At 42.2% G+C, this 72089-nt stretch overlaps 1 protein-coding gene and 1 pseudogene across 1 annotated transcript in view; one reads left to right on the forward strand and one right to left on the reverse strand.

Moving 5' to 3' along the window:
• Nucleotides 1-31693: 31693 nt before the first annotated feature.
• On the reverse strand, nt 31694-39156 carry LOC121949055 (annotated as a pseudogene).
• A 14768-nt stretch (nt 39157-53924) lies between these two features.
• LOC121949058 (contactin-associated protein-like 5) overlaps nt 53925-72089 on the forward strand; it is a 193431-nt gene continuing 175266 nt past the window's right edge. The window contains exons 1-4 of the mRNA XM_042494651.1: nt 53925-54010; nt 55292-55344; nt 55672-55782; nt 61243-61436. Coding sequence (XP_042350585.1) covers nt 53925-54010; nt 55292-55344; nt 55672-55782; nt 61243-61436 — 444 coding nt within the window. The remainder of the gene's footprint in view (nt 54011-55291; nt 55345-55671; nt 55783-61242; nt 61437-72089) is intronic.

The following is a 72089-nucleotide window of genomic DNA, read 5'->3' on the forward strand; positions in this document are numbered from 1 at the left end:
GGCAGTGTATGTATAAATGGACTGAGCTAGCTTTTCAAGTATGTCTGACTTGATGTTTGGATAAGTCAGCAGTGTGCCATCTTTTTTGTAAAGTTATTGGCTCTTTCAAGAACAACTTCAGTTTCAACAGAGAACTGTCGAATGATGAATTCAGCTGGCCATGGCTTCCTTTGTGGGCTTCTGTTTGGTGACAGAATGATTGTGCTTGCACAAAAATCACATGAGTCACGGGAGTCCTGTGCAGTGGAACTTGTGGAGGCTGGAGTAAAGGATTGCTCTGAGGTCACACTTTCGCTGCAGCTTTCATTGTGTGGTACTGGATATAAATTAAAACTATTGGTTCGATTGTCACAACCTTAATTGTGGCTTTGTGTTAAATTTGAGCAGTGGAGTGGAGAATAAAAAAGTCATCAAAATCTGGATCTAAATACTGCAGGCTGAAGTCATTGTTGATGTCTAATGTCTGTTTGACGACCAAATTCAGCTCCTCAACAGTATCCGGTATTCCAGACAGAAGAGTCAGTTTCTCAATTCTGTGTCCAAAGATCACCCGGAGCATTGCTGAATCCATGTCACGTGGTCTAGTGACAAAAAAAGGAAAAGAAAAAAGAAAATTAAAAAATCCTGACACAAAAAACTTAAACCTCCATTATACACTAAAGTTAGTTTAACCCTCTGAGAACGAGTGATTGGTGGACAGCCGACACTGCAGTTTGTGATGGAAATGTAATTTAAAATGTGCAACAGATGTAGCGTTTCAATGTAACCATGCGCTTTCCTGCAAGACTGTAAGCTGTAAGTGGACAGACATCTGGAAGGCTGTGCTGATGAACAAGAATCACATCCCCACAGCTTTCCAACAGAAAAGATCAGAGATGCTCCTGGTACCAAGCATTCAGTTTCTTCGCAATGAAATAAAGACTGTTTTCCAAGGTCAACATCTGTACAATCTCGACAAAATCTGGGAGCCCCCCTGTAGAATCATATGGCAAGACCATCCCAGCTGAGTACCTAGTTCCATGGTATGTCACAGTGATAACTGTACACTTAACAGCTGAGGAAACACTTTCTTAATGGTCTCCTGGATTTCAACATGCAGTACTTCCAAAGGCAAAGATGACACTTTACTGATTATCAGGGAAGGCTTAGCCATATTTCTTTGCCAGTTGTAAGCCATTGACAGCTGATGTTTCGTTGAAAGAGACAGCAAGACATTCTTGAAATTGCTTGAGAACCTCACAACACATTAAAAGAATCTATGTTTGGCCTCAAAGCGCATAGTACACAATCCAACTAGAGGACCAAAAGCTTTCATGAGAGCTGGATAGTGCTCCAAAAAAATGGTGTTTGGGTGTCAAGCTCAGCTGAGGGAAAAGTTCTTGCAATCTGTGACGATGCTCAGATATTTTCTGGTCAAGATAAGCAACACTTTCAGGGGAGTGTAGAGGGGCCACTGAGAGTTCTACAATGTCCTTAAAGGTCATAAGAATTTGCCATGCTGGATCATCAATGGGTATCCTTGAGCCAATGATTAGTGGCAGTGACCTTATCAGTGCCCAGTTTTCGTGAGCATTTCCTCCTACAGTACAACGACTTGCAAAATTAATTGGGATGGCCTGAGGACGGTCAAGATCATCCGTAAACTTAAAAGGAAACTGCTTGATTAAGTTATTAAGTTCAGACAATGTAAAGTATTTGTTCTTAATGAAAGTATTAAGACAGTGTGCTAATTCTGAAGGCACAATGCCTTCAAAAAGGTCGTGGAGTATGTCAGGAGGGTAACCTCGAACAAAACTGAAGTACCTCAGCTTCTTTTACTTTCTACTTCTTTTTTTTTCTTTTGAGATGCAAAATATGGGCTTCCTCTGTTCGAGGTGGAATTTCTCCACAGCGTACCTCCTTTCAAGAGTATTCAGAACGATGTCCTAAGCAGAACCTGCAAACGTAAGGACCTGTAAAGCTTTCAACAAGTCCACCAAGAGAGTGCGCACCAAGATTGTCTGCTGCCACACAATATACAGTCCCTTTAATATTCTCTCCAGCACTGGCAACAAAAACTCCTTCTTGTTCCAAGACAGACAAATCTTTCAAAAGAGGCTCTAACACAATATCATAGCCAAATCTTTTAGCATCAACAGCCTTGCAGAGAATGGCCAAGTTTATTGCACAAAGTGTAGAGCGCAGTCCAGGTGGTATATTTGCTAAGACCCAATAAACAGCTGTGATCTTGTGTTTTTTACGCGACGTTCCTAATGGGTTGCAAACCTCAAAATCGTCAATGTAGAGAATTAATGCTAATTTTGGTTCCTCTACAGCAAAAAAATGGGTTTTGTTTGAAATATTCCCCATCTTGAAATGATTCATAGTGAGTGGATGAGCTTAGTCTTTTTTTTAAAACCTCGTGAAATGTCACCTCTCTGGTGGGGAAGGAGCCTGAGCTGGTGCGCGAGGTTGAGAAGTTCTGACTAGATATAGTCGGCCTCACCTCGACGCATGGCTTGGGCTCCGGAACCAGTCTTCTCGAGAGGGGATGGACTCTCTTCCACTCTAGAGTTGCCACTGATGAGAGGCGCCGGGCAGGGGTGGCAATACTTATTACCCCCCGGCTCGGTGCCTGTACGTTGGAGTTTACCCCGGTGAATGAGAGGGTAGCCTCCCTCCGCCTTCGGGTTGGGGGACGGATCCTGACTGTTGTTTGTGCCTATGGTCCAAACAGCAGTTCAGAGTATCCACCCTTTTTGGAGTCCTTAGAGGGGGTGCTGGAGAGTGCTCCTTCTGGGGACTCCCTTGTTCTGCTGGGGGACTTCAATGCTCACGTTGGCAACGACAGTGAGACCTGGAGGGGCGTGATCGGAAGGAATGGCCCCCCCGATCTGAACCCGAGTGGTGTTTTGTTATTGGACTTCTGTGCTCGCCACAGATTGTCCATAACGAACACCATGTTCAAGCATAAGGGTGTCCATATGCGCACTTGGCATCAGGACACCCTAGGCCGCAGTTCAATGATCGACTTTGTAGTCGTATCGTTGGACTTGCGGCCGTATGTCTTGGACACTCAGGTGAAGAGAGGGGCGGAGCTGTCAACCGATCACCACCTGGTGGTGAGTTGGCTCTGATGGTGGGGGAGGACGCCGGTCAGACCTGGCAGACCCAAACGCATTGTGAGGGTCTGCTGGGAACGTCTGGCAGAGTCTCCCATCAAAAGGAGCTTCAACTCCCACCTCCGGGAGAGCTTCGACCATGTCCCGGGGGAGGCCGCGTACATCGAGTCCGAGTGGGCCGTGTTCCGTGCCTCCATTGCTGAGGCGGCCGACCGGTGCTGTGGCCGTAAGGTGGTCGGTGCCTGTCGGGGCGGCAACACCCGAACCTGCTGGTGGACACCGGCGGTAAGGGGTGCCATCAAGCTGAAGAAGGAGTCCTATCGGGCGTGGGAGGAGTTCGGCGAGGCCATGGAAAACGACTTCCGGACGGCTTCGAAGAGGTTCTGGACCACCATCCGGCGTCTCAGGAGGGGGAAGCGGTGCTCCGTCAACACTGTGTCGCTGCTGACCTCGACTCGGGACGTTGTGGATCGGTGGAAGGAATACTTCGAAGACCTCCTCAATCCCACCAACACGCCTTCCGTTGGGGAAGCAGGGCCTGGAGACTCGGGGGTGGGCTCCTCTATCTCTGGGGCTGAGGTTACCGAGGTGGTCAAAAAGCTCCTCGGTGGCAGGGCGGGTGGACGAGGTCCGCCCGGAGTTCCTCAAGGCCCTGGATGTTGTGGGGCTGTCGTGGCTGACGTGACTCTGCAACATTGCGTGGACATCGGGGGCAGTGCCCTTGGACTGGCAGACTGGGGTGGTGGTCCCTCTTTTTAAGAAGGGGGACCGGAGGGTGTGTTCCAACTACAGGGGGATCACACTCCTCAACCTCCCTGGTAAGGTCTATTCGGGGGTACTAGAGAGGAGGGTCCGCCGGATAGTCGAACCCCGGATTCAGGAGGAGCAATGCGGTTTTCACCCCGGTCGTGGAACTGTGGACCAGCTCTGGACCCTTGGCAGGATCCTTGAGGGTGCGTGGGAGTTTGCCCAACCAGTCCACATGTGCTTTGTGGACTTGGAGAAGGCATTCGACCGTGTCCCTCGGGGAGTCCTGTGGGGGGTTCTCCGGGAATATGGGGTTTCGGACTCCCTGATACGGGCTGTCCGTTCCCTGTATGACCGGTGCCAGAGCTTGGTCCGCATTGCCGGCAGTAAGTCGAACTCGTTTCCGGTGAGGGTTGGACTCTGCCAGGGCTGCCCTTTGTCGCCGATTCTGTTCATAACTTTTATGGACAGAATTTCTAGGCGCAGTCAGGGTGTTGAGGGGGTCCGGTTTGGTGACCTCAGGATTGGGTCCCTGCTCTTTGCAGATGATGTGGTCCTGTTGGCTTCATCGGGCCGTGACCTTCAGCTCTCACTGGATCGGTTCGCAACCGAGTGTGAAGCGGCTGGGATGAGAATCAGCACCTCCAAATCCGAGACCATGGTTCTCAGCCGGAAAAGGGTGGCGTGCCACCGCTGGATCGGCGACGAAGTCCTGCCCCAAGTGGAGGAGTTTAAGTACCTCGGAGTCTTTTTCACGAGTGAGGGAAGGATGGAATGGGAGATCGACAGGCGGATCGGTGCAGCGTCTGCAGTAATGCAGACTCTGCACCGGTCTGTCGTGGTGAAGAGGGAGCTGAGCTGAAAGGCAAAGCTCTCGATTTACCGGTCGATCTTCATTCCTACCCTCACCTATGGTCACGAGCTTTGGGTAGTGACCGAAAGAACAAGATCGCGGGTACAAGCGGCCGAAATGAGTTTCCTCCGTAGGGTGGCTGGGCTCTCCCTTAGAGATAGGGTGAGAAGCTCAGTCATCCGGGAGGAGCTCGGAGTAGAGCCGCTGCTCCTCCGCGTTGAGAAGAGCCAGATGAGGTGGCTCGGGCATCTAATTAGGATGCCTCCAGGACGCCTCCCTGGTGAGGTGTTCAGGGCACGTCCCACCAGTAGGAGGCCCCGGGGAAGACCCAGGACACGCTGGAGAGACTACGTCTCACAGCTGGCCTCGGAACGCCTCGGGGTCCCCCGGGAAGAGCTGGACGAAGTGGCCGGGGAGAGGGAAGTCTGGGTTTCCCTGCTTAGGCTGCTGCCCCCGCGACCCGACCCCGGATAAGCGGAAGAAAATGGATGGATGGATGGATGGATGTCCTCTTCCACGGCACAATTGTTCTTTTTCAAACTTGTTTCAACTAGCTGATAAATTACTGGGGCAGATAAAATGAAGCTCCTCCACCAAATCATCGATACATTTACCAGAGAGGTTGTGCACACTTTCCAACTTCAAGAGAAGTAAACCAATTCTTTGTTGAATTTCATTCGATATATCCACTGGAGTATTTATACAGGTATCCTCGTAATCACTGTCACCTACATGATCAGCTTCATGTGGTAAAGTTTGGTGTTCACCAATGACATCTGGCTTTAAGTCTTCAAGTGAATGAGACCTGTGCTTTCTGCTTTTGTGTGAAAGAAATGTGACATATATATTTGTCTTAAATGTGCATCCAGCAAAAACACACTCTATGGTTTCATGACGCCTCAGATGATTGCCAAGGTGTAGGAAATATTCTTTTTTAGTGGAATGTTTAGATGAGCAAATTGAGAAACAGAGGAATACTTCTGGCTTTCTATCTTCATCTTCTGGATGGTATCTTGAAAGATGCGTGCGTAGGGCACTCAAAGTTTTAAAGGAGCATGGACAATCATGAACAAGACAAGGTACCGAATTTCCAGTTTCAAATGTCCTGTGCTGTAGCCTGTAATGGGTCAGGAGATCACCCCTTGTCGTTGCTCTGTATCCACAGGTTTTGCACTGACATCTCATCTGGGGGCACATAAGAGAAACACAGTAATGTTAATTACAAAATGTGCCTTTCTGCTTAGTTGCAGATAAAAACCATCCCTGTATCTATCACATGCATATGCTGTATTGTAGGGCTGGTTGGTATATCAGTATTTGCATCCCTTTATTGTTATATGTACACTGATGACATCCAGCCTAGCAAGAAATTATTTTTTTTTACACAATTATAGCCTACATTCTAGATTTGAGAGTTTCTCCAAAAACAAACCTTGTTAATTTGACTTTATTATTTAAACCATTTTAAATATTTCAGATTTTTAATGAATTGTAAAGCCTAATTGAACATGTAATTACAATAATAAGTGACTGGCTAAATTTTTACTGAGTTTGATGTAAAGGTAGAACAAATCAATTTTAATGGGGAGGTTTTTATACCACGCATCACATCAGGCTTAATGCTTGCAGCATATATTGTCCTGACTTGCACAAAATAAGTTTCCTTACCGGAGTCAACCAGATAACATAGATGAGTAAAGTAGAAAAGGTTAACTCCCCCTCTGCATGTTTTGTGGCTATGTCTGCCAAATTCAAAAAGCGCAGTTAATAGGAAGTGCTTCTCAATTAAAAATTGACCGATTCCATTAAGTTGGATTTATTCAATTTTCTCTCTGTTTAGAATAACATAAACAGAAAGCTTATATTTGATTAGCCCAGAATACGTCGTTTTTATTCAAGACATTTTTATTTGAATTTTACTTAAATAATTACCACAAAATCAAGGACACATTAATATTGAATATATTTTACCAAATTCATCAATTAAAACCTACATGATCACAGAATCATTTATTACAGTGTATTGCTGTTAAAACATAAAAACATTCTCTTCAAACAGCTGTTTTTATTCAAGTTTCTCACCAAAAGCTACATTGTCTGAGATTATGTTGAATACATTATGAGATTGTCACAATTTACTTTTGCCCAATCATCATTTTTTATTGAATAGATATTGATCGCATCACAATGTAACTCACTGTGCTCACAAGGTGAGCTCTGTGAGCTGTGATCAGCAGCCACCGGCTGCTCAGAGCTGATGATAACTAGCTCTCCTCTTGCCGATTTCAACACAGATTTTTTTTTTTTTTTTTGTTTGTTTGTTTGTTTTTTTAATATCCTTTCACATACACTTCTCTCTATATATTTAGTGTGAGTTGATGAAGTGGCTATACTGCAAGGTGGACGGGTGGGTTACTGAGGAGCAAGTAGGTATACTCTTCTAGATATCTCAATGGCTTTTTAGCTGATAGGTGGGTAAAGTTAGAGCCAGCCAGAAAAAGGTCCTCTGACATCCACAATGCACATTATGTGTTGTTCAGACTGAGGAGACTCAGGAGGAGGAGGCCCACCACAAATAAATGAATGTGTGGAAAACCCTGGTTGATTGTTTAGCGCTTATAATTCAGCCCATTTTCACTTAAAATGTTTGTTTTGACAGCAACTGGCACTTTTAAAATATTATTGATTTCACAGTTCACAGTAACCATAGACTGTATGTAGGGATGGACAACATGAGAGCTCTCCATCGCGCCCTTGTGTCTGTCAGCAGTATAGGTCATAAGGCCCACCCCTCCATGTTAGTGAATGGGACACAGGCCAAACTAAAAACTCAGAGTACAAATACATTTTTCCAAAAGATGGTGTCTGTCAGTGAAGGTAGTTCTCATCACCCTGATGTTTGTTCAAGTGTTTGTTTTTATGATAAGTTTGGTGTTTATGAGTTATTCAGTTCACAACAAGGGGATTTTCCGCCATGATTGAAAGCTATGGCAGCCAATCCGTGCACTCACATTCACTGGGGATGATCGTGATTGATAGGACAGGTGTTTTGGTGGGAACTCCCGCACAGCGGATGTCGCCACAGTGCAGACTCCGGCTCTCAATGACATCACCAGTGCAAGATGGCAGCGGCTGTGTCACAGATATTTTAGCTTCACTTAGGCATAGCGGGGCTAAGTGGGGGCATGTCGTCCATCTTCATATGAAGTCTATGCTCTAGCCACTGTATTTTATCGGTTAGAAAGCTAATTAAAGGATCATTAGGTGCATCATGGGATGCATGATCATCTGTTTGGGTGATGCTGTTTCAGGCTGGAGTGTAACCGATGTTCCAAATGGTAGTGGGGGAGTGTCAGTTTCAGCGCTGGGCCAGGATGGAGGGGTGGGGGGCTGGGCTAGGAGTAGGAGTGGAGGGTGGTTCCGACGTGAGTTGAAAGGTGTAGGGTTGGGAGGCTGGCGAGAGGGCGCCTATGTGTCCAGTATGTAACCCAATCTCCAGAAAAATGCTTGGCGTCATACCTTGTTATGTTGTAGATATGTTGTAACTTCACATTTCTTTACATTTCAACAATGCTGTGGTTAATGTGTGGTTAGGTTTAGGCACAACAATCAGTTGCTAATGGAAAAGAGCACCTTTGAGCTTAAAATACCTTGTTCTAGTGGCATGATCCTTGCAGAGAACGCAGCCATGTCATGGTACCATCACCACTGGAAAAACTGCCATGGCCTGTGAAAAAGCACTGAAAAGTGAGGGCTAAAAATTTGTGTGAAACACTGCCATGACTCTCTATAAACCAACCAGTTTTGTTGTTTATTGCTTTAAACGGTGGTCTGCAGCTTGGAAGGCGTCTCCCGAAGGTAACACACCATCCACCATCCCCTTCGCCTCCTGATGACAAAGTCAGTTGATATACTATGTCACTTTGATTAGTGTGAGATGTACTTTTTAATACATATTTTTATTACATATTTGTAGTTTGCAGAAACATACAATGCCAACATTTCGGTGGTGTTCTGCCGCGGTCTAGCCTCCATCTTTCTCCCCATGTCCTTGCTCTCCTTGATCTCACTCTCTAAATAAATTTGAGCACCTCTCTGTTCCCTGTCCTGTGTGGTGATGTTCAGCAAATTTCAATATGCTCTTATGTTGAAAGGACTGCAACAGGAAGTAGTTCTGAGCGGAGGCTCTGTATTACCTATTGAGAGTTATGCAGACGCTTGACGGATTTAATGCGGTCAGACATTAAAGTGAGTTCCAGAAAAACCCGACAGTTGGGGCAGTGAATCATTAACGCATAACAGGACATGGTGTCAGAAGTGCTGTGACAGAGAAGGGTACGTGCAAGAAAGCTGTAAAAGGGAGAGTTTTGACATTCTCACGGCGAGTTGGACGAGGATGACGGCGCCAGCATGCCAGTCACGCAGCCTCCCCAGTTAGCAGCCAATGCGCCGCCAAGCGCTACATTCACTATTCAGCCTCCCGAAGCTTTCGACTTCACAAAACCACATTAATGGGAAAGATGGATACGGAGATTTGAACGGTTCCGACTGGCCAGCAATCTTCATTTGAGCTCAGAAGCTAATCAAGTCAACACGCTAATTCACTGCATGGGTGATGAAGCAGACGATATACTGCGAGGACAAGCTCTTTCCGAGGCGAAAAGACAACAATACAACACGGTAAAAGAGACATTTGAGTCACACTTCATGCCCAGGGAAAATGTGAATTATGAGAGAGCAAGATTCAACCAAAGAGTGCAGCAGGCTAATGAGACTGTAGACACCTTCATTACTGCTCTATATGCATTAGCTGAAAACTGCAGCTATGGCGCACTCCACGAGGAGTTGATCAGAGACCGTCTAGTTGTGGGACTGAGAGACATTAGCCTGTCCGAGCGAATGCAGCTGGATAAAGATTTGACCCTACAAAAGGCAGTCAACGTGGCAAGACAGTCGGAAGTGATAAAATGACAGCAAACAGATCTCAGAGGTGACAATAAACAAGACATTGATGCAGTAACAATGAAAAAAAAGTGCAAAAGCAAGCAACACACAAAGCCCCATATCAAAATAAAAGCACATCAGCCAAGACGAAAACACCTTCAGACCGCCAAGTAAGCTACATATGTGGAAAATCCCCCAGCCACGGGAAATAACAGTGCCCAGCCAAAGAGGTAACATGTCACACCTGTGGAAAAAAAGGACACTATAGCAAAGTGTGCAGATCAGCTAAGACAGTTCATGGAATAGAAACTGCCAGCACCTCTAATGCCGCACCACTATGTCTAGGCTCAATTAATGCAGGTTCAGACCCATGCTTTGCAGATTTGACTATAAGACAACACAAAGTCAGATTTAAGATAGACACAGGTGCTGATGCCACATTTATCTCAGCACAGACCTATCACACCATAGCTGAGCACACTCATCTAGCGCAACCTGACATACCACTGTTTGGCCCAGGTGGTAAGCCCCTGTCAGTCTTAGGAATGTACGTTGAGACGCTGATCAAAGGACAGCTTGCAATACAGGAAAAGGTGTATGTACTGGAGGATCTACACACAGCTTTACTAAGCAGACCAGCAAGTGTCAGGCTTAACCTGGTGTCCAGAGTAGATGGCATTGACAAAGCTAAGATGGACGAGTCATACCCAAAGCTGTGTCAGGGTTTAGGTATGTTGCAGCAGCCATACTCCATCAAGTTAAAGCCAGACGCCATCTCCTTCTCTCTTGCAACTCCAAGACGAGCCCCCATCCCCTTGCTAGGGAAAGTGAAAGCAGAGCTGGAACGTATGGAGAGACTTGGTGTAATCTCGAGGATCGAGGAGCCTACAGAGTGGTGCTCAGGCATGGTTCCAGTACCAACAAAAAATGGCACAGTGCGTATACGCGTAGACCTCACTCACCTCAACGAAGCAGTCTGCAAAGAGAAATACATCCTGCCTTCAGTCGAACAGACACTTGGTTCTCTCGCAGGTGCTAAGGTCTTCAGCAAGCTAGATGCTAACAGAGGCTTCTGGCAGATTCCTCTAAGCCCTGAGTCGGCAAAATACACCACCTTCATAACCCCCTTTGCGCGCTTCTACTTCCACAGACTGCCGTTTGGCATAGCATCAGCCCCAGAGCACTTTCAGCGGAGAATGTCCCTGATACTCGATGGACTATAGAGAGTTGTGTGTCATATGGACGACATTCTTGTTTGGGGAAAAGACCAACATGTGCACGACACCAGACTCCACACTGTCCTACAAAAGCTGCAGGAAGCAGGAGTCACACTGAACATGGAGAAGTGTGAGCTAAACAAACATGAGGTAAAGTTTCTGGGTCACATATTGTCTACAGAAGGGGTGAAACCAGACCCAGACAAAACTTGTGCTATTAGAGAAATGAAAGCACCTACAAGCACAGGAGAGATCCACAGCTTCCTTGGAGTGGTCAGTCAGCTGGGGAAATTCATCCCAGGTCTGGCAGAGAAAGATAAGCCACTGCACGACCTACTCTCAAAGAAAAACCAGTGGGTTTGGGGCACGGTACAACAAAAAGCCTTCGACCAACTAAAAACTGATCTAACATCAGCTCCAGTTTTGGCACTGTATGACCCCAACAGAGAGTTGAAAATGTCTGCAGATGCGTCATTGTATGGACTAGGCGCAGTTCTCCTACAGAGAGAGAGTGAGCAGTGGAGACCGGTGGCGTATGCATCACGCTCCATGACGGACACAGAGCAGAGGTACGCACAGGTGGAGAAGGAGGCGCTGGAATTAACATGGGGTTGTGAGCGGTTCAGAGACTTTCGGGAGACACTTTTCACTAGAGACTGATCACAAGCCACTCGTCAGTTTGGCCACCAAGCACTAACAGAACTACCCCCAAGAATCCAGCGGTTCCGACTCAGACTGATGAGGTACAGCTACTCTATCTTTCACACCCCAGGTAAAGCCCTGCTAACAGCAGATACCCTCTCACGGGCACCTGTCAGCCAAAACACAAGTTTAAAGGACAGTGACAAAAGTTGAATGGAAGACACTAACATCTATGTAGATGAGATAGTGAACAACCTGCCAGCCAGTTCAACCTACCTTTCACAGTTGAGAGAACAGCTAAAAGAGGATAGTGTTTGTGCAGAAGTCATGGCATTTTGCCAGAAAGGTTGGCCAGACTGTAGCCAACTCAGAGGCTCAGTGAAAGCCTACTGGCCAGACAGAGCTTTACTCACTGTTCATGATGGACTGTTACTCAAAGGTTCCAGACTGGTCATTCCCACAGCCATGCACAGTTTGGTCCTAGATTTGCTACATGAGGGACATCAGGGTATGACTAGGTGCAGAGAGCGAGCCAGAGAAGCAGTATGGTGGCTAGGAATAGGCAGCCAAACTGGTGAGAAACTGCAGGACATGCATCCAAGAACGTCCAAACCCGGTAGAGCCACCGATGTCAAGTGAGCTCCCAGACAGGCCGTGGCAGAAAGTAGCCACAGATTAAACATTACATAAAAGTGATCATGATCCTTTAATTAGCTGTCTAACTGCTAAAATATGTGAAGAGCAATATATTAGAGACCACTTTTATTTATCTCTGTCTGAAGTCATGGACCTGTTGTTTCAAAAATAACCAAATTACTATGGTGAATCTGCTGCTGTTGTCTTGATACTGCATGCAATGCATCATTTGAATTACAACAGTAAGTAAGCAGTCAGTTATCTCCACAGCCCACACAGCCATGGGTGGACTGTAGTTAATCATTAGTCCTGGCTTCAGCCCCAACTCCTCTTTATACATGATGTTGTTTCACTTTGCTGCTCTCATATTTGCTGCTTAAATCATTTCATTTATGACTGCACTTTAAGGAAGTGGCTGTGAATGAGAGGAGGCTAAAACGTCAGTCTGTATTTGTGTTTCTGCTGTTAGAGCTCCGTGTTGTGAGAATTAAGGTGACTCTGCAGGGTCAGTGCATACAGCAAAATGCTATTTGGTTGTAATGGTAATTTACAGAGAGAAAGCATAGTGTATACATGATATCGGCCTATTAAGAGCAGCAGTTTCTGCTGGGTCTCCTGAGAGTGGAGAAAATCTATTTTGATGAATGCGACGCCAGTGGAGGCCTTTTCCATTTCCAGCTGTATTTCTCACACAGATGCTACAACCATCTCCAATCTATAAAGTACAATGAATATGCTTGAAATAGCTGTGGAGTCCACAAGCTTCATCCTTCAGCACAGGATTGCTACAGCAATAAAATCTGGCACAATGCATTTTTTTCAACACTACATTTTCAACAATGACCAACTGGGCGGTTTAACTCAAAAATACAGCCTGGCCAGCAGTGCTGTGAGAAGGCTCCTGACTGTACTAATCACACCTGCATGACAAGATTTCACGCTTGAAACCGTATCAAGCAATTTCTTGATCAATTTCTTTGATCATTTTTATATTGTATTCATTTTGAGAACAGCTCTGTATCAAACACAGGTTTTGTATCACACTCAGGTACTCATTGTGATTATCTGTAAAGCACTAGGGGGGAAGCACAATGTGCAGCCTGTATACAGTGATTACACTGTCAACATGCAGGCTACTGAAGACGAGTGCAAACAGCACCACATGTTGGTGTTTGTCTGACCTTCAAATGCTTCTCTGTTGTCATAACTACACTTTGTTCAAAAGAGACCACAGATGTAAAACAGGTATTATACCTACTGCTGTGTATCACATCTGGTTCAGTGAGATGTGGATGTTGTTTTAAATTGCTTTGTGTTTACATTTGTTTGAATTTGTGGTTTGATCAGAAAAAAACAAACACAATCAGCATCTGATCAGCATTAATATAGCCTCGACTACAACTGTCTTCCACCACAGCACATGTGGCTTCATTGGGCCCAAAGAAAACTGATAAAGACTGCATTTGCTTAAGGACTGTACCCAGGGGTTAATTTGTGCCGGATCCTGCCGGAACAGGATCCGGCACCTCTTGATTTTGGCCTCCCTGTGTTCCGGGACTTATTTGGGCAGATCCGGCACCTCTCGTATATATATAAAATAATAATAATATAAAGACGTTTTTTTAAAATGTATAAAATAAAATAATAATATGCATAAATTCATTTACAGAACAAATCCCAAGAATTTCATGTTGTTTACAAAGATTTAACGTCATTTGAAAGAGTTGGAGATTTGTTGATGCACTGAAAAGCTGGGCCAACAAACCACGCCCCTGACATAGAAAAAAAAAAACTTTGGAAATTTGCTGCATCTGGGGAGCAAGCAGCGAGGAACAAACGGTATTTCAACGCAAACATGTCAAAAAGACAGTTGAATTTACTATCTTTTTTCAAAAAGAAGGAAGAGTTGCATGATGCTTCAAAACGAGTCAGAAAAGCAACAAGCGGCGATGAGGGCAGCTGCAGCGGTCATGCTCACGGGCAGGACCGGCTGCAGCAGGAGGCTAGCGCCGCAGCAGCTAGCCAGGTTCACGGACAGCTAGCCAAGCCGGGGCGGGAGGCTGGTACCATGGCAGCAGCTGGTCAGGTTCAGCGCCAGCCGGAGTGGGGGCCAGCTACAGCGCCAGCAGTCAGCCAGGTGGACCACCAACAGCCGGAGCAACAGGCCAGTACCCTGGCATCAGCTAGTCCGGTAGAGCAGCCGGAGCAAGAGGCGGGAACCGCGACATCAGCTCGCTTACAGGAAGATTCAGAAGGAGAGGAGAGCGCACTGAGTGGAGAAGAATGTGGGACGTCCAGCGACAGGTCAGGGATGGGATGCACAACTGTTTGGACAGCAGCTCAGTTCAAGGTGAAGCAGACTTACTACCCCTGGCTTCTTATGGGAAATTCGGGTTTGGGCTGCACAATTTGTAAGGCGGTGGGGACTTTGGGGCCAGAGAAGACGGGGGGGATGAAACTCGCAAAAGAATGGGTTTCAAGTACAGTGACCTCATCTGCTCCAGATATTAAAAAACAGCAATGCGCACTCAAAAAGTATTTGAACATGCCCGTACCAAAGCTCACCTAGCAGCAGCAAGCATTCTTGAGAAGGCTAAAGTAGACACTTTAGGACAGTCTATAATTAATAGTCTGTCTGAACAGATGACCACTACAGCTCGTATTTCGCACGGCGTACAAGGAGGCTAAACACCACCGTCCCGCACATGGCTTCGAACATGAGATTGATTGCCAAGAGTTAAATGGACTCGATATGGGGAGGATTTTACACTCCAATGTTGCGTGTGTAAACATACAGAAACATATTTCGGAAGAAATGAAAAGGAAACTGTTTGAAAAAATAGTACAGTGCGCACCCAAACTCAGTCTAATGCTGGATGAGTCAACCAGTTTAAGCAAAAAGAGCTGCTTGATAATATACCTTAGGGCTCAGTTGCCTGATATGGACAAGCCTGCAAACATTTTTACTGAACTCGTAGAGCTAGATGATCTAACTGCTCAAGGTATTGTTCACAAACTATTATCTGCTCTAGAGCGCCTGCATTTGACTCAGGATTTTCTCTCTAAAACCCTCATTGGAGTAACTTGTGATGGCGCTTCTGTTATGTTAGGGCGCAAAAGCGGAGTGGTGAGTCGGCTCCAGGCCATTTTCCCCAACATTACTCTGTGGCACTGCTCAGCCCACAGGCTTGTGCTCGCGGTCGCAGACGTAGTGAAAGAGATGGGCGCTATAAATCACTTTAAAATATTGATAGACAAGTTATATGCACTGTATAGCACATCTAACAAAAACCGAATGGAGCTGAGAGAGTCTGCTGAGAGCCTAGATGTCCAGCTATGCAAAATAGGTCGGATTTTAGACACTAGATGGGTGGCATCAAGTTTTAGAACCGTTGAAGCAGTGTGAAAGAACTACCCAGCACTTTACAAGCATTTCAAAACTGCATCAGAAGATCCCTCCCGTGATAGCATCACGAAGCAAACATACAGTGGGCTTGCTATGCGCATATCTTCACATGCGTTTGTGAACAACTTAGGCATAATGTGCGATGCATTGCAAGAATTGTCCGAGCTCTCAGTCGAGCTTCAAAAACGAGACATTACCATCATTTCAGCACACAAGACAATTTGTCGGGAAATCAGGGTACTTGAGGCAATGTCAGATCGGCCAGGGCGCTACACTGAACTGAGCCAGAGGGGAATTGAGGAAAACTCTTTCCATGGCGTCACACTGAATGGAGGAAAATCAAGCGACAAAACACTGGACCCCAAGCAGTTTTTCCTAACTGTGGCCAAGAACTTGGAGGGCCGTATGTTATCCCAAGGAGGCCGGTTGCCAGATAATTAGTTTATTGAGGAGTTGAAGGTGCTTTACGCACAGTATTGGCCCGAGGATGCAGGTGCGCTGTATGGAGAGACTGAGGTTGAGTCGCTGTGTCAGCGCTTTAACATTGCCAACCCACGCGCAGTCATACGGGCCTACAGAAAGTACAGAGACTCAGATGGAAATGACACACCTGATGAACTGATGGGGTTACATGTGGCTGTCAACAGCATTCCCATTGCAAGTGCTGAATGTGAGCGCGGATTTTCTCAAATGAACTCCCAACCGTGCATCTCTGCTCACATCCACCATATCATCTTTACTCTTCCTAAATCTTGTTGGACCCCCCCTGGCTAAATTCAATCCAGTCCCGTACATGAGGTCGTGGGTGGCCAAAGGACACAGAACTGCCACTGACACACGCAGTAAAACCCGAAACAGAGAGGGGGAGGAGAATCCAGACATGCTCGTGGTGTGGAGTGTTTTGGACAACTAAATATGGTAAGCATACTGTCTATTAATAGGCCGCCGTGCCAATCTTTAAATAATAATAATTAATAATATTAATAAAGATTTGTGTTATTTATTGTAATCTCTGATTTTTTTAATGTTTTACAAGTTAGACCTGTTGAGAAATTAATTGCTGACTGTGTACTGTAAGTCCCACCTGTGGTGATGTGGGCAATTGCCCGTGCTGTGCAGAGTATAGCCTAAATAATTGTAAATTATTGTCATAACACTTATACCATGGATATTATCTGAAATTGATGCTTGTAAGTCCCACAGCATGGCAAGTGGGCATTTGCGTGTTGTTTTCAGCACCATTTTCTGTATATGTTCCGGGACCTGTGCCCGTCTCGTCATCCCTGCGCTGTCATATGTACTTTGCGTTCCGGCACCTTATGATTTACAAATTAAGCACTGACTGTACCAGACTCAGAACTATGTCAGTTGAATGTGATTTGGCTCTTCAGTATGAATATTGCTCTTTCTTTTTTTTATTTTTATTTTTTCATAATGTGATCATGAAATTTACTAAACAAGCCAGGTTAGGAGTTAGGAGTAAGGTTACTTTTAAAAAGTTCTGGAAAACAGATTACTAGTACTCTGTTAAATATGTAATAAGTCACACAGTATTTTAATTAGTTCATTATACTAATACAACTTATTACATGTGATTAACAAAATCTGCCAAATCAAGGGATTCCTGCCCGACAACAAGATGGAAAGCAACAGAATGAATGTTTTCTTCAAAATATAAACTTTTTACTGAAAAGATTTTTTTTCATTTGTAACCTCTTTGTAATTACCATCATTTTGATTAGTAACTGTAATTTATTGCATATTTTTTCTCAGTAACTGTAACTGATTGCAATTACATTTTCTAATTTAATAACTGTAACTACTTACATGTGAATAGTTACTCCAGACACTGGTGCATACAGCAGTAACAACAGATCAGACACGTGCAACACTTTTTTCTGACAGTAGATATCAAACAAAAGCCAGAGCCTGTATCAAAAACCTGAGCTGTAAGCAGAAGCAGAAGATGACGTTATCTTGAAGCATTGTTGGGCAAAGACTCTTTTCCTCCAGGCAGCTGCCTCCATCTCATTCAGACTGACCCTGGATCTGAGTCTGCAGCTACCTGTACTGGAGAGTACTGTGAAGCCAAGGAGCACTCCTTCTGCAGCTAAATCTGGGGATTGAAACATCCAAAGAACACTGAAAAACAACCCCCTCTCCAACAAGTGCTTGACTTGAAGCAATCCCAGCTGGCAGGGAATGTTCCCACAACATTAGCTAACGTTACCGACAAGTTGCAATAATGTTTTAAAGAAAACATTTTGATCTCATGTTTAAAGAGTTTTAAGGATGTTTATCAATTAAATAATGTCCCTGTAAGGTTAAGTGCTGACTAAGACATAACGTTTGAACTGCAACATTCTAAAGATGTTTTGGTGATGTTGGCAGATGACAGATCAGAGAATGTTCTCTTATCAAACATCTTCACAGTGTTAATGAGAACAAAGAAGGAACATTTTCAAATCAACATTTAGGACGTTATTGAGGCCTGAGATTATCGAACATGTTTTAATGAAAATGTAATGTTATATGAAATGTTATGAAAAAAAAACAACAAAAACATTTTAAACATTTTAATGATGTTTTTGAGAATGGTACTCTAACTTTAAAAGGAAGATTCTGAGAACTAAAAAGAACTTACTACTGAAAGCATTAGTGAAACACTGCATTGGTTGTACATTCTAGAAAATATTTCAGAACCAAAGCTAGCTGGGATCTCAGTCAACTGAGGAGTCTTGGACCGATTAGTTGAATCTTGGACTTTCAGAGGGCAGCTTTTGCATCAGCAGAAAAGCAGTCAAATGTAGTTAGTGTGTTGGGCTAGCCTGTTGAGCGAAGTGTTATAAATGGATGAAATATAAACATAAATACAGATGAGGAAAGAGAGACCTTCACTGAATGCAGAGTGGTGGTTTCTACACTGTGCTGGTTTGACTGTGACTCGGTGTGACATTCTACGAGTGTTCACGGGGTCTGAAGTAGTATTTGCAGGGGACCTCTCTCTCTCTCTCTCTGTAGCACAGTTCTGTCTGCAGGCGTGACAGTAAGCACAAGCTAATCAGCTTCTACCCTATTTTTGGACAGAAATTCACACTGTCTAATGACAGTTTCACTCGAGTGCGAACTCACAAGCTTTTGGAACTCCCATAATCTAGCTGATAATGAACAAAAATCCTGTTTAGCAAAATATGTGAATGATGTTTGGATGATTAATGGTTGGCTGATGAGATGTGCAGTCACTAAAGTTGTTGGATGTTTGGACAAGGCAGTAGAGTTTAGAGGTTTGAGACTTCATTATGTTATCGTCACATGTCACTGCATATTACAAGAAAGAGTATTTTATTTTATATTTGAATACATACAGCTGGATATGTAGCACATACAAAAATTACTAATATCAACAAGCTTGTTCTACTCTCATTTTCGTACTTCATGTGTCCTTCCCTCTTTCCTCATTACCCTGCTCGTTTTTGCAATTGAAAACCCTGTTGGCCAGCCCAAAAACATGCAGTGCCTCATCACCTCAGCAACAGCAGTTCCTGATCAGGCTCAAACAGAACAGAAATGCAGAAAATGACTCTATGTAAATGCACGAATGAAAGCCAATTTATTCACTTCTCACTCACTTCTGCTTTTTCTGCAGCTCTGAAACTTTAAACTTGATGTAAACATTATAATCAAGAACTATATGTAGCTCTGACTATGTTGTGTAAAGAAGGAGAGGTATAAATCACTTTAGTTTTTGGACAAATCAAAGTGACATGAGTTTTATTGATTGAATATTATCTGTGATAAATACCAACAGACTAATACTAAGAACTCTTAACCATTCATCTTTCAGGTATATAGCTGTTGGGGACCAATCCCTTACAAAACCCCCAAGAGTACCTCTTAATACATGTGACAGTTTCTCCAGTGGCAATTGACATAAACTTTGTGTACCACATTGTGATATCAGCAGGCTCTTTATCTAACCATTTTTGTAAAATTGTGAGGCGCGCAACATATAATGCAATTCTAAGAAGGTACCTCGACCTGTGCTCGAAGTTGAAATCTGAACTCAGTACAAAATTATGTTGATTTAAAGGTATTTTAATCCCAAATGTTTCCTTAATTTCATTTTGGACTGACAGCCAGAAGTTTACAATCCTAGGGCACGACCACATAAGATGGCTATGATTACCACAGCTAGTTTTACAATTCCGACATAATGAGGAGCACATAGGAACACACTGAATAGCTGGAGTTACATGCAGTCTGTGAATGATCTTAAATTGTATCTCCTAGGATTTGTTAGAACATGTAATTTTCTTTGCATTCTGCAAAATGTTTCTCCACGTCTTATCATCCAGGTGGGACCCAAAATCTTCACTCCAGGCTGTTTTGCTGTTGATAGCAGGGATTTTCACAAACATTTGATCATACGTATAACTTAGAATTTTCTTCTTTGAAGAACAAGCTTTCAACAATATCTTTTCAGGTTGATTCATTTTCAGACCACTTTTTGCATATATTGGTAATGAATTGAAATAACTCCTATGCTGTTTACAGCATAGGAGTTATTTCAGCCCAGAGCTGAGAAAAAAGATTTAAGAGTCCCACCTGAAAGGAGATCTTGTAATTTAAAAATTCCAGCATCCTTCCATTCTTTAAAAGCCACATCTGAACGACTGTGCAAAATCAGTAAAATAGGTGCCAAAACTGGAGTACTGATTCGTAATTCCAAAATGTCTGCTTCCTTGATTCCATGTTTTCAGAGTATTTCCGACAATAAAATTATTGTTGTTATTATTAGTCAGTTTCAGTTTTATTTATAGAGCCCATTATCACAAAACATGGTTTGCCTCAGAGGGCTTTACAGTGTACGACATCCCTCTGCCCTTAGACCCTCACATCACCCAAGGAAAAACTCCCCAAAAAGAACCCCTGTAACTGGGAAAAAAAAAAAGGAAGAAACCTCAGGAAGAGCGGTAGAGGATGATGAGGGATCCCTCTTCCAGGACGGACAGACGAGCAATAGATGTTGTGATAGCAAATGAAATACAATCATGGCAAAAAGGAAAGAGAAAGAGAGAGGGAGAGAGAGAGGGGGGGCACAGCAATAATAGAAACAGATGCATGTCATATTACAATAAGGGTAGGTGTGAAATTAGTAATTGCACTCTATGATGATGTTGAGGGAGATGATAACAGTCTCATGCATATGTTGAAAGGGAGGTGTTCAAAGGCAAGATCACAGCATCGGCTCAACCAGGACCAGACCACAATCAGGGTGAGCGAGGGGCACAGTATCAGTACAGCCACAGCACGAGCACAACCAAAGGCAGGGTCGCAGCATCAGCACAGCTATCACCACGGTCAGGCACAGTCAAGGTTACGGCCAGGATCCAGGGAAACTAGGAAACAAGGGAGCAGGAACGCTCCCGAGAGGCAACAGGATTAGCGTAGTGCAATTCAACAGACCCAGGCTCTGTAATCGCGAGCCCCAGGTAGTGAGAGTACCACATGGCTATCACAGAGCTAAACTAAGCTTGCAAATGGCAATGCAGTTAACAGACATGCATGATTCCCGATGGCGGCATTGAGAGAAGGAAAGGAGCTCAGCGTATCAGGGGAAGTCCCCCGGCAGGTTAAACCTATGTCAGCCTAACTATGGGCTGGTCCAGGCAGCCTGAGCTAGCCCTAATTATAAGCTTTATCAAAGAGGAAAGTCTTAAGTCTACCCTTAAAAGTTGAAATGGTGTCTGCCTCCCTGACCGAAAATGGAAGATTGTTCCATAGGAGAGGAGCATGGTAGCTGAAGGCTCTGGTTCCTAACCTACTTTTGGAAATTTTGGGAACCCCAAGTAACCCTGCATTTTCAGAGCGCAGTGATCTTGAGGGTTGGTAAGGAACTATGAGCTGTGACAGATAGGACGTAGCCTGACCATTTAGAGCTTTGTAAGTAAGGAGGAGGATTTTGAATTCAATCCTGGATTTCACAGGGAGCCAGTGCAGAGAAGCTAAAACAGGAGAAATGTGATCCCTTTTCTTGCTTCCCGTTAAAACACGAGCAGCAGCGCTCTGCACCAGTTGGAGAGACCTAAGGGATTTATTGGGGCAACCAAATAACAGGGAATTACAGTAATCCAGCCTAGAAGTGACAAATGCATGTACTAATTTTTCAGCATCTGTTTGGGACAGGATATGTCTAATTTTTGCGATGTTATGCAAGTGAAAGAAAGCCGTCCTTGAAGTTTGTTTTATATGGGAGGCAAAGGATAAATCCTGGTCAAATAAAACTCAGAGGTTCCTTACAGTTGTGCTAGAGGCCAAGGTAGTGCCATCTAGAGAAATTACATTGTTGGAAAAGGAGCTTCTGAGGTGTTTTGGGCCAAGAACAATAACTTCAGTTTTGTCTGAATTCAACATCAGGAAATTACGGCTCATCCAGGCTTTTACATCCTTAAGACATGTTTGAAGTCTAGATAGTTGATCAGTTTCATCTGGTTTCATAGATAGATATAATTGCGTATCATCAGCGTAACAATGGAAATTTTCTAATTTCTAATTATGTTGCCTAGAGGACGCATATATAAAGTAAAAAGGATTGGTCCAAGCACCGCACCTTGTGGCACTCCAAAGCAGACCTTTGTATGTGCGGAGGGTTGATCATTGATGTGAACAAATTGGGAACGATCTGATAAGTATGACTTAAACCAAGCTAGTGACGTTCCTTTAAGGCCAATTGAGGTTTCAAGTCTGTGCAGTAAGATTTGATGGTCAATGGTGTCAAATGCAGCACTGAGATCTAATAGGATTAAAACAGAGACCAGACCCGTGTCAGAAGCGATAAATAAGTCGTTATTAATTTTTACTAGTGCCGTCTCTGTGCTATGATGAACTCTGAAGCCTGACTGAAAGTCCTCGAATAGACTGTTGTCTTGGAGAAAGTCACAGAGCTGATGAGCAACCACTCTCTCAAGGATTTTAGAAAAAAAGGGGAGATTAGATATCGGTCTATAGTTAGCTAAAATCTCAGGATCAAGAGTGGGCTTCTTTAGATGAGGTTGTGATTATAGGTGTTGATTATATCTAATAAAAAGTTGTCTAATAAAGGCAAAACTTCCTTAAGGAGCTTAGTTGGGATGGGGTCTAGCAGGCATGTTGATGGCTTAGATGCAGAAACCAAAGTATAGAGTTGATGAAGGTCAATGGGGGAGAAATGGTCCAGATAAATTTCAGGCCTTGCTGCCATATCCAGGCTATCTGAATTCGGGGTCAGGTCAGTTGAGGGCAAGAGGTGATGGATTTTATCTCGAATAGTTAAGATTTTATTATTAAAGAAATTCATAAAGTCGTCACTGCTTAGGGCCGAAGGAATACAAGGCTCTATGGAGCTGTGACTCTGAGTCAACCTGGCTACAGTGTTGAAAAGAAACCTGGGATTGTTTTTGTTTTCCTCAATTAATGATGAATAATAGTTTGCCCTGGCATGGCAGAGGGCCTTCTTATACACTTTAAGACTGTCCAGCCAGACTAAACGGGACTCTTCCAGTTTGGTCGAACGCCAATGTCTTTCAAAATTTTGCGATGTTTGTTTCAATTTGCGAATCTGGAGGTTAAACCATGGAGCTAATTTTCTTTGTTTCATTATTTTCTTCTTGAAGGGTGCAACAGTGTCGAGAGCTGATCGCAGTGAACCAGTAGCATTATCGATGAGAAAGTCAATTTGAGAATGACTTAAGTTAGTCGGAGTATTCTCAGTCGCTGTAAGACATGGTAATGATGTCAAAGCAGAAGGAATTAGTTTCTTAAATTTAGCCACTGCTGAATCAGATAGACCTCTAGAAGAGTAGCTCTTACTGAGAGGCTTGTAGTCAAGTAATAAAAAATTAAAAGTTATTCAATAATGGTCTGACAGAGCAGGAATCTCAGGAGAGACTAATAAATCTGCAATATCGATGCCGTATGCAAGGACTAGATCGAGGGTGTGATTGTAGCGGTGGGTGGGTTTATGTACACACTGACTGAAGCCTATTGAATCCAAAAGTGTGGAGAAAGCAGAACTAAGGCTATCACTATTAACATCCATGTGAATGTTAAAATCCCCTATGATAATAATTTTGTCTGATTTGAGCACTAAACTTGATATAAGCTCAGAGAATTCAGATAGAAATTCAGAGTATGGGCCGGGGGCGTGGTACACTATGACAAATAGAATTGGCTGTAGAGTTTTCCAGGATGGGTGAGAAAGACGAAGAAAAAGGCTTTCAAATGAATTATAGTTTAGCTTAGCCTTAGTGTGAATTGCTAAGCTTGAATCAAAAATAGCAGCGACTGGCCCTCCTCGGCCAGTGTCCTGCGCAATGAGACTATTTATATGACCAGGAGGAGTGGATTCATTCAGGCTAACATACTCATCAGGACAAAGCCAGGTCTCAGTGAGGCATAATAAATCAATATGGTTATCCAATATTAAATCAGTGACTAAATGAGCCTTGGTTGATAAGGATCTAACGTTCAAGAGTCCGCATTTAATTCTCCTGTTATGATGCTGTATGACAGGAGATGAGTTAATTTTTATGAGATTTTCATGTACAACTCCCCTTTTGTTTATTTTAGCATTAAACAAATGAAGTGGTCGGGGGACAGACACTGTTTTTATAACATTTAGATTATGGGTGTGTGACTGTCCTAGAGGAAGCTCAGAGGAGCGTGTAAGACTGCGACTCTGAAACCTGGTCCCAACTCTGGTTTGTCATGGCTTTGGGTCTCTAATAAAATCGGCCAGATTCTTAGAGAGTAGAGCGGCTCCATCCAAAGTGGGATGGATGCTGTCCCTCCGGATAAGACCAGGTTTCCCCCAAAAGGAGTGCCAATTATTAACGAAGCCCACATCATTTGCTGGACACCACCACGACAACCAGCGATTGAGTGCTGACATGCGGCTAAACATGTCATCACTGGTCACATTGGGGAGGCGTCCAGAGAAGATTACGGTGTCCGACATCGTCTTGGCGTACTCACACACCGACTCTATGTTAATTTTAGTGACCTCCGATTGACGTAACCGGGTGTCATTGCCGCCAACGTGAATAACAGTCTTACTGTATTTACGTTTAGCCTTAGCCAGCAGCTTTAAATTTGACTCGACGTCGCCTGCTCTGGCCCCAGGGATACATTTGACTATGGCCGCTGGTGTCACTAACTTCACGTTTCGCAAAATAGAGCTACCAATGACCAGGGTTGTGTCCTCGGTCGGTGTGTGGTTGAGAGGGGCGTACTTATTTGAAACGTGAAGGGGGGGTGGGTGGTGTACCGTGGGCTTCGGCTTACTATGCTTCATTCGGACAGTCACCCAGCCTCCCGGCTGCATGGGGGTTGCCGGGGGATGGCTAGCAGAGGCTATACTATGTTGGTCCGCACCGGCTACAGGGGGCTTGCTAACTATCACAGCTAAAGAGGGATTATCCACGCTTCCAGATCGCTAAGCCTCGCCTCCAGCGCAGCAAATAAACTACACTTGTTACAGGTACCACTATCACAAAAGGAGGCAGAGGAGTAACTAAACATCTGACACACTGAGCAGGAGAGAGCAGAAGAGGGAGAGAAGCAGGGAGAAGCCATAGCTAACCAGAGCTAATGCTAACGAAGCTAACCGGCTAACAGTGAGAGAGCAGTTGTGAATACACAGGAAAAACTGCTGAGAGGAGGAGACAGCTGTGAGTGATTAAGTAAAACTTACGTGAGTTTTCAGTCACAGACAGATAAAAGCAGTCGAAGTAAGGAACAAGTTAGAAGATTAGCTAAGAATCGCTCGTAGGAGCAGCTCAGAGACGCTACCAGAGGCACTGAAACAAGCACTGAATCTTAGTCAGAAGAAGGTTGAGCCAGCTTAGGTAAGGTGAATCTTGCTTGGGTTTGTTTTTGTGTTGGGGGGTTGTTCAGTGCTTAGCACTGGACTTTCAGTTTCTCTCTGCAACAATAGGTGAGGTCAGCTGACGCGGGTCACACCCTCTATTGATTGCCCAAGTGAAACCAGACAGGGGCGGTATTTCACTACAAGCCTAGCTTATAAGAGAGTAAAATCTGAAACTTCAGTAAACAAGCACTGAATCTTAGACAGAAGAAGGTTGAGCCAGCTTAGGTAAGGTGAATCTTGCTTGGGTTTGTTTTTGTGTTGGGGGGTTGTTAAGTGCTTAGCACTGGACTTTCAGTTTCTCTCTGCAACAATAGGTGAGGTCAGCTGACGCGGGTCACACCCTCTATTGATTGCCCAAGTGAAACCAGACAGGGGCGGTTCAGCTGGGCGCAATCAGTCAAGTTGGAAACAGCTGTGACTGTGTTCAGGTACCTAAAAGGGCACAGACTGCGCTTGAGCGTCAGCGAAAGCGTCAGCCCACACATGGTAAAGACCTGCGAGTCAACCTGCGCGAGTCCACCGAGCAAGGACACCGACTACCGCTGCCGCCTGTCTGTTTTCAGTCTAACGCACAATGTGTCTCTCACGCATCCCCGTCATTGTTGGCAACCGGAAAAGACGCACAGTCTGCCGTACACGCAATCCACAAAACCTGTCCACTCTCCCGGAAAGTGGTCCCAGCCCACACTCAGTTACCTTTGGTCTTTGGAACTGTCAGTCCGCAGTTAACAAGACAGAATTCATCAGTTCACTGGTGAAACTCTCAGACATTCAGGTCCTAGCCCTGACTGAGACATGGATCCGCCCAGAAAACTCAGCTACACCAGCTGTACTCTCCGAGTCCGCTACGCTAAGCCACACCCCTCGCTCCACTGGACGAAGAGGCGGTGCTGGCGTGCTCATTCCTGACAACTGGTCTTTTTCCACACTGCGCCCGTTGAGCAGCAACACAATATTTGAATATCATGCTCTAAATGTCACTGCTCCCATCAAAGCATATATTCTGGTTGTGTACTGCCCACTAGGGGGTAATCTGGAATGGCTTTGTGTCTGAAATGGACATGTTACTCTCTGACATCCCTGATGATGGCACACCACTGATTGTCATGGGAGACATGAACATTCACATTGACAGTACTCTGGCAAACAACTTTCTGGCACTCCTCTCCTCCTTTGCACTTGTACTAGCTCCTTCTCCTCCCATCCACAAAGCTGGTAAAGTCCTTGACTTGGTGCTGACTTGTAACTGCTCCATAGCAGATGTGACAGTTACCCCTCTACACCTGTCAGACCATTTCTTGGTAAAATTTGCAGCTGCCTTTCCGCAATTGCAGACACCCACTCAGACAATTTCCCTCCGCAGAAACCATAAGTCCCTCAGAGCAGCACAGCTGTCTGATGAGGTGAGCTCTGCCATGCCTGACCACTCACACTTCTCCTCACTTTCTGTTAATGAGGCTACAGAAACACTCCAGCCAAGAAAAAACAACCAAGTCCATGGCTCTCTGAAGTTCTGAGAGAACAAAGAACTGGACTCAGGGCAGCAGAAAGAAAGTGGCGTAAATCCCAAGAACCCACTGATTTGTCCTCATACAAACAGAAACTTGCTTCCTTTACCTCATCCTTGCAGTCCGCTAAGAAAGCCTTCTATCAGAACAAGATCTGTGCTGCTACTGATTCCAGAAAACTGTTTATGGTGTTTAACTCCTTGCTTTCTCCTCCAGCTGCTCAGCCTTCCACTACACTGACTCCAGACATGTTTGCCTCCTTTTTCACTGAAAAGGTGGCTGCAATCAGCAACGAGTTCTCTGAGCCTGACCAGCCCAGTCAGCTCAAACCCACTACTGCCGCTTCACTCTGCTCTTTTGCTCCGCTGACCGAGGATGAGGTCTCCAGACTTCTTCTGAGCTCAAAACCTACAACATGTCCTCTCGATCCAATACCCACCCGCATCCTGCAGACCATCCTGCCCACTATCAAACCTGCAGTCACACACATTGTCAATTCCTCCCTAAAAACTGGCACTTTTCCTGCTACTTTTAAGCAAGCCCGTGTCACCCCACTGCTCAAAAAGCCTAATCTCAACCCCGCCCAGGTTGAAAACTACAGGCCAGTCTCACTTCTACCATTTCTGTATATTCTGTAAATACTGGAGCGCGCAGTATTTAACCAGGTCTCTGAACACTTGCGGACAACCTACTTGACTCCTTTCAGTCTGGCTTCAGGTGTGACCATTCCACTGAGACTGCACTCCTGTCAGTCACTGAGTCACTGAGACTGGCTCGAGCTGCTGGTCAATCCTCTGTCCTACTGCTGCTGGACCTGTCTGCCGCCTTTGACATGGTGAACCACGGCAAGGAGAGGTGTCTAGATCACATGGCCTATCGACAGGGGTTCCTCAGGGGTCGGTGCTTGGTCCCCTACTCTTCTCTCTGTACACCACCTCACTCGGTGCAGTGATCTGCTCCCATGGTTTCTCCTACCACTGCTATGCTGATGACACTCAGCTCTTCCTCTCCTTTCCACCTGATGACAGAACAGTCTCAGCTTGGATATCAGCGTGTCTGGCTGATATCTCCACATGGATGAAGGAACGCCACCTTCAGCTAAATCTGTCTAAGACCGAACTCATGGTCTTTCCAGCTTGTCCATCTGTTCAGCCTCGGATCAGTGTCCAACTAGACTCAAGCCTACTTGTGCCCACAAACTCAGCCAGAAACCTGGGTGTCATGATTGATGACCAGCTGACCTTTAAGGTTCATGTGGCCTCAGTTTCTCGGTCTTGTCCTTATGCCCTCTACAACATCAGGAAGATCAGACCCTTCCTGACCCAACAGGCCACACAGCTTCTGGTTCAGGCTCTTGTGATCTCACGCATTGACTACTGCAACTCTCTTCTGGCAGGCCTCCCTGCATGATCATTCAAACCTCTTCAGATGATCCAGAATGCAGCAGCACGTCTGGTCTTCAACCAGCCCAAAAGAGCACATGTCACCCCGTTGCTAATTTCTCTTCACTGGCTTCCAGTAGCAGCCAGACTCAAATTCAAAGCACTTCTCTTGGCTTGCAAAACAATCACAAGAACTGCTCCAGCCTACCTGGAATCCCTGATCCAGGTCTACTCTCCTTCTCGCCCACTACGCTCTGCATGCGAAAGACGTCTGGTGCTTCCAGCCCAGCACGGCTCTAAATCTCTAACCAGACTCTTCTCTTCTGTTGTTCCCAAATGGTGGAACAAACTTCCAAACTCTTTGCGTTCTGCTGAGTCCCTTTCTACTTTTAAGAGACAATTGAAAACTCAATTGTTCCGAGAACACCTAGGCACTTAACCTGACTCTTCTCCTCTTTGCCCTTTGGGGTAGAGTATGTCAGATGGTCCAAAACCCAGCACTTAATGATTATCTAGCACTGACAAAGTTGTGTGATGTTGTATGTTGATTGTCATCGTAAGTAGTGATACTGAGATTGCTGAATCTCAGATGCTGAGATCGCTACTGGTTAGTAGTAGTAGTGCATGATGAGGACAACTCTTGATTGTGGAAGTCTAATACCTACAGAACTGGAACTTTGCTTACCTGCGTATTTTGAGGTCAAACTCACAAACACAAGCTATGTCTGTGTGTGTGTGTGGAGGGGTGTGACCTTTTGTAACCCCCTGACAGCGGCTGGCAGTCATAATTTTGCATTATGAGTCATAGTTATGTATTTTGGTATTGATTTATTAATTCATTAACAATTTTAATTAATTAATAAATCCCCTATTTAAACCGCTACAAAGGATAAATGTAATTTCATGAGACTAATACATCTACCCTCTATCTTCTTCTACCTTCTATTTGCAATAATTGTGGAAGTTTTTTGGTAGATAATGAGTGATTGAAAATTCTAGTTAAAAGGGGGGAGAGAATGCTTTTAAAGGCTTTATAAATCTCCTGGGGGGAGACCATCTGCTGCACAAACTTTTCCAGATGCTAAGGTACATACTGTATCACCTCTTCAACTTCTTTACAAGTTAAATCCATATCACAATTAAACTTATCTTCTTTAGACACACTTGGAAGTTTGATTCATTGAAAGAAGTCATTCATTTGGTCGTCCATGCCCAATGTTATAGAGGTATACAAGGATGAATAAAAGTCATTAAACACTTTGCCACTTAGCAATTTCTGTGTTAGTATAATGTAAGCTCCCATTCTTATCCTTAATTTTAGTAATGGATCTATTTGAAGATTTGTTACTTATAAGATTGGATAATGTACCTTCCTTATTTACTGGCATATTCATATACCTTGTGTTTTTGTTAAAATAATAACTTTTCAGCATTTTGAGATAGGAGTGTATTTAGATCAGTTCTTGTTCTTACAACTCTGTCCCAGTAAGCTTTGCACCCATTATGTTTATTTTAAGATTCAGCTTCTTGCAGCTCAACCTCAAGGCGTCTCTGTTCTTTTAGCCTTCTTTTCTTTTTAGTTGAACAATATGATAAATTTATGCCCCTTAAAAAAGCTTTAGTTGTTTCCTATAAATTTTAGGGATCTGTATATTCATAATCATTGTCCAGGATAAATATTTTTAGTTCTCTATTGGCCATAGAGCAATAGAGAAATCTGGGTCGGATAATATAGATATATTGCATTTCTAGCTATATATGTTTGAATTATTATTTGATAAGCACATACCTAAAAAGGCTGGCACATGGTATATGAATAGATCCAATATGTAATTTTACAACTTGTTCAATAGAGACTTTTGGAACAAGAAAAAAATCTATTCTGGAATAAGACCTGTGTGGATTGGAGTAAAATGTGTAATCTCTATTTTCTGGGTTCAGCAGGCGCCAAACATCTATCAGACCTACTTCATCTAACATTTGACATATTACTTTTTGTCTATGGCTTGATATAGTTGGTAGACTACTGGGTTTTTTGTCCACTTTCCCATCCATCACAGTTCCAGTCAGCACCAATAATAACATTAGGGACACTTAAGCAATGCAGTTAATTGTGTGAACAGATTCACTTGAATATTTGGTGCAGCATCCACATATAAAATGCTTACCATTTCACCATATAAAAAAACAGAGAGAAAAACAAAATAACCATCTCAGACAGATTCGAAATGCTCAATTTTTAGCAGCAGGTCCTTATGAATTAAAATAGCATCTCCTCTACTTTTGCTATTATATGTAGCAAAGAAAACTTGCCCAATCCAATCTTTCTTTAATTTCAGATGCCCAAAGTCCGTTAAATGAGTCTCCTGAAGCAATCCATTAGTTACTTTCTTTTCTTCTTTTACTTTCTTCAAAAAATCACACAAAACATAGAAAACATAAAAACAACATGGAACACAAACTGCACCCTTAAAACACAAAAAGCACAGAACCCCATCCCTCCCACCCGAATAGTTAAAGGCACAGCCCAAGACTGGATAATCTGTGCTGTGCCAAACCATATGCCTAACCACTAAATGAGGGAGCCTGTGTCTGTCAATCATTATTAAATGCAAAATGAAAAAAAGATCTAACTCTCAGCATTTACTATCTTGAAACTGGTATTATTAGAATAATAATAATAATTGAGAAATAATAATAACAAAATGAAGAAAACTAACTAACTAAATAAATAAATACATAAGGAAAAGAAGAAGACAACCAGTGGTGCTATTATCATTATTATAATTAGACAAGCACAGTGTCTAATTACAACTGACATGAACCTATTAACAGGAAAAAAATGTTTTTCGTTCTGTAGACTCTCCAAAGTCTATCAAAATAAAGTGTCCACATCTGGACCAAACTAATGATATTTGAGAGAGAAATAAATAAATAAAAATAAATAATTATTATTAGGTTTTTTAAATAAAGGTGGAGATTACTTTATCAGTCTTTGCTGCAACAGCGGGCCAACTGAGAGGGGCCCACTAGTCTATAGATTATGAAGGCTCACTAACCTGGATTTCATTCACATAGATCTCTGCCTCATTAAATGAATGAAACCTTAAGTTATTGCCTTCGTGGTCAATAGTTAGAGTTGCAGAGCATGGCATACCTTTTTACCAATTTTTGGATTTTTTTTTTTCACCGGCAGGAAAGCCTTGCGTTTGGACTGAACTGCTTTGCTGAGGTTGGGGAAAAGGTGTACCCTTTTATCTTTGAAGTGTAGCTCTCTGTTCTCACGTGACAGTCGCAGGACCTTCATTTTATCCTGGTAGTTGAGGAACTTCACGATTATGGGTCGAGGTTCAGTAGATCGGTCCTGTCACACATGGCGACCCAATGGCTCCTCTCCATGCAGAGCGGAGTATATCAGGAATCAGGTGTCGCAGGAAAGCCATCATATCAGCTCCCTCGGATCCCTCTGGAACTCCTACAATCCGCAGATTTGACTGTCTGATCTTATTCTCCAGGTAGGCCACCTTTAATTGTTGCAAATTATGTATTAGATTTCCTTTTTCAAAAACTGCATTCCAATAATAATTAAGTTCAATAATAGTTCAATACAACTTAGACAGACAGGCCCTAGCAGAGCTCACTCATGCACACCCTCCCATTCCACCATCTTTTGTGTGTTATTGTTACCATTGTGTTAATGTTTAATGCTGCCTGTGATTTTATAGAAGCTTCTTGTAGAATCACTGTGGACGAGAACACTACACTAGTTCAGTAGCTCACTGAGAGCAACAACAGCTGTGTGAATCAAATAAAACAATAATACTTAGATTTTCTGCATCACTGATAAACTGAAGGTCTCCATGTAAGATGTGAATAATAATAATAATAATAATAACACTGACAATAATAATAAATGAATACATGGATAAAACTGGCATTTATGTAGTGTTACAGCTCCAAGAGTGAATGAAATGCATTCATAACATTTTCTCTCAGCTGACAGTCTGTATGGCTAATATACTGACTCTGATTATAGAGTGATGTTTCACAGAGAAATTGTGAGAGGAGCTTTTCAGCTGATTTCAAGTGAAAACTCAGTACATAACTTGCTCCCGACCAGGTATGCATAAACTACTATGGTGATCTAGCCTAGTTAAAAGAGAACCACCTTCATAGGATTAAATAACCCTGGCTTTAGACTCAACATACCTCACTAAGACAGTAATCTTCCTTCATCCTCATCCATCATCATAGCAGCTGAACTGCAGCAGTAAAAAAAGTCAAATTAAAAGAAATGTATAACTTTAATAAAAATTACAACACCACACTGTTGTGGTGAATCAAGTAAGGACAGTTTAAATGCACAACGAATCTAAACAATACATATCTTCATTATCATCCTTGGCATGTCGACAGTTTGAATTACTTTGTGATCATTTTGACTTAACAACTCCTTAAGGACTTAAATTGTAGACAAAAAAGTTTAAATTTTTAAAGTTAAAATTATATATGTAATAATAATAATAATAATAATAATAATAATAGTAAAGTGAGTATCTCACGCTTGTGATGATATCCCCCAATTTTTGTTTGGTCAATATTTTTTAGGCTTATTTATTTTCAGTTATTGTTTTAAAAGTTGCTAAAAAAAAAAAAGTCGACACATCCCTCAAAATGTAGCAGAATTTAAGGACAAATTTTAATTTTATTTTTTAAAGTACTATTAAAAACTGACTATCTACCTTGCACCTTGTAAAATCACTAATAAGAGGACATGCTATTTACTATTCATGTGTCGAATATGCAATATTATTTTCATTTATCCCATCAAGACAGACAGAAATGTAATATCAAGTGCTAATGTGTGGAGGTTTTGCCATAATTGTCTTGTGTTTAGACATGAATGATAATACTTAGGCTGAATATGACATTTCATGATCATATTCATTAAACTCTCCATGCCTGTTTATAGTGTGGATCCTAAAACCAGCCTACAGGCATATGACCACAAACACCTTGAATGCTACTGTGCAACAAATCATGCTGAATTGTTGGATACACTATTACCTCTGACTTCTGATCTGAAACAGATTTTGGTGATTTCTGGATGGATTTTGGTCAGGTATAATTGTAATTATTAGAAGTGACAGTAGCCACATGCTACAAATGGCTTTTGGGACATTTTCCTCTTCTAACAGAAAGAAAGACATCCACCCTGTAAACACTTCCATTAAGACACAGCACTGAGGCGTCCTGAGCTGTGTTTTCACAGAGCTCAAGTGCTACAGTAAATGGGGCTGGTTCTTAATCACTTGCATTGATGCAGGCTTCCTCGAATTCAGCCTGCGCTTGGGACAAATTGTCAACTGACTCATTAGCGCCACTCAGAGTATTGCTGAGCAGTTGTCACCTGGCTCTCAGTCTATTAATCTATGTGAGGGATCATGTGAGCCTTTAAAGACCAAACCAGAGATCTGGAGCCTTGCTGCAAGCAACACTGTCATTATAACCTTTGATTATCGACATTGGTCTCTGACAAACACTCACCAACAGATTTCAAACCAGAGGCGTTTAACAAGCTAACCTGACTTTATGGTTTTCAGTTGGCTAAAAATGAAGCTATATTAACAAAATTTGACCATTTCAATGAATACATCATAAATGTAAGAAACACACTGGCCACATCACTGCGGTATATGCAGTGGGCCCAAAAGCTTTGCTAAGCTTGTCTATTGGCCTGGGCATTGGACACAGATTTTTGGAGGGACTGTAGACTTCTTTAAAATCCAAATAGTGGACTATGAGTGTGAACTAGTCCATTTGTGGACAAGTGTGAACTGAACTTTGAGTTAGCTCATGTGAAGTGTGACCTTGTACCACACTGGCTTTAAGTGCTGTGTGCTAACTAAGCTAGCAGCTAGTGCTGGGGTTAACTCACCCAAATATGGTCAGTTATGGCTTCAAAAAAAACCAAGAAGACAGACGCCAAAATTCCAAAGTTGAGGCTTCAGAGCAGAAGTGCACAAAACAATTGTTGATGTCATGGTCGCTATGTTCATTATTTTAATTAGTTTATGTTTTGAAAAGAAAATTATAAAGTCATGAATTCGATTTTCAAGACTGAATCATCTTTTAAGAAAGTCAAACATAACAAGAATTCATAAAGCTCATAAAACACAAGAAAAGAGTGGTGAAGGGCTGAGATATTTTTGGATGCCAACCAGGATGTTAGCATTACACTGGTTCCCTTGTGAAAAACCTTATGGGATTTTTGATTATCGCCAAAAATAAGCTCTGTGACAAACAAGTTATGATACTTATATGTTTTGTTCAGCATAATAATCTTCACAGATGAACACAATTTTTGTGTGTTTTGAAGCGTAAATGAAATCGCCAGAAGCAAAAAGCTATTGTTCAGCTATTAAAAAACTACATTGTGGTCGCATGACTAAAACATCACCACCCCAAATCATTCAACTTCACTGTAAAAACATATTAAAACACAATTGAAAAATATAATTAACATAAATCTACAAGCTCGATCGCAATTGTTGCTATAAAGCTGTAAAGGCCGCTAGTAGGTTAAATGAGTTTCTTTGTCCGGTGTGATGACGTCTAACATCCCAGATAAACAATGTAGTCCAATTTGGCCACTTGTTAGCAACCACTTTTTTTACGATGTATAAGGCCTCAAAAGTTCAAAAACTGAGTTTATACAGACATATTTTATGTTGCAGAACAATATGTCTAAATATCTAAGTCTAATTTTCTAAAGTCTAAATTTCTAAGTGCTTTGGCAGTGCTTCTAAATTTCTAAGTGCTTTGAAAGATTAGTTCTGGGGCATATCAAATTCACCCTCTCCCCCAACTTAGTCCAGCACCAGTATGCATACAGGGCAAACAGATCCACTGAGGATGCCATAAACACAGTCCTCCATACCACACTGACACACTTGGAGCAGAAGGGGACATATGTCAGGATGCTGATTGTGGATTACAGCTCAGCTTTTAACACAATTGCAGGACCTTGGTCTCAGTAACCATCTGTGTCTGTGGATTAAAGACTTTCTTATAAACCGCCCACAGACAGTGAGACTTGGCCCTTACATCTCCCCGAGCCTGACCCTCCGCACAGGAGCACTGCATGGTTGTGTGCTTAACCCCACCCTCTCCTCCCTCTATACATTAGACTTCACACTAACACACCCCACAAATACAATCATAAAATTTGCAGACAATGCAACAGTGGTAGGACTCATCTCAAATGGCGAGAAATGAGACAGTGTTCAGAGAAGAGGTCTGCAAATTAACAGAATGGTGTGCAGTGAATAACCTGGAGCACCTGCCACTAAAGATAGGAGAGGAGGAGGTGGAGAGGGTACCCAGTTTCAAATTCCTGGAAACCCACATCAGTGAGGACCTTAGGTGAACTGTAAACTCCACCGCTCTGGTAAAAAAGGCCCAGCAGAGACTATACTTCCTCAGGACGCTGAGGAGGATCAACCTCTCTGCAAAGTTGCTGGAGTCTTTCTACCACTGCTTTGTGGAAAGCATCCTCACTTACTGCATCACTGCGTTGTATGGGAACTGTTCAGCGGCAGACAGGGTGGCTCTCCAGAGGATGATGAACGTGGCAAAAAAAATCAGTGGACTACCACTGCCCCCCCTGGAAGACATTTACAGGTCTCGCTGCCACGGCAGAGCCTGCAGGATTTTAAAAGACAGTACCCACCCATCATCTGTTTACACTGCTGCCCTCTGAAAGATGCTACAGGGACCTGAAATACCACAGTCATACATGAACTGAACTCTCACCCCCCCAATCCTCCTCCCAGCCCTACCACCACTGCAATAATTCCACTGCATATGCACTTTACCATTTGTACAGCACCTCATTTTTTTGTGTATTTATCTTATTTAACAGTTATCTATTTTAATGTGTGAATATGTGAGTGTGTTTGAGCAGAGTGAATGGAAAGAGTTTTTTTTATGAGAGACAGTAAATCTTGTTGTTTGTGGACATAGAATGACAATAAAGGCATTCATTCATTCATCCATCTTTAGCCTATGTTAACCACAGACCGTATTTAAGGCGTACCAAAAACCCATTCAAAAAAACCCATAGACTTTGAGACTAGGGAGCTTAAGTGGAAAAAGGCTAACAGACATTTTAGGACTCATTACTTCACCACTCCATAAGAACTCTGCACTTTAACATCTGGAAAAACTCTCAATATATTTCATTAAGAGATTTATCAGCAGGTCAGTCAAATATCACTTTATAAATTAGTGACCTGATAATCTGAATGAGTAGCTGGCTTTACAACACATTTTGTGTTTTGTCCTGTCCACAACTTCATGGTTTTGGCATGGACTCCCCGGTCTGTCTGGGGCGGGGTTATTTCTGTAGTGATGTTTCTGAGAGCTTTGATCAACTCCTGGTCCAAACAGCCCTCCATGATGGTGTTTCCTCATTTTAGTCGTCTGTGCTCAGCCATGTTTCTTATCCAAAGCCATTCTGTTCTGAGCCTTTTTAATGTCATCTTTCTGTTTGTGTTGTGGGGGGTGGGCCAGGAAAGAAGGGGTTGGTTCATATATTTTTTTTTTTTGTTGTTGTTTTTTTTAATGTTTTTAACTTGTAAAGCACTTTGTGCTACATTAAATGTATAAAAAGTGCTCTATAAATAAAGTTTGATTTGATTTTGCTGGGAGCTGTTGTTTACTCAGCTGGATCCCCGTGCAGATGGTGTCAGCTACTGCCTTCAGCACCTGGTCATGGCGCCATGTATATCTCCCCTCTCCCAGGGCTTTCGGGCAGCAACTAAAGATGTGCTCCAGGGAACCACATGCTAGACACAGTGGGCACGTTGGTGTTTGTGCTAGTCCTCGGCTATGCAGGTTGGATGGGCTTGGGAGGACATCATACACCGACTGGATCAGAAACTTGAATCTTGCTGGTTCTGACTTCCAAATTTCTGTCCAGGTTATCTTTCGGGCAGATGCATGGTTCTAATTGGTCCAAGCTCCTTGCTGGCACATGGCCACTGTCCTGCTGTGACGTTTCTCCTCCACCTCTGCACGGCTGGCATCTCTCTCTCCCCTGGGCTTTGTTGTAGCAAGGTCTTGTATGGCTAGTCCTGCAAATCCAACTACCACAGAGCCTACAAAGACACTGTGCCTTAGCCTCGCTTCTGCGTGGTCGACTGCCTCCTGAGCCTGCCACTTCCTTACGGTTCTGACCACGATGCCTGCAGATGAGTCTCTATAAAGAAGCACCTCCCTGGCTCTGGTGACTTTAAATTCCTCTGTCAGGCTGGTGAAAGGAAGTTGCAGCTCGCTTGTGTGACCATAAAGGGCAATGCTGCTTAGGCTCTTCAGCACCCAGCCACCTCCGAAGGGACTTGCTGATGTTGCGCTTGAAGCCCTCCACGGTGGATATTGGGACTTTGTATATCAACAGTTGCCACAGGAGTCTTGGCAGGATACCATGTTGATATATCCATGCCTTGAACTTCCCCGGTAGGCCGGATTTGTCCACTGCTAATAGCCAGGTGTTAATTTCCCTCTGGGTTGACTGGACCGCTGCCTTCTCTGGGTACTGTTGAAAATTTTCCTGTGGCTTTTCACGGGCTTCTCCGACACTGATGGAATTAGGATGCCGTCCAAGTGAAAGCGCTGCTTGTATTCCACTCTCCCCTTCCATCGGATTATGCCATTAAAAAAAAATCAGCTTTAATGTTTAAGCTTTTCATGTTTACTGTAGATATATGGGTCCTTCACCAGAGGCTGCTGGAACTCGTAGATTGCTTCACTTCTCATGTGTTCTCAGGCAGCTCCAACAAGGGTCTTACAACTACACTGCTGTGCTCCATAGACTCACATACAATCTTTTCAGATTTTCAGGCTGGTTTTGTGGACCTTGAGCTAAATGTGCCTGGGGCATGTGTGACAATGCTACTTGTTACCTGGAGAGACTGAAAGGAGATATGTGTTTCTTCTTGTTTTTTAATGTTTAAAACAGTGAAGAAAGACCTACGGGGCTTGACAGTGGAGAGGATCAGAGAAATTTGCTGACATTAACCAGCCGTGTATTATCGCAGTGTGTGCTGATGAACAGTGTTTAGAGAATATTTTTCCCCCTAATGCCTCTACAACACGAGTTTGTCTATTCATCTGCCTGTGCAAATCTGTGCCGTGGCGTGATTTCGCTGTGTGGCAGCATACACCATCTTTGTGTGTGCACTACGGAGATAACTTAATGTCATTGCTGGTTCCTTGACTGACCTGACCTAACTTCTGCCTCCTCCCCACTGGTGTGTTCGCCCCTCCCGTGTGCTTTCCCAGCCTGTTTTCATTGAAGACTCATAAAATATCACTGTTTTGATATAGTGCTTAATTGTTGTAAGAACATGATGCCAAAAACCAGCTTTCCTGCGCGCATGAAATGCTGCTGGATGGCGTCAGCCAGTGGACAACTGGTGGACGGCCAACAAACCCCTAACTTTGTTGCTTAATCCCACACCATCCATGCCAGCATGTGTGTTTGTTCCCTAAACATAACCACATGCAGGGTAATCCCACTATGTGCTTGGTATCCCAGAACATCAAGAGCAGATACACGAAAACGTGATATGTAGAGCGTTCTGGCTGGTATTGGATCCTCTGCTTGCCCATGGACATGTCCTGCCTGCTCCTCATAGTACCACAGCACACATTTGAACTGTCTTGTGCGTGTTTGTGCATCCTGCAGATGCCAGTGACTCACCTCCTGCTGTTTGGTTGTGTCCTGCTGAAGCTCCTGGATCAATCCCATGCCTTGGGAGACCCCAAGCCAGGGAAGACTTTCCTGCAATTTCACTTGCCTGGTCATTCCATATTCTGCTACGAGATGCATTAAAGGAACTATGAACTTTCTAGACTTACCACTGTCCATCAATCCCCCTGTTCCTTATCCCCCAGTTACCCCCACAGTATTTTTACCAGCACATCTTCACCTACCAGACTGACAGTGTTGATTGTGCTTCCCAGCCTCTGAACCCCAGACCCTAAAAACCTTATCCTGGAGCTTGCACCTGACCTGGTATCTGCACCTGAATGCACCTTTTTGCTGTCTACTCCAGTTTATTGTTCATTGTTCATATTAATCTCATTGCCAGCCAGTATTGCAGTCTTTGTGGTCAAAGAATGGCTTCTTATATTTACCCAACCCCCATACCACCCTGAGTGAAGACTGAGTTGCTCAGTTTGCTTCAGAATCACTGTGTTTTGTGCCATGGTGGTGTTTCAAATTGCCATGCTTCACAAACTCTGTACTGTTTCTCATGGGCACATCGGCTTGGTGCTCTTTTCTCATATTTTCCATCTTTGAAACTGAAATTGATTCATAGTGAAAGTGGCTGTGAGGCAGGCCTAACGAAGAAATAACATGAATGCACTACTTCTGTCTAGGTCATTAAACCCAATAGGAATTACTTGCTAATTTAGGATTATATATCAGCAAACTGACCTACCATGATTCCTTGCTTTGTTATCAGAGGAAAACCTTAGATAAAAAAAAAAATGGAGATTAATGATACTCCATCTGAGTAAAGAATGAAGTTGTTGGACTCGCTGAATGTCCTGCTTAATTCCATCTGACTGCTTCTGTAATTACTTACCAAGGGATTCTTTCAAATGCTGATTTGAAGTGTGACACAAGTAGATTAATCTGTTATTTTGAAGGCTAATTTACAGCAGAGCTGACACAGATGTTGATCAGGGGAACTGTTATCCAAGTAGCAGTGGATCTGTGATTATTGTGATAGAAGCATAAGGCTCTTCATCAGTCAGTGAAATCCTGCTTGCCTTTTTAAAAGGGACAGTTTAGAAGGGACTTTTAAAAGGGACCTTTGAAAAGGGACAGTCAGTTACTCAGTCACTCAGTTTGCAGTCTTCCTCTGTCTCTATCATCATTTTTAGCTTCACTGGCTGGTGACCTGACAAACCACTGAGGTCACACTAAATGTCTGATTTTCTTCAGGTTATAGAGTTAAATTATTGTTCCTGGCATTTTCATTCCATTTGATTTTAAAGGTCAATGATACACTTTTAAAACTTGCTTGAGCTATATAATCCATCGCAGTTAACATCGATTTAGCTTTCATTTTTGTCAAAGTTAAAATATCAGGCCTTTTGTGTTGTGCCTGCAATTTTCAAATACTTTCCTAAGGTGTATTGTTTTTTCATTTGATAAAAACCTTTTTATTTTTATTTTTTTTTTACAGCTGCCTATCATTTTCACTCTGTGTTGGGACTGAGGGAGGAGTTCCCTCATGTTATCCTTTTCTGTTATCCTTTTTTGGCCCCCAAATCATAATCAGAAAGCACAGAGACGACACTGTTTTTGTGTCTTTGGTCGGAGATGATACTCACACCAGAGCTCTCTCTTTCTCTCGCTTGCTCTACCACACACTCCCTATGCACATACAATCAAACACACACACAACTAAATCATGTTACCGCTTTCACACTTTCATAGCACAACCGTATCAGCATTTTCTCCGAAATGTTACTGGTCTTGAGGTAGAAAATGTGCAGAACAGATTTCCCTCACTGTTGACTCCTGCCTCATACATTCACACAAGTCCATTCAAGAAATGCAGGGATAGACTGCATGTGTAATAGTTATGGTATCTTACCAATGAATGGGATGTTAACTGATTAGGGTTAGGAGAAAACTGTCTCTATTTTCCCTATAACTCATGACAAATGACAGATTTTTTTCCAGGACAGGAGCACTGGATGCACAAACTCAGGAAATGTCCTTCAGACTCACTTGTTAATCTTAAATGTATTATTGGAAACTTTATTCTCCTTATGTTGAATTGCAATAATGACCTGCAAATACTGCTTTTAATGAGAAGTACATTCAATCTTTGAAAAAAGACAATAAAAAACATGATTGGTTTACTGTAATATAAAGTAAACATGTACTGTAGTTGAAGGAGCCGGTGTGATTTGCTAGCTTTACACTGTAAAGCTATTAGCTGTTGCTAACATATTATGCTCTGGGTATCCTTCTATGTCTGCTTTTTACTTTCCTGGATAGCGTTACTGTGATATCAACAAATGCACATGGATGACCCTTTACGTGGCTATGTTTAGGCATCAGGGCAACCAACACTGGGCGTCAACAAAAGCACATGCTTAGAAGGGAAGCAAACATTGGACTATCTCTGCTTTCAACATAAGAGCACAATACCAAAAGGCACCTGACGCATACACATGAATGTTCATCCAGCCACGTTCTGAAGTGGTGTTGCCTGTTTGTTTGCTGTCTGGCTGTCTGCCGGCATATAATAACACTGACCTGGCTCTTTCCAGCTGCTTTTTCGCCTGAAAGTTGGCATTTGATGTCTTCATCTTACAACAAAAGCATTGTCAAAGCAGAGGTATTTCATGAGTTCAGTATGAGAATGGGCATGGGCTGGTATTACATGCAGACATGCAGATCAGCAATAGACAGTATTCACAGATAAAATACAACAGTTATTACAAAGATCTTAAGAGATGTTAAAGGGTGAAGTTATGTTATGTGCACAAACTCACAAGCCATGCAACACAGAGTTAGCCAGGTTGTTACTCTTACATACACATATGCAAATACTCACATTTTTAAGGTGCAAAGCTGCTTGAAAATGACTTAAGTATCTCTTTAATTAGTTGAAACTACAGCACCTATAACTTTATTTTACTCTCATAAAAGCTTTAGTGGATAGCTTTAACTCATCATTCCATCTGCACCTTAAACCCACAAACACGACATATGAGACTCTGACATCTTAGAAAAACAAAAAAGAACTAATAACATTTCTATGGCATGTGACATGTTCTTAAATTAAAACATGGAGCTGTTCCCAGCAGGCTCTGCAGGCACTAAAACTATTTCTCCATGTGCAAAATGTGCATCTTCTGAAGCTTGTTGTTTACACCTCCTTGTAAGGGCCTAGTGGTGAGCCAAACGCTGAGCTGTCAGTCACAGAGACTTATGGATGGAGGCTGATTTGGATGCTGGCTTCTTGGCCTGTGGGATAATTGAAATCCTCTACAGCCATGAATGTGATTGTGTTATGGCATGCTTTCTATGCAAAGCTTTGGAGCTTAAATCTCATATACATGCGTGCCCAGACGTGCATCTGCATATGACGGCGCATGACTATGACCAACACTTTCGTGTTGGAGAAAGAAACAGAGCAAAGACTTTCAAGTGTTGCAGTGATGTTTGTTTGTTGAGGTCCACAGTGCAGCGGCTGCACACAGCAGCAGGAGTCAGCCCCACACCCTGAGCACCAGAGGTTGTCACTGATGGTGCCCTGGATAAAAATAACAGATGCTGCCACTCCCTTCCTCTGTCCTGTTGGTTCCCCTGGGGAGTGATCATGGAGTGAAACGCACAGAGATGGATGACTGCGAACACATCCAGATTCAGGCTGTGAGCTTTTACTGCACCCTTTGGCCTCTAAGGTGTTCATCAGTCAATAACAGGCCTAAACAGCTCTGTAATGGAATTAAAATACACAGCACTCTTGCACATTGGAACATGAGTCCACTGACAACACTGACAGTGCTCAGTTGCTAATGTCACGTTATGATCAGTTTTAGGCAAGTTACTGATAATAAGTAATAAATTACAATTACTAGTTACTTGTGTCAAAAAGTAATTCATTTACTTTTAAATTACTGCATAGTGAAAGTAATTAGTTACTAAGAACAGTCATTTTTGCATTACTTTTTGTTATTTCCATTGATTCTTCAATTATATATGCAAACACATTATTTTAGTGTTGTTTTGGAACAGTGAGGACAAGACTGTCAGATTCTATACACACTGGCCCCATTATCACTAAGTAAGGGAACAACAAAACACAATATTTTAAAACTTTTCATCCGAATATTTATTGTAATTTTAGCATGCCCTCAAACTGAGAATGAGTGCACTGTTTTGACAGTGTGAAATATTACACAGCCTGACAGATTCTCAGACACTAACAGAAATTCAAATCAACTGAACTCCAATCACATCATCTTCAATAAGGGAGGACAATATAAAAGTAAAATTCCTCTCATTTATGAAGTCTTGCAAGCTCCTGCATTGCTGACAACACGGTCCTGTAAATGTTTCAAAATAAAATTCCTTTTGTTAGCAATTTATGGGATTCTGTCCACAGAGATTTTGTTGGGGCTGTTATTTTGAAAGGGACACGGGGAAGTTGGATAAAACAGACATCTTTGTAGTTCCTCATTTCTGTGACAGGAACCGTTTAAACTGCAGTAAAAGGTGGTCTAGAGTCAGTAAAATCATTAAAAAAACATCATTTTCATTTTCATTTTCTCGCATCACACATAAAAATTGGCAAGACGTTGTTTCTGTAGATGTGCTGCAGCTGACACACAGTTGAGCTGCTCCTGACCACCGCTGCTCAGACCGATTAAAATACAGCTGCCTTGACAGTGCATAACATTGCCACACCAAAAGCCAGCTTTCGCGTCTGCATGAAATGCAGCTAGGTAGCATCAGGTCATAACTAAATTATGTCGTTACTGGCAGAGTTTTAACCTGATTTCCAGATTTTAATAATCTTTTTTATGTTCCATGATTATTTTTTGCCTTTTGGGTTTGATTTCTAAACAGCCTGTAAATACAATGCTTTTCAACAGCTGTATCTCAATCATTGGATGTTTCCTTAAAACTTAAAAATGCTTTTCAAGTTTTTTACAAAATTGAAACTGACAGAATCTCAAAAGTTTAAGATTTGAGTACCCTGCGCTGCCAGCCCCTTCTCATTATGCGGAAGGGGAAGGGAGGGAGGGGGGGGGGGGGGGATGCACAGCAATAATGGAAATGGACACATGTCATATTACAATAGCGATAGGTGTTCATTCATTCATTTCTGTAAACGCTTGTCCTCGTAAGGGTCGTGGGGGGGCTGGAGCCAATCCCAGCTGTCATCGGGTGGAAGGCGGGGTACACCCTGGACAGGTCACCAGACTATCACAAGGCTGACACATATAGACAGACAACCTTTCACGCTCACAGTCACACCTAAGGGCAATTTAGATACACCAATCAACTTGACCTGCATGTCTTTGGACTGTGGGAGGAAGCCAGAGACCCTAGAGAGAACCCACACAGACATGGGGACAACATGCAAACTTCGCACAGAAGGGCCCCCGCCCACGGACTGCACTCTATGATAATGTTGTGGGTGTTGATAAGAGTCCCTTGTGTATATTAATAGTGGAGGCACAGCTCATAATAATGGCAGTAGAAGGTTGTGTCAAGCACGAAGACAGGTGTAGCTTCAGACAGGACCACAACAATGGCAAAACCAAGACCACGATCAGGGCAAGCCAGGGGTTCAGTATTAGTGCGGCCCTAGCACGAGCAAGACCAAAGGAAGGGTCACAGCACCAGCACGGCTATCTCCACGATCAGTTGTAGCCAAGATTGCAGCCAGGATCTGGGAAAACTAGGAAACAAGGGCTAAAAAATGCTAACTAGGGGCTGGTCCAGGCAACCTGAGCCAGCCCTAATTATTAAATTATTTATTATTTATTATTTATCAAAGAGGAAGGTCTTAAGTGGAAACGGTGTCTGACTCCCGAAACTGGAGGATGATTCCATAAAAGAGGAGCGTGGTAACTGAAGGTTCTGGCTCCTATCCTAATTTTGGAGACTTTGGGATCCACAAGTAACCCTGCATTTTCAGAGTGCAGTGATCTTGAGGGTAGGTAACAAACTATGAGCTGTGACAGATAGGATGGAGCCTGACCATTTAGAGCTTTGTAAGTAATGAGGAGGATTTTAAATTAAATCCTGGATTTTACAGGGAGCCAGTGTAAAGAAACTAAAACAGGAGACATATGGTCCCTTTTCTTGGTTCCCGTTAGAACAAGTGCAGCAGCGTTCAGCAGTAAGAGACCTAACAAATTTGTTGGGGCAACCGAATAATAGGGAGTTACAGTAATCCAGCCTAGAAGTAACAAATGCGTACACTAATTTTCCGGCACCTGTTTGGGAAAGGATATGTCAAGGATATGTAATTTTACATAAATAATGTTACACAAGTGAAAGAAAGCAGTCCTAGAAGTTTGTTTTATATGGGAGGCAAAAGCTAGATCTTGATCGAATAAAACTCCAAGGTTCGTTTCAGTTGTGCTAGAGGCCAAGGTAATGTCATCTAGAGAAATTACATCCTTAGAAAAGGAGGTGGTTAGGTAAGGTGTTTGGGGCCAAGAATAATAACTTCAGTTTTGTCCAAATTCAACATCAAAAAATTACAGCTCATCCAGGCTTTTATTTCCTTAAGACATGTTTAAAGAGATAACTGATCAGTTTCATCTGGTTTCATAGATATATAGATACAGTTGTGTATCATCAGCATAACAATGGAAATTTACAGAGTGATTTCTCATTATGTTGCCTAGGGGAAGCATATATAAAGCAAATAGGATTGGTCCAAGCACAGAACCTTGTGGCACTCCGAAGAGCAAACTCGGAACAATCTGATAAGTATGATTTAAACCAGCTTAGTGCCGTTCCTTTAAGGCCAATTAAGTGTTCCAGTCTGCGCATAAAGATGGTTTGATGGTTAGTGGTGGCAAATGCAGCACTGAGATCTAATAGGATTAAGACAGAGACCAGACCTTTATCAGAGGATTTTAGAAATAAAGGGGAGATTAGATATAGGTCTATAGTTAGCTAAGACCTCTGAGGTGAGAGGGTTTGCTTCTTTAGAAGGGGTTTAATGACAGCTATTTTAAAGGACTGTGGTACATAGCCTGTTATTAAAGACACATTGATAACATCCAATAAAGATTTGTTTATTAAGGGTAGAACTTCCTTAAGTAGCCCAGTTGGGATGGGGACTAACAGGCATGTTGATGGCTTGGATGTGGAATAATGTTGCTGCTAACCACGTAAAATAACTAGCGTTAGTACGTGTTGGAGATGCTGCTATCGTGATGTCAACATAAGGACATGGTGGGATGACGCTGTACATGGTTATGTTTAGGCAACAAAACACTGGGACATTAACAAACACACATGCCGCATGGATGGTTAGGAAGTGAGGGAAGGCACATGGTAAGGTGTAGAAAAAAAATCACATTCAGAAATCTGGGTTTTTCTTTTGGATCCATCCAATGACCATCCCTCACGCCCCTTCAGCACCTTTGCACACCTTAAATTATGTCATTACCCGCCGTGTTTCAACCTGACGCTATCCTGTGTTTCAGAAATATGTGATAGGTTCTGTCTGGCCGCACTCTCAAGTGATGTGGCAGGTGCCTTCTGCCAGCGTATAAAATCACACCTGGTCCTGTTCAGACACGGCTGTCACTGCCCTGCCACATTTCACGCAGATTTGAAAAGTGCTGCAAAAGCCATAGTATTTAACAACTTCAGAATGAGAATGGGCTGCAATGTAAATGTGGGTTGTCTGCTGAACTCTGCCACTGCAATAATGGTGGCGATGCTCAGAGTACAAAACAGAGCTTAAATCAACTACTGGATCCATCTGTTTAGGGTCCTACATCTGACCTAAACTGTGGCCACTTGTTTTTAAATGCACTGTGACACATCCAGTCCTTGGAATGAGAGAGGTTTCAGAGGGGTCAGGTAGTAACCTACACAACCTCCCTGATTAGGCTGACTGACTACCTGGCAGATAGAGCCCGGACTGTGGGGCTGTGAGTCTGGACAGATGGTGAGCAGCACAGGAGCATCACAGGGGGCCAGCCTCTCACCCTACACACCGTTGACTCTGTATAGCTCTCTGAGTCTGTCATCTGTTTTCAGATGACTGCTGTTGTGAGGTGTATCAGCGCTGGACAGGAGGAGGAGTGCAGAGACCTGGTGAACATTTTGTAAACTGGAACGGGAGCAGGCATCTCCTCTTGATTGTGGCCAAGACCCAGGAGATGGTGGATTTCAGAAGGAAATAGAAAACTAAAAACTGAATTTCCACTCTTGTAATAAAAGTAGGAGGAACTACAACCACCTCTGTCCTGTTCCCAGCCAGATTTGAGAACTGAATAAATGAGGCAATATGTTGAAGTATCCCTGGCAAAGAACTGAACCCCACATTGTTCCTATGGTTGTTTCATTGTTGTGTGAATGTGTATGAATGTTTCAGTTCTGAGTAGCAGTTGGCACCTTGTACGGTAGCCTCAGCGTGAATTGTGAATGTGTGTGTGAATGGATAAGTGTGACCTGTAATGTAAAAGTGCTCTGAGTGGTCGAATGACTAGAAAAGCACTATACAAGTGCAGGTCCACTTACCATTTACCACCTGCGTCTCGTGCAGTGATCTGTCTCTGTATCCTGTTTCCAGATCTTGTAACATTTCTGAAAGTGTCTAAAGGAGCTATATGCTAAATCAGTAACTGTGTTCAACTGTGTTAAACTAACAGGTTAAATTATCCAAACACAGACAGTTTTCAGTTTGAATAAAAGTGACTCAAACAGATGATAAGGGTCAGCATTCGGAAACATTCTGTTAGAAGTTAGAAATCAATGTCATAGTCATGTCTGTGTGTTTAGTTACCTTACTAAATTGTATTCAAGCTTACATTTAAGTTGACTGTTTCTGACACGAGCAAAAAAATATATTACTGTGAGGCCAGTGCAACCCTGCTTGTGGTCCATTATGAAACGTTTTAAATGATTTTCAATAAACATGCATGTTGAGAGTAGGTAAATTTGTGCCAGAAATCCTCATTCTGTGACTATGAGGTTCCCAGGTTTTTATTGGTACCCTTATGTAAAGAGATCAAAACCCAAAGCTCACTGATCACCTGCATGACAGCGTGAGATGCTGTCACAGTCTGTGGTGTCCTGATGCCTGCAGACTTTTGGGAAAACTAATGGCTAATTTTGGTATCGGGTACTTTTCTGGGGGATGTTTTCCATTAGAAGATAGTACCGGCTCACTGTAGCTGGTCATCATAGCGATGCCGTGGGACACTCCCATTTTGGGGGAGCCCATTATCTGGTGCACACCACTGGTACAACAACGGAATGTAATGAGTGAATAAACACACAATATTGCCATATTAATTATATTTTTTATTATTTCAGCAACCTATATGTGTAGAAAGTATATATTCTGTAACACAAAAGTGCATTTTTTAGAGCTCCCCCTGAATGTCTCAGGGGAGCCGAGCTCTCCTTAGCTCCCCGGTAATTTGAACTATACATACACACAGACTCACACTCGCTGGCCAGCAAGGTGAGGAACGTTTGCACCTCCTCGAGCGACCACAATGTCATCTTTCTGGTTACCATTTTTGGACAGGAAAAAATTATACAAAACTGCAGCTGCTTCAGTAGCTTTGCTGTTTGCACTGTTCAGGGTATTCCGTGCGTGCCGCGCATTGATGACGCAGTGACATTTCTCTCTGAACAATTAGTGGTCTGCAGTTTGTTAACATCACCTTTTAGTAACTCTTAGTATCTGTTTGGCTGTTTTTGGAACCCCAGGAGAGCAGGTACTAAAATAGGAAGTATCAGGTACCAGGTACTTTTACCTAACAGAAAACCAAAAAAGGCGAGTAGAGTAGAGCCGTTACCATGTAGTGGAAAAGCGCCATAAGTGTCTCTTTTAAACTAATTTCAGTTGCCTTTATAAATAAGTTTTTGTTTTCACTTGGTCAGATTGCTATTAAGAAGATTGTGTTTTCTTGGTTTTAGGGTTTCAGGTAACTATTAGCGCTTTTCCACTACATTGTACTGGCTCTATTCTTCTACGCTGTATAATAACGACACGGGACTCGCTGGACTTCTGTCGGAACCCCTGTATTCATACAAAACCAGGAAGTGCCCCGTAGGCGCAAAGCATTATGGGACGTGTAGTCTAACAGTCCTACCATTACACCTCCTCCTTTTAGCTAAAGTCATACTCATTTTCAAGCAAACAACAATAAAGCATTTGACAGCTTATATGAACATTAATGTACTGTATACTCATTTCAACATAAACATTGTAATGTTTCTCTGTGTTTTCTTTCCGTTAACACCATAAACACAAACTGTTTCAAACAACTGCATAAACAGCATTTTGAACATTCGTTTTGTCATTTAAATGAACAGGTGTCCTCTATTTCACCAATCTAGCCTATAAGGAGGTCTTATGACTCGACCAGACTGTGTAATGGAACCTGTAGGTCTAAGGTGACTCCTGTTTCTCCGTAGAAAACCTCTATCAGTCTATACCACGTAAGATCTGGGAGTACTGGCAGGTCTAACTACTGCTCCTGTAGTTCCTTCTGTAGTAATCCAAACTTTCTGTCCCGGTGTTAGTTTTGGAAGTGGTCTGGTACGGTGTCTCCGGTTGTAGTGTTCTGCCTGCTCACGCCTCCCCTCCTCATCCTTCTTTCGAAAAGCTTGCAAGTCCGGCCACTTAGGATCCAGCTTGGCTGTGGGCTGAGGTAGAGAGGTGCGCAGGTTTCTCCCCATTAGCAGCTGAGCTGGCGAGAACCCATGTTCCAGCGGGGTGGCTCTGTACACCAGCAGTGCTCTGTTGAAGTCATTGTCCTTTTTCCACAAGTCCTTGATGGTGCGAACAGCGCATTCGGCCTCCCCGTTGGCCTGGGGGTACCGGGGGCTGCTCGTGATATGCCTGAACTGGTATTCCTTCGCAAACTGCTTGGACTGTTCTGATGAAAACTGCGGTCCGTTATCTGATACCACAGTCTCTGCAGTTCCATGTCTAGCAAAGGCCTCTTTAACAGCATTGATAGTGACCTCTGCCGACGTGTGTTTGAGTTGTGCTACTTCAATATATCTTGAGAAAAAGTCAATGATCAAAAGGTACTGTTTCTTTGACCACTCAAACAGATCCATGCCTACCTTCTGCCATGGGCGGTGCGGAAGTGGAGTGGGTAACAGTTGTTCATGGTTCTGTAGTCTGTATTTTTTACATGTTTCACACTTGTCCACCATTTGGCCTATCTGTGCTGAGATGCCGGGCCACCAGACTGACTCCTTGGCTCTAGCCCTGCATTTCGAGATCCCTTGATGGCCTTCGTGCAGACACTGCAGAACGTCTCCTCTCAGAGGTGATGGTATCACAAGTCTGTCTCCTTTCATGAGAAGGCCATTAGCGATGTGTAAATCCATCCTGTGTTGCCAGTGCGCTTTGATGTCTGCATCTAGCTTATATTTCTCTGGCCAACCTGCTAGACAATAGTCCTTCACTTTTCTACACAGTTCGTCGTTGTCCTGTGCTGACTTTATCTCCTCCAACCTCTTGTCCGTGGCTGGGAGACAGGATACAACTGAGTCCACAAAAAAAGGTGAGTCCCCACCTCTTTCTCCAGATGAAGTTCACCTGCAGAGGGTGGACCTCCCACTGGAGCACGTGACAAGGCGTCGGCTATGACAAGGTTTTTACCTGGAACATGGATGATTTTGAATGAGAAACGTAGCAGCCTCAGCCGAAACCTTAGGATGCGTGGAAGAAGGTCATCCAAACCTCTCGTGCTCAGAAGAGGAACGAGGGGTTTGTGGTCAGTAATCAGTGTGAACTGTAGTCCCATGAGATATGACGAAAGTCTTTCACATGCCCACGTGACCGCGAGAGCCTCCTTTTCTATTTGCGCATAGCGCCTCTCAGTGTCTGTCAGCCCTCTTGAAATGTATGTCACTGGTCGCCACATACCATCTACCTGCTTCTGTGTGAGTACGGCTCCGATCCCGTACGGGGATGCATCTGCAGCAACTCTTGTGTCTGCTGTATTAGAGTACTGAGCGAGCACTTCAGGAGAGCTTAGTATGTCTTTTAGTTTCTGAAACGCTGTTTCCTGTGGCTCTGCCCATATCCACTCATTTCTCTCTTTTTGAAGCTCCTTAAGCGGTGTGGTTATCGTGGCCAACCGTGGCATGAACTTAGCGAGGTAATTAGCCATGCCCATGAGACGCCGTACATCTTCCACACACTTGGGCTGTGGCAGCTGCTGGATCGCTTTTACCTTGTTAGGGTCAGCCTCAATGCCTTTCGCTGAAACTTTGTGTCCAACGAACATGATTTCTTCCTTGGCAAACTCACACTTCTCGTTGAGAGTGAGGCCCTCCTTTTGGAACTTTTGGAGCACACGATGCAGTCTTTGGTCATGCTCCTGTCTGTCTCTACCATATACAAGCACATCGTCAGCATGACAGACTATTCCATCAAAGTCCTCCAGCATCTGTGACATTCTCCTTTGGAAATGTTCTGGTGCTGATGCTATGCCAAAGGGAAGGCGGTTGAACTGATACCTCCCAAAAGGCGTGATGAATTTTGTGAGGGACTGTGACTCTGGTGTGAGAGGTATTTGCCAAAATCCGGAACGGGCATCCAGCTTTGTGAACACTTTAGCGTTTTTCATCATAGCCAGTGTTTGATCCACTGCTGGGAGGATAAGGCGTTCTCTTTTCACTGATGTATTCAGAGGTGTGAGATCTACACATATTCTGGGTGGCTTTTTGTCTAGTCTGGGAATGACAACAATGTCTGAACACCACTCCGTAGGCTCAGTGACTTTAGAAATAACTCCCATCGCTTCCATTCTGTTTAACTCTTCTCTCACTGCATCTCTGGGGAATGCGTCGTGGGGCAGAGAGAGCTATTGGTATGGCTCCCTGTTCTAATTCTATGTGGTAAGGCTCTTTCAGCTTGCCTAAACCCTGAAACACATCTCGGTACGCTGCTCTGAAATCTGTCTCAGGTTCCTTGACTGTGTCTACTCTGTACACTAACCCCAATTCCTCACAGGCTGGTCTGCTTAACAGTGGCTGCACTAGGCCTGACACCAGGTAGACTTCTTGTGATGTACTGCGTCCTTTCACTACCAACTGTGCCCCAAAACAGCCCTTAACTTTGAGTGGGTAGTTGCCTGGCCCTAAAAGTTTCTTTTTGGGTTTCTGCAGCTATTCGTCTCTTTTGGGTTTGTACAGTTTCTCTGGAATAGACGTAACATCTGCCCCAGTGTCAAGTTTAAACTCCACTTTTGTCCCATTCAGTTCTACCTTTGCAACCCAGGGTTCTGATGTGTTTGTGCCTACTTCTCCCAGGAACACACAATCCTCACCGTCTGTGTCGTCTTGATTTTCTGTGACTTCCCGTAATCCTGCAGCTTCAGTACTGCGACAAACTACAGCAAAATGTCCCTTTTTCTGACATTTTCTACACTGTACCTCTCTCGCTGGGCAGTCTTTCCACGAGTGTCTGTTCTTACGACCACAGCGGCCGCACTCTTTTTCGACCTGCTGAACTGGCTTTTGTCCCTTCTTTAACTGTTGCCATGTCTGAGTTCTTCCTTTTTTCATGTTCATCCTTACAATGTCCATGTTCAGTGTTTTGTCTTCCACAGAGCTGTTATGTAATATTGCTTGTTGCTTCTTTACAGTTTCACTCTGTCTGACTTTCTGTATGGCTTTAGGAAGTGTTAACTCTGAGTCCAGTTGTAGCTGTTCTGAAAGTCTTTTGTCCTTTATGCCAACTACAATTCTGTCCCTTATGAGTTCATCTTTAAGCACTCCAAATCCACAGTTTTCTGCAAGTTTGTGTACAGCTGTGATGAATGATTCGGCACTCTCACCGTCCTGTTGACATCTGGAATTAAACTGTGCCCTCTCAAAGATCACATTATATTTTCCCACATAGTGCTTCTCAAATGCTGCTTTAACAGCTTCATATTTCCTTTTGTCTTCAGCAGTTAATGGCAAAACTGCTAAAACATCGTCAGCAGCATCTCCCATTGTGTATAACAGTGAATTCACCTGATATTCCTCTGTTTTACTGTCCAAAGCAGTTGCAATACGAAACCTTTCAAATCTTCTGATCCACTTTGGCCAATCTGTCGGACATGAAAAGTCAAATGGCTCTGGGGGAGTTAACTGCACAGTGGTCGCCATCGCCGTTGCTGAATCCCTCGTCTCCTCACGTTCAGAATCCAAACTTGATGCGCCGTCTCCCTGCAGTTCTCCCTCTGCCGCCAACATGCGCCAAGTGGGGCCGTATGCTAGCAACGCTCGTACGCTAGCAGCTAGCTACGATCTGCCGTCGTCTTTTTGCCGGTCATTTTCGGTCTAAAACTGCACAAAAACTTCTTCTGCCAGTTTACTGCCCTATACTGCACCTGAAAATACCGCGGAGACTTGCAGTTCGCCGCTTCTGACACCATGTATAATAACGACACGGGACTCGCTGGACTTCTGTCGGAACCCCTGTATTCATACAAAACCAGGAAGTGCCCCCCCCCCCATAGGCGCAAAGCATTATGGGATGTGTAGTCTAACAGTCCTACCATTACATACGCCTTTTTTGGTTTTCTATTAGAAAAAAGTACCTGGTTCCTGGTACTACCTTTTTTAGTACCTGCTCTTCTATGGTTCCAAAAACTGGGTACTATGAGGTGCTAAATGGTGATGGGAAACACTGTAGACCACTGATTGGTCAGACAGAATTGGCACTGTGTCATCTATGTGCGCCACACACAGAATACACTGAACAGCGCAAACAGCAAAGCAGCTGCAGTTTTGTATAATTTTTTTTTCCCAGAATGGTAACCAGAAAGATCATACCATGGTCGCTCGAGGAGGTGCAAATGTTCCTCATCTTGCTGGCCGCTAAGCGTATCCAGCGAGTGTGAGTCTGTGTGTATGCATTTCGAATTACGGAGGAGCTCAGGAGGAGCTCTAAAAAGATTGTTCACTTTATCTGTTACAGTTTATATATTACTAGATTATATACTATATATATTACTATTTTCTGCAGATAAAGGTTCCTGAAATAATAAAAAAGAAGTTATATGTCAATGTTGAGTGTTTATTCGCTCATTACATTACATTTCCGTATATTTGTCTCCGCTATTTAACTTAATGTGATCAATGTGATTAACACACACACACACACACACACACACACACACACAGTAGAGGAGCACATTCCATTCCTCTGCTGGCTCCCTACAAGGATGTGTGCTTTCACTCTTATTATTCATCCTCTAAACAAATGTGTTGTAGCAAATATGAAAGCAGGACCATTATAAAGTATTCGGATTACTCTGTTATTGTAAGTCTACTCCAGAATTATGAAAGTGGCCATGGCCATATCCAAAACTAAGCATATAATTTATATTTTAGAGAACATGTTCACACCCATGATGTCACAACCATTAAAGACCAAACAGTGCAATGTGTGGACTCTTACAAATGGGGCTGTCATTGACTCAAAACTGAACTTTGAGGAAAACTGACCAGCTGTGTGTGAAAATGGAAACAAGCAACTCCACTGTCTGAGGAAATTGTTCTACTTACATACTGATAAAACCATGATCATCTTATTTTATCATTTTTTTATTGAATTGGTTTTATCTCCTCCGAGGTGTCATGGTTTGGAAGTCTCTCTATAAAGAACAGGAACTCCTTAAATCATATTGTAAAATGGTCAGTAAGCTGATCGGTGAGCCCCAGCTGAACCCTACTTCCCTGTATACCAGAGAGTTATAGTGGTTAGCCAATGCCATTTTAAATGATGACCTGCACCCTTTGCGCAGTGAGTTTCAGCTTCTCCCCTCTGGGAAGAGGTTTTTAGTCCCAAAGTATAAAGCTAAGTGATATAAAAACAGTTTTGTTCCAGATGCCATCACACTGGTGAACAAGCTGTGGGAAGATTGTATATTGCGCATGATCATTTGGGAGCCTGTTTTTATGATTGATTTATTTGCAGTTTTTAGATTGTTTTTAAGGTTTAAGGTTTGATTTCTGTAGTTAGTGTTTTTACTGGTATTTATTACATGTTTAACACTTTGATTAGCACTGGGGAGCTTTAATTGTTTTATCTGCTTTTTATATTTTATCATTTTATCCTTTATCTTGTATCTTTTTATCATTCTGTCATGTTTTTATTCTGTATGTTGTCTGACAGCTGTGTTGAATGGATGCCTTGCACTATATACCATAAACCAAATCTACCTAAGGGTACACATAAAGAACCTGAACCTGAACGTGAACACACACATACACATACACAAAACTTGTTATGAAATCCTTAAAATTTCTTAACAAATGTGAATAACTGTACTTGTTCTTTCATTCATGACCTGGATGTTCCAGGAAGCATTCCAATATGCTGCAAACAAACTAACAGAGTGGACCTGACCATGACCTTCCCATGCATGGCTGGAACATAATAGCATTAAAATCTCACATCATGTCTGACACATCAAAGTCCTGATGTATTTTATTTACTGAAATTCTGGTGTCAGTTTAAAAATGCTCACAATTTATTTTTCTCTTCTCTCCCAGATAGCTGCAACAGTCCACTGGTGTCCATGTTACCACATTCATCTTTCCAGAGTTCTTCACAGTCCTCCATAAGTTATGTTGCTCACAATGCCAAGCTCAATGGAAGAGATGGTAAGTAGAATAGACCATGTTCAGACATTTTACATGCTAAAAGGTGTGTTTTCATCCGTTTGTATGCCCATTTTCAAAAGGAAGACGTCTTCCTGCTCTAATTATAGTGATGTTCAATGGAGCTCATACAAAGTGATAACTCTTACACAGTCTCTGTTTTTAAATGTTGAGGCAAAATTTCTAATGTTATATTATGAGGATGGCAGCACATTAGATGTAGCATCCTGTAGCTCCTTAAATCCTTGCTACTTCTTTGCTATATTTTGCTATATTTTGCTATATATTTCTATTTTTTCCAATCCATGGCCCCTTCTGCTGAAGCACAACTTTTCAACGAGAGAGAAGCACCCATTAACATCGGGAAAAATTGTGTGAGTTTTGGACTGAATGCAGCAGACCATGAAAGGATCCCCACAAACAGCATATGCCCAGCGGCCAGTCAAACCAGAGGGGAGAAACAAAACCAAAAGCGTTGGACAAGGTGAGGGAGGGGAGTCAGCATCAGGGCAAGGCTGACCCAACTTGGACCGAGAGCTGTTCCTCTAACAAGCCTTCTTCTGACTAATGTCCAGTCGTAGGAGAATTAAGTGGATGAGATGCCATTGAGGCTCACTCAGTAACAGGATATTGGGGACTGCTCTGCACACATCTTCGCAGAGACATGGTTAACCACTAACATCCCGGATCAAGCTATTGCACTGGATTGGCAGACCCTGTTAGGAGCCATAAGGATGCAAGTCTCTGATGCAATTTCAAAAAATGCACTGCAGGAATTGAATGATGCAATCACCAGCAACATACCTAAAGAACCCGATGGAATCTTAATATTACTGCTAATATACTGCTAATTTTAATCAACTCATCCTTCAAGGACAATTGTAATTTCATTTTTAAAAATTTGTTGAGTGAAATATTCCACATGCTGAATTACTTCCACTGGACACACAAAATCTACGTCATCTTGGTCTACATCATTTGTAGTTTGTGTTTGTTGCCATACTTCCTGTTGCCAGTAGGTGGCGCAGTGAGTATGAAAGTTCAATGACTTGTTGATGTGTTCAGTACTGCAGCCTGATCACAACTGTGAAATTTTGGGCCAATCGGTCAACGCAAAGTGAAGTTACGACAACTTCCTCTTTGGCAGCAACCACTGGTCTGCATGGCAACAGCCTTCATCGTAAACCTAAACTTCAGAAGGAGGCATCATTAAGGTCTTAAAGGTTTTGTCACCGGATTTGAAGTCAATCGTATACAATCTGCAGGAGCATTCCATCAAAGAAGAAAGCATGTAATTTCCATGACATTTCATGCTGCCAGTAGGGGGTGCTATTACTAATGGTACTGGTCGTCATGTAGATGTGTTCAGGAAAAGACAGTCATCAAACATGTAAAGTTTGGTGCAGATTGGAACATGTCCTTCAGAGTTATAAACTACTTCCTGATTAATAGCAAGACATGGAAATGTTTGGCCCATTAACGGCCACATGGTGTGATGAAAACTCACAAGTGTAATAACTTTTGATGTCCAGGGCCTTCTGAGAGCATGTTTAACTTTTGTAGTCAATCGGATGAAATCTGTTGAAGATCAAAAAATTGCAAGCCCTGAAAATGGCCAAAAATATGCCAAAATTGCACATTCAATTCAAAATGGCCAACTTCCTGTTGGGTTTAGGGTATGGGTCCAGAGGCTTTTTTGTAGGTCTTGGGCTGTTACACATGCCTCCCAAGTTTTGTAACTCTAGGTGAAATGTACCACAGAGGCTGCTTTGTTGAAATCTGTAGGGCGCTACAGAGCCATTTTGGCACATCAGAGCAAACAAAATCATATAAAATATCACATTTTAGGACTTCTGATGGGTGTGCTAAGTTAGTTTTGGTGCATGCCTTGCCTCTCAAATGATGACTGTGATTCAAAATTCCACTGCAGATGTCTTCAGGCCTGGACTATCATTAAATGTGTGAAATTTTGTTCAGATCCGACCATCTGGAGTCAAGTTATGAAAGTTTTTGATGTCATGTAGCACCATCGAAATTCGCCGTGGCGTCACGTAAACGCCATTCAACGAAAACGCACAATATTCATTTTGCATCATGACCAACATCTTTATGATTTTTGACACAATTTCGAGATTAATCAAGTCAACCTGCTAGTAGCTGGACCTCTTAGTGTGAAACTTTGTCTTTCCTGTGCCAGTAGGTGGCACTCTCACGATCACTTAAAATTGTCATATAGATGTGTTCAGGGTGGGACTGTCATCAAACGTGAAGTTTCATGCAGATCATGCATGACTGAGACAAAAACTACTTCCTGTTTGGCCACTACACATGAAAATTTCTCGGCCCCATAACTTCCACACCGTTAAACAAAATAAAAATTAAATTTTATAGGTGGCGCTACTGAGTCATTTTTTCACACCCAACCAGAAAACCACTAAAATATAAACTTCTGATAACTCTGCAAATTTTCATCAACTCCAACCGCCCCAATCTTTAATTGTAGTGAAAGTCAGAAAATGCATGAAGAAAGTTTGGACCATTGAGTGAGATATTTCACACAGTGTAGTACTTCCTAAAACCACTAGGTGGCACTGGAGACAACACAAAATCACTTATTACATATCATATGATGATATTGTTATACATCATACGTCCTGTTGTCAGTAGGTGGTGCAGTAGAAGGCGCTATGATGATAACTCAAATGAACCATGCAGATGTGTTCAGGTCAGGACTCTTATCAAGCATGAGGAGTTTTGGGCAGACCGGATGATGTTTGGGTGTGTTACAACAACATCCTTTTTTCCATGGCGAAACATCAGAGTTTGAAACCAAGCCACGTCCACATAGTGCTATGAAACCTCAGTTTTTTAAATCAGTTTTTATGTCACGTCTTCAGGTGTCATGGACCACATTTGAAGTCAGTTGGGTGAAATCTGTACGAGACATACATCAAAAGACGTGGTTTTCATGCCATTTCCTGTTGCCAGTAGATGGTGCTATAAGAAATGGTAAGGGTTATCATGTAGATGTGTTCAGAATGGGACTGTCATCAAACATGTGACGTTTGGTGTAGATTGAACCATGTACCTCAGAGTTATAAACTACTTCCTGTTCACTTCCTGGTTCATGGCGAGACATGGAAATGTTTGGCCCAATAACGACCACAAGGTGTGACTAAAACTCATGCATTTAATAACTTTTGATGTCCCAGGCCTTCTGATAGGATGTGTAAAATTGGAGGTCGATCTGATGAAATCTGTAGGAGAAGATGTAAAAAATATGACCCCTGAAAATGGCCAAAAACACACTTAAAGTGCAACTTCAAATCAAAATGGCCGACTTCCTGTTGGGTACAAGAGACTTTTTTATTTTATCTTGGGGTGCTTCATTAATGTAAACGAAAGTAATTCCTTGAAATAATTCCTTGGAATCCAATAGGGTCCCCGCACCCATTCGATGCTCAGGCCCTAATAATAATTCCTTCAGTTTCAAGAGGGCCTTTGCGGCTGCCCGGCAGTTGGTGCCTGGGCCCTAATCATTATATTTCCTTGAATTCCAAGAGGGTCCTCACACCGTTTGGTGCTCGGGCCCTAATAATAATAATAATTCCTTGCATTCCAAGAGGGTCCTTGTACCATTCGGTGCTCGGGCCCTAATAATTCCTTGCATTCCAAGAGGGTCCTCGCACCATTCGAAACATTTGCTGTTTATTTTTTTATTAGGGCCCCTAATAAAAAAATAAACAGCAAATGTTTCAGACCTTTATATTATTGATTATCTGTAGTTGAAAGTATAGCTGTGATTGATTATTGCCCTCATCTGGACAATGTATCTCCCAGGATACAGAAACTATTTAGATTTCAAAACATCTTGCCAAAGGACTGTAGCAATATCTGCCCTCTAGAACTGTGACATCCACCTACAACACATTGAAGAGGAAAGTACAGCCAGTACCAAATACTGAGTGACTGCTACACGTGTCAACACCAATTTTGAATGTGTTAACATTATAGGCCTGATGGCTGTGAGACAAGGTTAGCTGCAAAGACCTCGCTGTAGCTACACAGATGACAAAAAACAAAACCTTACCAACCAAAAAAGCTTTGGCTGGTCCTGGAAAAGGACAGTAATTCTATAAATTCCTTAAACCCCACTGCATGTTCCAAAAAGTCAAAGCTTTTTGCAGAGCAATGCCACTCTGGTGACCATTGTTGCCTCTACTGAAAGCGTCCTATTCACAAATATTCCCCCTGCATGCATCAGGACCACAGTGGTCTTTGCCTCTGAAAGAAGGGAGAGTCAGGGTCATATACTATATCCGTTATATCTTTTACTTTTAATAGGTACTGCGGCTGCTCTCACAAAGTACTGTTGCATGTAGTCTGCTCACAATCAGAACAAACTGCTTCTTCAGTATAATGTGCCCAGAACCTTTGCTGAGCTTGCAAGAGAGGGAAATCAACCCCTAGAACTCTGCTGTTTTTACTTTGCATTTTATGTATTTTAACTTTTAGCTTACGAATGTGTACACTCTAGATTCTAACACTGTTTTCACAGCAGTGATGTTAGCCTGCATACACATTTCTCTGTCATTGTCTGTTTTTGTTTTTGTTGTTGGTAATCTCTACAAATTTCTACTAACACTGGGGCACCGGGAGGCTCAGTTGGAAAAGTGTGTGTCCCATAACTAGTGGTAATGTGTCCTCGCTGCAGCGGCCCCGGGTTCAAGTGCGACTGGCGGGCCTTGGCCGCATGTCATCCCTACTCTCTCTTCTAGCCATAAAAAGCATACTTTCCACAGATGAATATTTTGTTGTTGGTTCATTCAGACACTTTGGTGCTGTGAGGAGAAACTCTGCTCTGTTTGTCTGTCTCTCTCACTTCGCTGCTGTGGGACCATCAGCTGTTTGATCCATGATAATGATACACCGTGGAAGCACATACGACTCGGTTGTCTAAAACTTAGCTGTATTCTAGAGTCAAAGTCGGTATAGTGTTAACTGAAATCTAAAAAATAACCAAGATAATTGACATGGACAATATCACGGCGGTTAGAGGTTCTTAATGTTGGTTGCGATTACTTAATTGCCCAGCCCTACCTCAGTATACTTTTATTCTTCATTGTGGCCTCTTTTAGCTGTCATCTGTTTGCTGCTTAGTCGAGGTGACGCATGTTCCACTGCACAGAGAATTGTGGGTCAGAACAGCCAGAAAAGCGTGCAGATCTGCACTAGAATTCCGCAGACAAGAGACAAGCAGAGTTGGGATGAGTGTGTCAGAACATCCTTGTATTTTTGGCATACTGCATTTGATATACTACATGTTGGGACAAACTCAATCTGTTTTTTGCTATACTGTGTAGTATGATAGTACGAGTCTTGGAACTGAGAAGAAAAGCACAACATACCACAGTCCTTCCCTTCAACTAATGTCCTCTCCATGCATTTTTCTTCTCCCTAAAGGAGCAGGGGGCTGGTCTCCCAGGGTGACAGACTGGGAGCCCTGGCTCCAGGTGGACCTCGGGGACCGGATGGAGGTAACGGCTGTGGCCACACAGGGGCGCTATGACAGCTTAGACTGGGTCACCAGATACCTGCTGCTCTACAGTGACACGGGCCAGGCCTGGAGAGAGTACAGGGAGAAGGATGCAGGAGGGGTGAGTCTTCCTCTTTCCCCTTAGCGTCTTTGCTGTCAGGTTTTTTTTGGTCATTATGAAAGTTACACTTGTTAGAGTTGTTTTTTTTTTTTTAGGTCTACTTCCTGATTGAGGTCAGGACATGTGGCAGTGCTATCACACTGGGGAGAAATGTGAGACAGATGCTGATAGTTTGACTCTATCTAGAGGTCTAAATTGGCAGGTCCTCAAAGGCCTGCCTTATTTTATACAGCTCTGTCTGCCTTCAGATGAGTCGTGTTTGCTGTGTTCACCAGGAGAGTCCATATAAACACATCTCCTCATGTGGTATTCATGAGTTCAAGCTCCTTGTTCATGAGTTGTGACGTGTCATTTAATTTTAGTTGTATAGAGCTTTTGTTCCTTATTTTATATATCTGGGTAAATAGTGGATATTCCTAATGCCCTTATGCCTTTGCATTTTCCACATTACCTGCTTGCTAACTTGCTAAATTGTTGGGCTTGTAGACACAGAAAGTTGCCTTTGCAGTGGTTTCCTCTCGACTAAACACTTTAACAACAAGCATTTCATGTACATAACTTAATGTATAATTTGTCCAGCTTCCACACCAGGCTTTTGTTTTGCTACTCTGTCCTCTGCTCAGCTCACAGCTTGCTGTCTGCTGACTAACACTGCATGTGTGAGCAGCGTGTGAGCGTCGTGGAACCCATTGGGGTTTTTTTTGGCACCCATATTAACAAGTTAGAGCAGCCACACTGTTGGCGTGAGTAGGGCTCCTCAGGCACATCTCAGCTACTTCTCAGGTGCGGCACATCTAGAGTCAGAGTCTTGTTGATTGTTTCTGTGACCTGTGTGGTTGTCAGCAGAAATGAACTTTGAAAATTATGTTTTGATGATTATATTCACTCTATACCACCTTTTACTAAAGTTTCAATGTTCAGTGCACTGCACACTGATCCCACCATACACTGTATACTCTGGTGAAATTCCAGGAAGGTATGAAAAAATCAATGCTGCCCAAGCCTAATAGAAACTTTTGATCGACCCATATTCATTTCAGGCTTATAAACATAACTTCCCTTTAGGTCTAACCCACGCTATTCCCAGTACTGATACAGACACTGATCGTTCTGATTGGCTGAACAGATACAGATATCGTTATACTTCAAGGTCCAAGGTACACTGAAAACAATTTTATTTTGGACTAACTTTAAAAAAAAAAATCTCTAATTGTTACAGCTAAATTTATTAGTTTTTCTCCAATACTATATTTGATTTTGTTAAAACCTTAAATTTTAATTTAATGTCAAGCAAAAATATTTATTTGAACAAGGACAAACATTTGCATTCACATAAAGTAAAAAGTTATTTTAATATAAAGACCATACGACATATTTTTACTTTCTTACAACTTATCTTATCTATTTGGAAAAACCTAATATTTACAGTTAAATCTAAATGTAATTGTAATGTAATGTCAAGCAAAATATTCCTTTGACTTAAGACAGAAATTTACATTCACACAAAGTAAAAAGTTAATTTATTATAAAGATCATACACCATTTGTCACAGGGTCACAAGGAAAAGTAATTAAAATAGTCTAATTTTGTTACAGGTAATTTTATCAAATTTTCTCAACTTAATTTTTTAATTTAGTACATTCAGTACTATATTTTAATCACACCTAAATGAATGTAATATATTTAGCCAAATCACAATATCACAGTATCACAGACCAAGATTACTTCTGTTTGGTCAATTTAATAACATTTTTGTTACTTTTTTACACCTTAAATTAGACCATAAACAAACACTAAATTGCAATGTGTATATATATATTATATATATATATATATATATATATATATATATATATATATATATATATATAAATTTTTACATAAAATAAAACTACACTGTAAAAAAAAAATTGTTATTTTTACAGTAAAATACCGGCAGCTGTGGTTGCCGAAACTCTGCAATGGAAGTCTTTAGAGATCTGCCGTAAAAAGAAGATGAACAGTTTGGAGACATGTAATTATTTTTATCATGTTTTATCACTAATCTATATGGACTTCTGTTGTTTTGGAAGAAATGCTTAAAGCTGTTTTGCTCTGTAACTCCATTAATGTTTTATGGATTATTATTATTATGGATTATGGATTTTATGGATTTATGAACACTAGACTTCTCATCTGCATGAGGGTATGTAGATAATGTCTGAATTTAACTTTAAAGGGAACTAATCCTTTAAGTATATTAATTGTATACGTCCAGTTAAGTGTTGCCATTTTAATCTAAGACATTCCTGGAACTAGCAAATTTACCTAAACTTGTTTAAAGTACAAAACCAGCGCAGTAAAGCTGAACATGTACAAACTGTACCAGACAATTTATCTAGTAACACTATGTATCTTATAAAATTGTAAAAGCCATTTTAATCTTAGACATTCCTGGAACTAGCAAATTTACCTCAACTTGTTTAAAGTACAAAACCAGTGTAGTAAAGCTGAACATGTACGAACTGTACAAGACAATTTATCTAGTAAAACTATACATCTTGTTAAACTTTCAGTTACTAACACAGTATCTGCAGTGTATATTACATCCAGTGTACCTTTTATCATATCATCCCTCAACATCACTGGAAGGTCCACTCATGGTCAGCAAGGTCTGAGATCAGAGAGAAGACTCTGGGATTGACTGAGAACACTTTTTTCTTCTTCTTCCACTCGACTTTGGTGCCTTTCTCTGGATTTATTGAAAAGAAACACCTTTATGAAAGACAGAGAGAGAACAACTTCAGGTGGGATATCAAATGCCTTGCATTTTCTAATATTATAAAAAGAAAGAAATTTTGCCGTTGGAGGAACTCCAGTGTAGACCGTAGTTCCACTGGGTAGTGTACGTTGAAGCAGTAGTGTAACTGCCAAACATCAGGCAGATGGCAGATGTGAAGGAAGTGATGTGTGGTCGTTGACAACCTCTTTGTCGATGCTCAACATAAATGTCTCAGCGGCAAAGCAGGAGGACCCTAAGAATAAACAACATGAAAAAAAAAAAAAACATCAACTTTAATGACAAGGGCTTCAACTGTGAATAGAAATTCAATGGTACTTATTTCAATATAGGATGAGAGTCATACAATCTACTGTTGGCAGAACTTGTAAGCCAGTAACTTGTTAGCCAGTGTCTCAAAGTGGGCTACAAGCTAACATGAAAGTAAACAAGCCAAGAGTACAAGTGGGTGTTACTATACTGGTGGAGAAAGTTTGCAGGTTTGGTTCAATTTACTTACCACACACAATAAGGCAGGGTGTTGGTAGCACACTCTCCATCTGAACCTCCTCAGCAAGGCTTGTCTTCTCGACAAAATGGTACAGATGCTCTTCCTTCTCACCAAAATGAGCCAGTAAAAGAAGCCTCATCTGTATGACCTCTTCTGAGCAACCAGTGGACTGACCTCTTTCAGTTTAAATCTTGAGAAGAGCATCCAGAACATGTTTGTGTTTATGTGCATCAACACGTTTGAAGAAGTTCAAGAGACGTGCCCCCTTTTTGTCCACATTGGCAAGGAAGGACTCAATCAAACTCACGCCAGTCAGTTCTTGGAAGTGTGCTGCCATGCTGACTTCCTTAAACAAAAATGGCCATTCCTGGTGTAATTTCTGGATGCTTGCACCATTATTGATCTCTTTACGCTGTGTGAAATAGGTGGACTTCATTAATTCTTTCACAGCATCTGAATTGAAGTTCATCTCTTTCAAACGTCTTCATTTTTTCTAGCTGACTCTCCACAGTCTCAGGGTGTGGCAAATGTTTCGGCATCCAGTTGACCCAGCCATATGTGTCTTGAACAGTTGCTCTTTGTTCGGCAGACACACTTCAACGGGGTCATCATCTGATGCTGCTTTGCGTTTCTTTATCTTTGGTGTGTCAGGTTGTTTGACATTTTCAAATATTGACTGGAGTTGCTTTGCCAGGGAATGATATCCAAGTCCAATAACATCACCATCAATCACATCTTGAAGAGACTTTGGATACCTGGCCACCATCCTTTTTGCTATCTCTGTGGTGTTGGATTCTTACAAATCGTCATCATCTCGGAGACCACAATCCCTATCATTTCTCGTCGTAGTCAGGCACTTGGCCTTTTCTGTCTTTCCAAACTCTGTACTAACTCCTCAGGGAGTTTCTGCCATGGTATCTGAAAAGTGTCTACCCAGTTTTGTGCACGTTAATAACAGCTTCCTGATGATGATGATGTAGCTGTGGATGATGCTGGTGAGGGAGTGACCGGGGAGAGCGAGGGAGAGGAAAGGAGAGACCCTGGAGAGGAACATGCCGGGGCTGGAGTTGGAGTGGACGACTCTGTAAAAGTACAACAAAAGAGATTTGAAATCATTAAACCTTTAATGTTTTTCTACTCTGTAACAGAATGTAGCACACTGATAAATTTCTAGATAGTAGGGCTGCAAAATATTCTCAAACATTATTGCCTTTATATTGACCGATTGCATTTAGATATGATTTTAAAAAAATTAAATTAAAAATGAAATTACTTATTCAGCCCTATAAGAGAAGTGTGCTGTGTTGTGGTGGCAATGTTTTACACTCACTGTTTTGGGCCCAGGCAGCAACCAGTCTTCTGGCTTGTATGGGCTTCAATACTGGCAGCAAGTCTCCCTCTGTAATGTATTGTTAATCATCTGTTGTTACAGCACCAAGCACCTTCAAAGCATCTTCTACTGACTTGACAACTTGATCAGGAAGATCCGGAAGCGCTGCTACTACAGCATCGCTTATCATCTGTGATTCAGCCATATCTGTTAAGACACACAAAAGAGACAGTTCAACATCTAACCTACTGGTTTAGTGTGACAAGAGACTGTGCTTCAATGGGACAATCTGGTATCCATTGTTGTCCATATAATATGATAAAGGCCACATGTCAATCAGTTCACTGACAAGTCTGCATTCTAATCTTCCAGTGTCCTTTACAGCGTCCATCATACACTCTCATCAGAAAATGAAGTGCAAAATCATCTTTCACGAGAATGAGGATGATTTCACCAACTCCACTGAATCATCATTCTTAGTGACAACAAACTTGCCCTTCCTGTAAATTATCCCATTATACTGCACATCAACAGGAATTTTTGTATTTCTTTCAGTGAAGCCAAAATGTAGGATTGTGCCTTTAATTTGTTCACTGTAAAGTTCTGAGTAAAATGGTGAGGCATCTTTTATTTGCAAGGGTGGAGGACTCACGGACCCAGCGGAAAGAAAGGCCTGAAACATCTGATGCCTCTCTGAAAGAGTCGAACACAGATTTTTGAAATTCTTCAGATGCCTTGTACATCTTTTGAAGTAACTATGTTTGCTCTCAAAACACAGAGTCCATACCCTGATTAGTGGGCCAAATTTCAGGATCAGTCCTGGATAATGCCACAAATAATGGTGTTTAGGTCTCAAATTGATATCTGGAAATGGTGCCTTCCTGGTTTCCAAATATTCTTGGATGAGAACATCCAGATAGGCGACCTGAGCCTTGGAAATCTGCTGAGCACAAATCAGGTCAACAATGTCCTTAAGCTGCAAAATTAACTGGCACACATTATCTTAGGGGTTCTGCACCTTGTCTCCAATTATCAGAGGCAACAATCTCAAGAAGTTCCAATTTTGGACAGCATGTCCACTCAGTTTCAGTGTTTGAGGACTGACCTCACAAGGTTTGGAGTAAACATCCGTTGCTTTGTATTTCAACTGCTTGATTAGCCTGTTCAAAATTGTGTAGGTGAATTTTTTTTGGCTGATGAAGTACTTCAGGTAAACATCGCATGAGAGGACACCTTCGAAGATGTCATGACCGAGACAGGGGGGCATGCCAGGTGAACACACATCAAAGTTTTGTAGAGTATTAAATACTGACCTGAACTTTATCCCTTGTACTTGTGGAGCATCCTCTGACTCCAGCTGTTCGATGGCAGATCTGTACGTTTCTGGAGTCCGCTCCAGTCCACAGATGTTAGGATCAGCACCCTGAAATTCAGTTCGAGAAATCAGACAATATCTGCAGAAGTACTGAGATGAACTGACATTTTCTGTGAAACCACCAATGGTGTGAGACCCCAGGCTGTCCCCAGCAATGCAGTAGAGAGCACCCTTTACTACAAGTTCATTTCCCATTGTTATCCCACTTTCCTCCAGTTCTTTCAGATCAGTAAGCAGTTCAGAAAAAAACCTTGGCATGCATGGCCAAATTCCTTAAAATCCTTCTCTGTACACAATAAAACAGCTACATGTGGTCAACATTTGATCGTACATGGGCGGCATGTTGAGTAGAGAGAAGTACACAGCCAAAACCTTGTGCTTCTTTTTTGCAGAACCCAATGGGTTCACAACTTCGAATGCATCCTGCTATAAAACCAGCTTGAAACAGCTTGGGTTTTCCTGAAAAAATGTGTTCAACATAAACACCTTACCATCACAACTGTCAGAGAGAACATCTGTTTTGGAAACATTATTAGGATCCACTGAAATGAGCCCCTGCCAAAAACTGGACTCCAGCATACCCTTTAAACTTTTTAGCACAGGAACATAATAGGCACACTTCTCTGTACTGTTCTCATCTCTGCACAACACAATTTTTTTGGGCTCCACAATGAAAACATGTCTTTAAAGCACTGGGTTCTCGAGTAAGCAGTTCTCATGGGCCCTGTGTGGCAAGCTGTAAACAGGTCAGATTGTTTAATTGTGTCACTGATTTTTACAAAGTCTTCATCTGAAACCAACATATCTTTTAGAAGTAAGTTCAGTCGAATCAAAGTATATGTCTGTCCCAACTCATGTATATTCTGCATTTCTTCAACAATGTTTTGATTGGTAGACACTGGAAGAAGATGCTGTCCCTGTAGTTTCATTTAAAACATACATATATTTCTCAGATACAGGTCGCTGAAATTAGACTCATCCCCTACAGTGTCTTCACCATCTGACACACTGGCAGGTTCCTGTATGGTGGCACTTGTAGTAGGACTCTCACAGTGTGTATCTGAGATTGATGCACAAATCACATTTTCTGGTCACTGTCTGTGCTTTCTGGACATGTGAGAAGTAAAAGATGTTTTTGCAGTGAACACACTTTTGCATCCTCTCACTGGGCAAGCTACCTGACGCCCCTCTGCTATGTGCTCCTTTAAGTGAGCAACCAACCGTTTTGTTCCCTCACACTGGAGTTCACAAAGTGAGACGGTGCATTTTAATGGCGTTAATGTCACATCCTGAGGTTGGTGTACTATTGTGGTGATGATAGAAGTGCGACTTTAAAGCTGTATAGCCTGAAAACACCTGCTTACAACTTGTTCCAACACATTTAAAAAATATATCGGGGTTCATTGCGGTGCAGTTTGCAATGCAAAACGTATGCTTTTACAGACTGAACGTTTTCTCCACATATGTTACAAGAACACATGTCCGACAGTCAAATACACTGAGGTTATATCCACAATAAAGACGAGCAGCGCGGTTAGCTAACCAGAGGCTTCAGCACATAGATGGATCCCCCTTTAGCCCGACATGCGGGGGTAAACCCACACTGCATTTTTCTAAAGCAATCATACTCATGAAACGATTACTAATAATACACTCTGTCTCCTAAATACGTCTGAACATGTATTATACACGTTTCCAGGCTGTTATAAAAGTCTAATGTAGCTAGACGTAAAGCTATGGGGACATTTGCGCATTGTTAGCTGTCTGTAATGCAACCCTCTTCACAAGCCAAATAAACCCAATTCAGCTAAAGCCTTTAACTTGTGTTGATTTACTTACCGAGGTACTTAAGACAGGTTCAACTTCTGGCTGAGGCAAAGTCCTAAAAATCCAGACCGCTGATGATGAAGCTCCTCCGGTGAGGACTGTGGACTTTAACGGGTGAAGTCGGAAACTAAACTAACCCTCTGGCGCTGGTCAGAGGTTAACAGGTCACGGGAGTCAGATACAATGCGCTGATTGGCCTATTTGAAATTAGGCGCATTAATATAAAAAAATTTTAACAATCCCAAACTGTAGGGGAGAAATACTCAGTTTCGAGGTGCTTTTAAAATCATTCCCATAATTTGAGATGCTTTTAAATTTAGCAGGTATGGGATGCTTCTAAAATCAATCAGATGTTTTGAGATGCTTTTAAAATCATTCAAAAGGTTTTCAAACTGAATTTACTTCTGGATGGTAACTAAAGAGGGACTGTAGGCCTACAGAAAGAACAGAGCACAGAGTAATGTTTTAATATTTTTAATATTTTGACATAAAAATGTAATTTATCACAACACCCAACATTTCACTTTATGATGTAGTATCACATTAGCCTAAAGGGTGTATATGGAGGCCTTGCTTTACTTAAAGCTCCTTTTTGGGCTGTTTTAAATAAACCTGGCAAAAAAAGTTTGGAAACTTGTGACTGATCAATTATTTTTCTGTTGTTATAATGCTAATTGACATTGTATTTTATATTGTTGGAAAGCCTGTTCATTAATGATGTCCAACTTGCAGTGGCGATTCTAGAGTCTGTTCGAGCCGTGGGAAAAAATTTAAAGGGGCCCCTCGATCCAGTGTTAGTCACCATTATATTAGAAATATCTTGACACCAACAATTCCAGAGGTTCATATGAGAGTTATTTCCAAGAATGAATTTCAAAAACATTTAAAAACAACATTTAAAGGTAATATTTTCTTCTTAAGATTGAAATTGTTATGGTAATTCATTGTAAATAGTGGGGCGGCATAGCTAAACTATTGTTCATTTTGTGATTAGCATTGTAACAAACAGAGAAATAATCTACCAAACAGAAAATTTCAGACCATTTTTGGTGAGTTTATTACAGCGTAGTTCTGTTAATAGTTCATAGACAATATCTATAGATGCATACGACCCTATATAAAATAACAGCAAATAATATTATTTAAACATGTTTTTCATTTAAATCAACATTACTTTACAAACATACCATATTTTTTACCGTATTCTTCCTGTAGAAATGAAGGTATGATTTTGCAGAATGTTTAACAGTTTTATACTGTAAATTCAAACATACACATCAGCAAAATCTTTAATTTAGGCAGAATAATGCCGTTAATTTTAGGGTAATTACTCTTTTGTGACTTTACGGTATTTTCCCATTAATTTTTACCATTTTTTATTTTCACAGAAAAAATATGTGTTTTCTACATATTACCATAGTAAAAATTAAAGTTATGTATTGTTTCTTGATTTACGGTAATTCAATGTATTTACTATGGTGATATACTATTTTAGATTTTACGGCTTTTGACTGTTGCTATTTGACAGTTTTTTACCGTAATTTCTACAGACATTTTTTTACAGTGTAACATTTTTTAACCCTCAGTGTAGTTCAGTGTAGTTTGCTTGGTCTAAATGAAGACAGAAATGTTATCTTCAACAGACCTTATTGTTTATTATGCCTTTTAAAACATGCCTCTCCTTTTCTGTTTTGTACTAACAAGAAGTACCTAAAACATAAATAAAAAACAGCAATTTGTAAAGCTAGCCCGTATGTGTTTGGAACATCAAGGCTTGAGGAGAAAAAAACTAGGTCTAAATGAAGTGCATTATGTTTTCTTAATGTTTATCAAACCGTATGCAATTTAGGTTTCAATAAGTAAAAGTGTCTATACAGCTTCAATTTAAAACCTGAGTACACATTTCTCACAAAGAGTTGTAACAATAGAATTTCTAACAGTGTTGAAACTTGGCTGTTTTTCTGACAAAATGATAAGCGTGTATGAATCTCACATCTTGAACCAAATACAAGATAAATAAAACACAAACCATAATCAAGTAAAAACAGAGCTCAATCGCAGTCAATGAATAATGTCTTTTATGCCTCAGTGTCAGAAAAAAAAAAACATTACCATTACTACTGAATTGCTGGTTTATGTGATTTTAGGATTATTCACATTTTTAATGCACAAATTAGTGCCACAATATTTAAACCACTAAAAGAATTATTTCACCAGAGAAAATAAGATATAAGGCTTGTTTTAAACTACAGTCTGTTTCTGTCTTTTATGTACATTTAACAATGACGTATTCCATTTTTATGGAATGTATTTGGACACAAGAAATAGAACAGAACAAAAACATTTTGTATCCAAATGTATTTCTTTGATTAATCCAACATTTACAGCTTGAGACTCAGACTGCCCACTCTGCGTGTCATTTTCTTTGGTTCTATTTCCATGAAAACATTCTGCAATGCTTCAAAGGTGTATTTGAGCTCACCTGGATAGCTCAGGTTTAGTGCCAAACAATTCATGCCAAACAACATGGCACATGCATGAGCCAATGACAACACCTTCAATGAAAATCCCAATGTCACACAGTGGCTGTAGAGGATCCTCCTCCTCCCTGATGACAAACACTGCCATGGTACACCTCTCAAGCTCTGTTTCAGCTCCATCCTTTTGAACAGTCTGATAAAAAAAACAAGTACATACCTGATCAAGAATTTTCAGTATATTGCGGGTCTTCTCTCGCACCACTCCTCCCTTGTTTCTTATTATCTGAAATTCCCATTCAACCCACACACTTCCCTGACTTCATCCAAAAGCTGGTCCATTGTCTCTGGAATTCCACCAAGCAGAATTAGCTT

This window comes from Plectropomus leopardus, chromosome 10 (genome assembly GCF_008729295.1).
Source record: "Plectropomus leopardus isolate mb chromosome 10, YSFRI_Pleo_2.0, whole genome shotgun sequence".
Classification (NCBI taxonomy): domain Eukaryota; kingdom Metazoa; phylum Chordata; class Actinopteri; order Perciformes; family Serranidae; genus Plectropomus; species Plectropomus leopardus.